The sequence below is a fragment of the Gallinula chloropus genome (assembly GCF_964237585.1).
Source record: "Gallinula chloropus genome assembly, chromosome: 3".
NCBI lineage: Eukaryota > Metazoa > Chordata > Aves > Gruiformes > Rallidae > Gallinula > Gallinula chloropus.
Genome location: NC_140087.1, coordinates 72,773,835 through 72,845,136, shown reverse-complemented (window position 1 = coordinate 72,845,136; position 71,302 = coordinate 72,773,835). Strand labels below are relative to the sequence as shown.

General features: G+C 48.5%; 1 protein-coding gene across 1 annotated transcript; it reads right to left on the bottom strand.

Annotated features, from left to right (window-relative positions):
* Window positions 1-40,484: 40,484 nt before the first annotated feature.
* Window positions 40,485-70,949, bottom strand: LOC311190491 (calpain-8-like; the record flags this gene model as incomplete). Its single annotated transcript, XM_084262420.1, has 21 exons — window positions 40,485-40,508; window positions 41,390-41,448; window positions 43,082-43,198; window positions 44,118-44,196; window positions 45,512-45,580; window positions 46,760-46,824; window positions 47,380-47,437; window positions 48,366-48,431; window positions 49,064-49,100; window positions 49,929-50,140; window positions 51,803-51,814; window positions 52,494-52,669; window positions 53,379-53,539; window positions 54,528-54,602; window positions 56,329-56,414; window positions 57,027-57,110; window positions 58,001-58,169; window positions 58,470-58,603; window positions 59,308-59,426; window positions 68,071-68,140; window positions 70,713-70,949. 21 exons carry the CDS (start codon window positions 70,947-70,949, stop codon window positions 40,485-40,487), a joined length of 2,109 nt encoding a protein of 702 aa, XP_084118546.1.
* Between the last annotated feature and the right edge of the window lie 353 nt (window positions 70,950-71,302).

Sequence of the window (71,302 nt, the reverse complement as noted above, 5' to 3'; positions counted from 1 at the left end):
CGATGGGCCAGGAAGGCTGCAGCCGGCTGGGCAAGAGAGCGTACCGTCACGGTGGCCTCCAGCAGCAGCATGGGAAAGCCTCCCACGTCTGCAATGCAGCCAGAGACCTCCCAGAGCTCCTCGTAGACCTCCCCGCTGGCACCTCTGCAAAATGCGCCCTCCAGCACAGGCTCTTCCTGCTGCAGGACAGACAGCAGTTGCGTCAGGAGATAGGGGAGGACAGTGGCTTGGCTGTGCAGTTGCTTTCCAACAGTGGTGGCCAGGGCCAGAGCTCTGAGCTCTTCCCCAGACCTTCCTGCATCCAGCCACAAAGGGGCTGAGCCCAGAAGCATGTGCTGGCTTACCTGGATGGGCTGGAGCAGCGTGCCGTCCTCCATGCAGAGGGCTGCTGGGGCCAGCCAAAGAGCATGAGGCTCTAGGCAGAGCCCGCTTGTCCTGGCTCCTGGGCTGTGGCAGGGCTCTGCTGGCCAGAAAAGGACCGAGGAAGCCTCGTCCTCTTCCTCCTGCTGCTCCCTCATGCTGCAAAGAGCAAAAGAGCAAAGCCCATCAATGGAGATGGCCAGGCCAGCAGTCCCGCAGCCTGCCCTGGCCTGCCCGCAGGGCCGTGCTGAGGGCTGTAGCCGGATGGGAGGGGAGACAGCAGACGGAACCGTAACCTGGGCTCAGCGGCTCCTGGCAGAAACATGTCTGGCAGCTGCTCCCCAGAGGGTGTCCCTCGTCCTCCAGGTGACATCTGCCCTTGCAGTGCCCAACCTGCATGGTGACATTCAAGGGACAGGTCAGCACAGCTCAACTGCTGAGGAGGAGGAGCAGGAGGAGGAGGAGGATGCCTTTCTTTCCAAAACTCACCGGGTGAGTGGCAAAGTCCCTCTCCGCTTCTAGACGGGACCACTGGAGACCTTTGCGTGGGCTCAGCCTGCAAGAACCAGGCTGTGCTTAGAGGGCAGCGCTGCTGCAGCAAGGCCCGCCTGGCACAGGCAGACCGAGCGCAGCACAGCTGGGGCTGTCTGCCTGCACGGGCTCTCTGCCCCACACGGCAGGTTTCCTACCAGGATGTGCCGGCATTCCCGGTGGCTCCCCAACACTCTCAGCTCCCCAAGGGGTACTGCGGGACCCTCCCCCAACAACAAGCTCACCCCACTGGCCACACATCCCTGGCACAGCCAGAGGTGGCTGAAAGGCAACGGTTCTCACCTCTGCCTGGCCCTCCATCAGGCTGTCCGGGCTCCCGGTGCTGCATGGAGTCCACTGGGCAAGGGAGAAGAAGTGCAGGAAGGTGAGCAGCCATGCCTCTGCAGCTCGGCTGGGGGACCAGAGCTCAGGGACAGAGCCCACAGCAGAGAGAGGCACTCACAGCATGGCGGCAGCTCAGCTCCTTCTCCCGCAGTTTGAGCGATGGCAGGCAGCTGGTGTGGGCTCTCTTGGCTCCTTCCTGTGTGCTGTGCACCAGCAAGGGGCAGGGGAGAGCTGGGTGAGCCCCAAGCCTTCTCTTACGGCGGACAGCTCTGCTCAAGGGCTGCTCGCAGCCACAGGTGAATCTGGGGAGCCGTGTTGCCCTGTCCGGCTGCGCCGGGAGCATCCCTCTACTTTACCTGCGAAGTGTGCGCAGCCACAATGCCTTGAGTTCTGGGGAGCTGCCGAAAGAGAGGAGGAGCAGCATCAGGCCCCACTGCCCCCCAGACCGTGGGCAGAGGCGGGTGCCTACACAGCCCAGCCCCATGGAAAATGGATACAGGGCCAGGATGAAGGCCCTGTGGGGCAGGACAGAGGCACTGCCAAAGCCCTCATTCCCTCTGTCCCGCCAGAGCAGCTGCTTTTGCCCTTCCCTTCCCTCCTGGGGACCAAAAGGGGACACAGGACGTGGAACTGCCCCCATCCCTCCCTGCCGCTGTGCTGCCTGCTCCCTGCCCAGGCTCTGCACGGAGGACAGAGCTTGGGCACACCACAGCGTGGACATGGTTGGCAGCCCTTCCTACCCGGCCAGGGAACATGGCACGAGGACTCACCCAAAATCCACAATGCAGGAGCCAGTGGGCCAGATGAAGATGAGGGAGGTGCTGTCCTCCTCGCTGCCTTCCTCGTCCTGCTCTTCTTCCACCTGAGCTGCCTCCTTCCTGCCGCTTATCACCCACAGCTGGTCCAGGGCCAGGCGCAGCTGTGAGCGCATGGTGATGCCCCATCTGCCGAGAGGAGAGGCGGGCAGTGAGCTGGAGGTGGCCTCCTTGGGGTCCCCACCAGCAGAGCCCCATCCGCCACCGGTTCTTGGGACAGGGACACTGGTGCATCCCACACCGCTTTCCCAGGGCGCGGGGATGTTGAGCGGGTGTCCCTGCAATGCTCCAGGGCCAAACATGGGGGAAAGGGAGCTGGGCTGCCAGGGCCTTACCGCAACTTGGCGATCACCAGTTCCTCTTCGAAGAGGAGAAGGCGCCTCTTGATCTTCTTGCGGCCCCAGGTCAGCTGCACGTCTGCGCTCAGCACCAGGTCGGCCTGGCTCACAGCCTCCCTGCAGAGCAGAGAGCGGCGGGCGTGAGCAAGGCTGCTGCTGCTGCGGGGCCCCGCCGTGGGGGTGCCCACCAGCCCCGAGCCCTGCAGTAGCTCACCTGGAGCCGAAGCAACTGTTGGCCTGGCCCATCCCGCTTGGTCGTGGAGGATCCTCGCTGTGCACTGAGGGTGCAGCACGAGTGGCGAGGGTGTGGGTGGCAAGAGGGCTGCCGCTGCCAGGTCAGAGCTGCTCGGACAGAGCGTGCCTGCCCGTAGCGCTGCTGCCTGACACTAGCTCTCAGTCTTGTGCTGCTGTCTCTATGGGCTCCACCTGACCAACTGTCAGACCCCAAGACAAAGTGGGCGGGGCCCTGAGGGGATACAGCCTCTGGAGGCTTCTGGCCATTATGACCTCCTGCCTGTTCCTGGCCAGTCCAGGGCAGGTTCCTGGCCTCCAACTCCATTTCATGTCACCGCTCTCCAGCCCCTGGCCCCGGACGCTGGGCTAGTTTTCCAGGCAGCGCGCTGCCTGTATAGCCATCCCGTGGCTCTCCAGCCTCTCCGTGATGTTATTCTGTCAGACAGGACAAACAGCTTCCTCAAGTCTAGCTGTACAATGGGCTCTGCGCCGCCCTCAGCACCCGAGTCATGTCACCATAGAAGTGTTCTGGGAATGACATGCAGGGTTTCTCTTTCTGAAGCCATGATGGCTCCTATTTCCAATGGCTTTCATGTCTTTCCTGTTTCCAGGACACACGTGGCATTCCCAGCACTTCCAGGAACACCAAATATAATAATAACTTCAGGGTTCCTTGTTGCCTCTAAAACTCTTATGGAAATGTTTCCAAGCTTGGTCTTAAGTTTTGGGTGGGTTGGTTTGCTTTGGTTTTTTTCAAGCCCCTCTAAGAGCGGGAGTGAACACTAGAGCAATCGTTTCACAGGCAGTGCAGGCTTTGTCCTCCTCAGTCCACACAAGAGAGGGGAAGTAGCAGAGCGGCCATTGCCCATCAAGATGAGGCGAATTTGAGCTTAGGTGAAGGGAGCCTTTGCCTGGCAGCCAGTGCTCCATACTAAGGTGCACATGCAAGCCCCCAGCCCCATTGCACTGCACATTGCTGCAGCATCCTTCATGGGACTCTGATTTTGGATCACCCTGTCCTGGTTTTGGTCAGGATGGACTTAACTTCATTTGTAGCAGCGGATGGAATGCTGTGTTTGAGAGTTCAAATGAAAGCAGTGCTGATAACACCCTGATGGTTTTAGTTGCTGTCAGACAGTCAAGGACTTTCTCAGCTCTTCATATTTCTCTATTCATGAGAAAGGAGGGGCGAAGCCAGGACAGGTGACCCAAATGGGCCAAAGAGAGTAGTCCACGCCAATTACGTCCTGCTCAATTTAACAGGGGGCTGATGGGAGGAGGAGCAGGGGCAGCTCCGGGACTCGCGGTTTTTGGGGGACGGTCAGGTTCCGGGACGGCTCTGGGTGGCACGGCCTGAGTTGTGGGTTCAGTGAGAAACTGCATTGTGTATCAACAGCTTCATATATCTTTTGCTCTAAAGTCCTGTTAGCATTGCTATATTTCATCTTTCTGCTATCTTAGTAAACTATCCTTATCCCAACCCACGGGCCTTTTGGTTTCTTGGTTTTGGGGTTGTTATTTGCCCCTTCCTCTTCCCTTCCCTTGCCTCTCAAGCACATGCTTCACCCCACCACCCCCTTCCCCTGTTCTTTTCCTTTAAAGGGCAGGCAGCTGCATGGATCTCGGCTCTCAGCTGGGGTAAAACCACAACACACCCAAAAATCCTGTGGCAACCGGAACAGAAATCCGACACTGTGGCAGCCATTTTAAACCTGAATTCTCCCTGTGTTTGAGAGCATATTTCTTTACCCCATGTTCCCAGGGCTCACTAGGGTAATGTTCACCCCGGGCATTTTGTCCTTGCAGGCTTGCTGTCCTATCACCCCCAGTTTCCAGAAAGGGACCAGACACACAGGGACAGGCTTGCTCAAGGTCAGAGTAGGCCGGTGTGGTGGGAATGGCAAAAACACTGAAAAATGTGGGTCGGGCCTAAGCAGGAGGGGCCAGAATGACGGTGATATTCCGCGTATTTCTACCAAGTGTGGAATCAGAACACTGTGTCAAGACTATTTACATTAGCTCTTCTTTTTATTTTTACTACTTCCAATAGAGCCTGCCATGCTCTCGGGAGGGCTTGCAGGCAAAGATGGAGGTGCCTGCAACAGAGGTGTCAGAGCTGTCAGGAGGCAAGAGGTGACCTGGAGCAGCTTGGCTCTCCAGAGGAGCTCCCTTTGGCTGCTTTGCCTCAGCCACATCTCGCAGCCCAGGCCCCTCGGCACCCAAAACAGCCTTGACAAAGTTCTGCTGAAGCAGGCCCTGAACAGAAGCCCTCTGATGTCGACAGCCTTTCCCCTCCGAAGGAATCCCAATCATGGAAGAGGCACAGCAGCAACTGGGCCTCATGAGAAAGTCCCTTCCTCCACCAGACACGCTGTCAGAGTGTTTGGGGAGCTGACACACCTCTCCCATCCCACACTCCAGCACTGTGTCTTCCCCGGCTTCTTCCAGGATGTCCAGCAGGGCCAGGGGTGCATCCTGAAAGGCGTAGGCCTGAGCTTTGGTGCCTGCAGGGCCAGTTTGTTATTCCTTACTCTTTCTCTTCTGCTCTCTTTCTCAATTTAACTGCCATTATTTTATGACGCTACCCACCTCTGGGCAGGCAGGATGTCTCCTCTGAACAGCACTAGCAAAGTAAATTCCACTGAGGTTTAGGAGCGCACCTTTTCCTTCGTCTAGCTACGGGTGCCACTCTCTGTTACAGGAAGATCCAAATACATCCCTATTTCAGACAAGATCATGAATCCTAAGAGGGCTTGTGAAGTGCTTTGTGTGAAACTATTAAGTAGACAGCCTCCTCCACCTGCATATTGTGTAGCTTGGTGGGTAAGTTGAAGTTTGGAACAAACCAAAGCTACAGGCACCAAGTGTGAGGTGCTTTGAGGCCCCCTGCAAGGCACTACATCCTGCCATAGGCGACAGTCTGGAGCCAACATGTCTTACCTTCAGACCCTTTGTAAGAGCGTGAAGATTTGAACAGAGTCTGCAGAGCCGAGCTGCAAGGCATGCTGGGGACACTGCAGCACAGAGGCTGGAGGAGATGAGGCAGGGGCTGCTGAGGTGGTCGGAGTCCACAGGGAAACACCCGTGTGACACCTCAAGGGCTGTTCCACTAGGGAGGTGACCAAGCCCATCTGAAGTGCCTCTCCACAAGCACACACAGCAAGGGCAAGAAGCAGGAGGAGCTGTAAGCGACTGTGCTGCCCGTGACTGGACACTCCTTAGGAAATTGTCCCACCTCAGCAGAAGGTGTTTTGCAGCGCTCCAGCAGTTTCCTGAGATACCTCTGATGTCTGGCATAGTACACAGATGACTATGCCTCACTCCTAAAGGTTTGTGGCCGTTAAGGACACTTTCACTGCACACCCATCTTTTGTGGGCTGCCTCCTCAGCTTGCCATCTGGAAGGTTGAAAACACTTCCGATTGCAGCAGTTGTTCAGGTCTGCACTTTGGGATGGTGCAGAGAGAAAGGGCCTCTTCTGAAAGCTTGGGTTCAGCGTCGAGGCTTTAACGGGGACTGATTCCAATGCCGGAGACACCAATGCTCGCAGCTCTAATGCTGGGCACATGACTAACAGCCAAGGGTAACGGCAAAGGGTAACAAGGGATTTTCTGTGGCCATCCAGGTGGGCGAGAGGTGGCGTGTCCTGATAACACCAGAGTGTTTATGCTTACGTCTTGCATAAATGTCTTGTGCTCTATGCTGTTTAACTCTGATGAGAAGGAAAGCTGGGAGAGGGGTGATTACGTGTGTATTTTCATAGAAACTTGAAAATATACCGGCTCTGACACCAGCTCGCTGAACTAATTTACTTCTACAATTATTGAGACAAAACTGAAAGTTTTTTAATGTGTTAGAGAAACGAACAAACTCAATTCTATAACACTAAGTTTAAAACTGAAAATACAACAAACTCCAACAAACTAAATTCTATAACACTAAGTTTAAAACTGAAAATACAACAAACTCCCGAACGGCATCCTTGTGTAGAAACACGTGGATTTTAAATCTTGCTTGGGAGGCAGTCAGAGAAGACTCCGATCTAGAACAGAAAAGTGATTATGTCATCTTCTGTGAGGCAGTCTGGCACGTATTCGTTGTGAGAGAGAAGCCAGCAAGCAGCTGATTCTCTCTTCTCACTCTCTCCCCACTATGTAAAGCACGTAAAACCAAAGAAAGCCAACCAAAGCCCCCCAAGCTAAACAAAACAGAGACGCAGTTTAGACTGCCCAGTGAGTACATTTGGGTGACAGCACTGCCCAGAGTGAGAGGACTCAGAAGAAACGGTGCTTTCAGACCTTGTGTGCCTTCCTCCATCTTTTCAGTTTTCGAAGCCCCAGCAGGCTTCTCCTCTTCCTCCTCCTCATCCCTGCATGGCCTTCCTGCTTCTCTCCCCAGGCCTCTCTTCTCTTCCTCTTCCTGTTCTTTTCCTCCTTGTCCTGGGCAGAGCCTGCAAACCTTTCCATCCCACCATGGTGTTAGGTAGGGAAAGCCACAATCCCCCCGAGACACTTCTGACGTTAAGCAAAGCGAGCTCATTTTACCTTCCGTCCCCTGGAAGGCTGGCCAGTGCTCCTGAGGGCCCCGGGGAGTCTGCCATGCTCTCGGGAGGGCTTGCAGGCAAAGATGGAGGTGCCTGCAACAGAGGTGTCAGAGCTGTCAGGAGGCAAGAGGTGACCTGGAGCAGCTTGGCTCTCCAGAGGAGCTCCCTTTGGCTGCTTTGCCTCAGCCACGTCTCGCACTGCAGGCCCTTCGGCCCCCAAAACAGCCTTGACAAAGTTCTGCTGAAGCAGACCCTGAACAGAAGCCCTCTGAAGTCGACAGCTATGCCCCTCCGAAGGAATCCCAATCATGGAAGAGGCACAGCAGCAACTGGGCCTCATGAGAAAGTCCCTTCCTCCACCAGACACGCTGTCAGAGTGTTTGGGGAGCTGACACACCTCTCCCATCCCACACTCCAGCACTGTGTCTTCCCCGGCTTCTTCCAGGATGTCCAGCACGGCCAGGGGTGCATCCTGAAAGGCGTAGGCCTGAGCTGTCTTGTCTGCAGGGCCACTTTGTTCTTCCAAAGGCGAGTCTAGAAAGAAAAAGCATGTGCAGCAAAGTGACTGCTCGGAAGGAAAAGATGCCTAAAGCAGCACCTACCCAAAGGCCTACACCAGTTTCCTCCTCGATGTTGAGGGGCCCAGCATCCCAAGCCCAGCCCTCAGTCCCTCCTCATACCTGAGGAGCTCTCGGTGGGGGCTGGTGACTCCTCGTCTGGCAGGACGGAGAGCCAGCTTGGCTCCTCCCCAAAGACTTCACCGCAGGCCTCATCCGTGACCTCCTCCAGCACCGACCTCTGCACAGATCAAAGCCCTGGTCTCAACCCAGCTGCCTCAAAATGCACCAAGCAGCATCTCCCACTCCACGGAGCTTTGAGGCTGTGGCTGTGGGGCTGCTCTTCCAGGCAGCCACCCCACCAGCAGCTGCTCAAGGCAGGAGGTAACCAGGGACCCCTGAGCAGCCAAGCCCCGATGGGCCAGGAAGGCTGCAGCCGGCTGGGCAAGAGAGCGTACCGTCACGGTGGCCTCCAGCAGCAGCATGGGAAAGCCTCCCACGTCTGCAATGCAGCCAGAGACCTCCCAGAGCTCCTCGTAGACCTCCCCGCTGGCACCTCTGCAAAATGCGCCCTCCAGCACAGGCTCTTCCTGCTGCAGGACAGACAGCAGTTGCGTCAGGAGATAGGGGAGGACAGTGGCTTGGCTGTGCAGTTGCTTTCCAACAGTGGTGGCCAGGGCCAGAGCTCTGAGCTCTTCCCCAGACCTTCCTGCATCCAGCCACAAAGGGGCTGAGCCCAGAAGCATGTGCTGGCTTACCTGGATGGGCTGGAGCAGCGTGCCGTCCTCCATGCAGAGGGCTGCTGGGGCCAGCCAAAGAGCATGAGGCTCTAGGCAGAGCCCGCTTGTCCTGGCTCCTGGGCTGTGGCAGGGCTCTGCTGGCCAGAAAAGGACCGAGGAAGCCTCGTCCTCTTCCTCCTGCTGCTCCCTCATGCTGCAAAGAGCAAAAGAGCAAAGCCCATCAATGGAGATGGCCAGGCCAGCAGTCCCGCAGCCTGCCCTGGCCTGCCCGCAGGGCCGTGCTGAGGGCTGTAGCCGGATGGGAGGGGAGACAGCAGACGGAACCGTAACCTGGGCTCAGCGGCTCCTGGCAGAAACATGTCTGGCAGCTGCTCCCCAGAGGGTGTCCCTCGTCCTCCAGGTGACATCTGCCCTTGCAGTGCCCAACCTGCATGGTGACATTCAAGGGACAGGTCAGCACAGCTCAACTGCTGAGGAGGAGGAGCAGGAGGAGGAGGAGGATGCCTTTCTTTCCAAAACTCACCGGGTGAGTGGCAAAGTCCCTCTCCGCTTCTAGACGGGACCACTGGAGACCTTTGCGTGGGCTCAGCCTGCAAGAACCAGGCTGTGCTTAGAGGGCAGCGCTGCTGCAGCAAGGCCCGCCTGGCACAGGCAGACCGAGCGCAGCACAGCTGGGGCTGTCTGCCTGCACGGGCTCTCTGCCCCACACGGCAGGTTTCCTACCAGGATGTGCCGGCATTCCCGGTGGCTCCCCAACACTCTCAGCTCCCCAAGGGGTACTGCGGGACCCTCCCCCAACAACAAGCTCACCCCACTGGCCACACATCCCTGGCACAGCCAGAGGTGGCTGAAAGGCAACGGTTCTCACCTCTGCCTGGCCCTCCATCAGGCTGTCCGGGCTCCCGGTGCTGCATGGAGTCCACTGGGCAAGGGAGAAGAAGTGCAGGAAGGTGAGCAGCCATGCCTCTGCAGCTCGGCTGGGGGACCAGAGCTCAGGGACAGAGCCCACAGCAGAGAGAGGCACTCACAGCATGGCGGCAGCTCAGCTCCTTCTCCCGCAGTTTGAGCGATGGCAGGCAGCTGGTGTGGGCTCTCTTGGCTCCTTCCTGTGTGCTGTGCACCAGCAAGGGGCAGGGGAGAGCTGGGTGAGCCCCAAGCCTTCTCTTACGGCGGACAGCTCTGCTCAAGGGCTGCTCGCAGCCACAGGTGAATCTGGGGAGCCGTGTTGCCCTGTCCGGCTGCGCCGGGAGCATCCCTCTACTTTACCTGCGAAGTGTGCGCAGCCACAATGCCTTGAGTTCTGGGGAGCTGCCGAAAGAGAGGAGGAGCAGCATCAGGCCCCACTGCCCCCCAGACCGTGGGCAGAGGCGGGTGCCTACACAGCCCAGCCCCATGGAAAATGGATACAGGGCCAGGATGAAGGCCCTGTGGGGCAGGACAGAGGCACTGCCAAAGCCCTCATTCCCTCTGTCCCGCCAGAGCAGCTGCTTTTGCCCTTCCCTTCCCTCCTGGGGACCAAAAGGGGACACAGGACGTGGAACTGCCCCCATCCCTCCCTGCCGCTGTGCTGCCTGCTCCCTGCCCAGGCTCTGCATGGAGGACAGAGCTTGGGCACACCACAGCGTGGACATGGTTGGCAGCCCTTCCTACCCGGCCAGGGAACATGGCACGAGGACTCACCCAAAATCCACAATGCAGGAGCCAGTGGGCCAGATGAAGATGAGGGAGGTGCTGTCCTCCTCGCTGCCTTCCTCGTCCTGCTCTTCTTCCACCTGAGCTGCCTCCTTCCTGCCGCTTATCACCCACAGCTGGTCCAGGGCCAGGCGCAGCTGTGAGCGCATGGTGATGCCCCATCTGCCGAGAGGAGAGGCGGGCAGTGAGCTGAAGGTGGCCTCCTTGGGGTCCCCACCAGCAGAGCCCCATCCGCCACCGGTTCTTGGGACAGGGACACTGGTGCATCCCACACCGCTTTCCCAGGGCGCGGGGATGTTGAGCGGGTGTCCCTGCAATGCTCCAGGGCCAAACATGGGGGAAAGGGAGCTGGGCTGCCAGGGCCTTACCGCAACTTGGCGATCACCAGTTCCTCTTCGAAGAGGAGAAGGCGCCTCTTGATCTTCTTGCGGCCCCAGGTCAGCTGCACGTCTGCGCTCAGCACCAGGTCGGCCTGGCTCACAGCCTCCCTGCAGAGCAGAGAGCGGCGGGCGTGAGCAAGGCCGCTGCTGCTGCGGGGCCCCGCCGTGGGGGTGCCCACCAGCCCCGAGCCCTGCAGTAGCTCACCTGGAGCCGAAGCAACTGTTGGCCTGGCCCATCCCGCTTGGTCGTGGGGGATCCTCGCGGTGCACTGAGGGTGCAGCACGAGTGGCGAGGGTGTGGGTGGCAAGAGGGCTGCCGCTGCCAGGTCAGAGCTGCTCGGACAGAGCGTGCCTGCCCGTAGCGCTGCTGCCTGACACTAGCTCTCGGTCTTGTGCTGCTGTCTCTATGGGCTCCACCTGACCAAGTGTCAGACCCCAAGACAAAGTGGGCGGGGCCCTGAGGGGATACAGCCTCTGGAGGCTTCTGGCCATTATGACCTCCTGCCTGTTCCTGGCCAGTCCAGGGCAGGTTCCTGGCCTCCAACTCCATTTCATGTCACCGCTCTCCAGCCCCTGGCCCCGGACGCTGGGCTAGTTTTCCAGGCAGCGCGCTGCCTGTATAGCCATCCCGTGGCTCTCCAGCCTCTCCGTGATGTTATTCTGTCAGACAGGACAAACAGCTTCCTCAAGTCTAGCTGTACAATGGGCTCTGCGCCGCCCTCAGCACCCGAGTCATGTCACCATAGAAGTGTTCTGGGAATGACATGCAGGGTTTCTCTTTCTGAAGCCATGATGGCTCCTATTTCCAATGGCTTTCATGTCTTTCCTGTTTCCAGGACACACGTGGCATTCCCAGCACTTCCAGGAACACCAAATATAATAATAACTTCAGGGTTCCTTGTTGCCTCTAAAACTCTTATGGAAATGTTTCCAAGCTTGGTCTTAAGTTTTGGGTGGGTTGGTTTGCTTTGGTTTTTCTCAAGCCCCTCTAAGAGCGGGAGTGAACACTAGAGCAATTGTTTCACAGGCAGTGCAGGCTTTGTCCTCCTCAGTCCACACAAGAGAGGGGAAGCAGCAGAGCGGCCATTGCCCATCAAGATGAGGCGAATTTGAGCTTAGGTGAAGGGAGCCTTTGCCTGGCAGCCAGTGCTCCATACTAAGGTGCACATGCGAGCCCCCAGCCCCATTGCACTGCACATTGCTGCAGCATCCTTCATGGGACTCTGATTTTGGATCACCCTGTCCTGGTTTTGGTCAGGATGGACTTAACTTCATTTGTAGCAGCGGATGGAATGCTGTGTTTGAGAGTTCAAATGAAAGCAGTGCTGATAACACCCTGATGGTTTTAGTTGCTGTCAGACAGTCAAGGACTTTCTCAGCTCTTCATATTTCTCTATTCATGAGAAAGGAGGGGCGAAGCCAGGACAGGTGACCCAAATGGGCCAAAGAGAGTATTCCATGCCAATTACGTCCTGCTCAATTTAACAGGGGGCTGATGGGAGGAGGAGCAGGGGCAGCTCCGGGACTCGCGGTTTTTGGGGGACGGTCAGGTTCCGGGACGGCTCTGGGTGGCACGGCCTGAGTTGTGGGTTCAGTGAGAAACTGCATTGTGTATCAACAGCTTCACATATCTTTTGCTCTAAAGTCCTGTTAGCATTGTTATATTTCATCTTTCTGCTATCTTAGTAAACTATCCTTATCCCAACCCACGGGCCTTTTGGTTTCTTGGTTTTGGGGTTGTTATTTGCCCCTTCCTTTTCCCTTCCCTTGCCTCTCAAGCACATGCTTCACCCCACCACCCCCTTCCCCTGTTCTTTTCCTTTAAAGGGCAGGCAGCTGCGTGGATCTCGGCTCTCAGCTGGGGTAAAACCACAACACACCCAAAAATCCTGTGGCAACCGGAACAGAAATCCGACACTGTGGCAGCCATTTTAAACCTGAATTCTCCCTGTGTTTGAGAGCATATTTCTTTACCCCATGTTCCCAGGGCTCACTAGGGTAATGTTCACCCCGGGCATTTTGTCCTTGCAGGCTTGCTGTCCTATTACCCACAGTTTCCAGAAAGGGACCAGACACACAGGGACAGGCTTGCTCAAGGTCAGAGTAGGCCGGTGTGGTGGGAATGGCAAAAACACTGAAAAATGTGGGTCGGGCCTAAGCAGGAGGGGCCAGAATGACGGTGATATTCCGCGTATTTCTACCAAGTGTGGAATCAGAACACTGTGTCAAGACTATTTACATTAGCTCTTCTTTTTATTTTTACTACTTCCAATAGAGCCTGCCATGCTCTCGGGAGGGCTTGCAGGCAAAGATGGAGGTGCCTGCAACAGAGGTGTCAGAGCTGTCAGGAGGCAAGAGGTGACCTGGAGCAGCTTGGCTCTCCAGAGGAGCTCCCTTTGGCTGCTTTGCCTCAGCCACATCTCGCAGCCCAGGCCCCTCGGCACCCAAAACAGCCTTGACAAAGTTCTGCTGAAGCAGGCCCTGAACAGAAGCCCTCTGATGTTGACAGCCTTTCCCCTCCGAAGGAATCCCAGTCATGGAAGAGGCACAGCAGCAACTGGGCCTCATGAGAAAGTCCCTTCCTCCACCAGACACGCTGTCAGAGTGTTTGGGGAGCTGACACACCTCTCCCATCCCACACTCCAGCACTGTGTCTTCCCCGGCTTCTTCCAGGATGTCCAGCACGGCCAGGGGTGCATCCTGAAAGGCGTAGGCCTGAGCTTTGGTGCCTGCAGGGCCAGTTTGTTATTCCTTACTCTTTCTCTTCTGCTCTCTTTCTCAATTTAACTGCCATTATTTTATGACGCTACCCACCTCTGGGCAGGCAGGATGTCTCCTCTGAACAGCACTAGCAAAGTAAATTCCCCTGAGGTTTAGGAGCGCACCTTTTCCTTCGTCTAGCTACGGCTGCCTCTCTCTGTTACAGGAAGATCCAAATACATCCCTATTTCAGACAAGATCTTGAATCCTAAGAGGGCTTGTGAAGTGCTTTGTGTGAAACCATTAAGTAGACAGCCTCCTCCACCTGCATATTGTGTAGCTTGGCAGGTAAGTTGAAGTTTGGAACAAACCAAAGATACAGGCACCAAGTGTGAGGTGCTTTGAGGCCCCCTGCAAGGCACTACATCCTGCCATAGGCGACAGTCTGGAGCCAACATGTCTTAGCTTCAGACCCTTTGTAAGAGCGTGAAGATTTGAACAGAGTCTGCAGAGCCGAGCTGCAAGGCATGCTGGGGACACTGCAGCACAGAGGCTGGAGGAGATGAAGCAGGGACTGCTGAGGTGGTCGGAGTCCACAGGGAAACACCCGTGTGACACCTCAAGGGCTGTTCCACTAGGGAGGTGACCAAGCCCATCTGAAGTGCCTCTCCACAAGCACACGCAGCAAGGGCAAGAAGCAGGAGGAGCTGTAAGCGACTGTGCTGCCCGTGACTGGACACTCCTTAGGAAATTGTCCCACCTCAGCAGAAGGTGTTTTGCAGCGCTCCAGCAGTTTCCTGAGATACCTCTGATGTCTGGCATAGTACACAGATGACTATGCCTCACTCCTAAAGGTTGGAGGCCGTTAAGGACAATTTCACTGCACACCCATCTTTTGTGGGCTGCCTCCTCAGCTTGCCATCTGGAAGGTTGGAAACACTTCCGATTGCAGCAGTTGTTCAGGTCTGCACTTTGGGATGGTGCAGAGAGAAAGGGCCTCTTCTGAAAGCTTGGGTTCGGCGTCGAGGCTTTAACGGGGACTGATTCCAATGCCGGAGACACCAATGCTCGCAACTCTAATGCTGGGCACATGACTAACAGCCAAGGGTAACGGCAAAGGGTAACAAGGGATTTTCTGTGACCATCCAGGTGGGAGAGAGGTGGCATGTCCTGATAACATCAGAGTGTTTATGCTTACGTCTTGCACAAATGTCTCGTTCTCTATGCTGTTTAACTCTGATGAGAAGGAAAGCTGGGAGAGGGGTGATTACGTGTGTATTTTCATAGAAACTTGAAAATATACCGGCTCTGACACCAGCTCGCTGAACTAATTTACTTCTACAATTATTGAGACAAAACTGAAAGTTTTTTAATGTGTTAGAGAAACGAACAAACTCAATTCTATAACACTAAGTTTAAAACTGAAAATACAACAAACTCCAACAAACTCAATTCTATAACACTAAGTTTAAAACTGAAAATACAACAAACTCCCGAACGGCATCCTTGTGTAGAAACACGTGGATTTTAAATCTTGCTTGGCAGGCAGTCAGAGAAGACTCCGATCTAGAACAGAAAAGTGATTATGTCATCTTCTGTGAGGCAGTCTGGCACGTATTCGTTGTGAGAGAGAAGCCAGCAAGCAGCTGATTCTCTCTTCTCACTCTCTCCCCACTATTTAAAACATGTAAGACCAAAGAAAGCCAACCAAAGCCCCCGAAGCTAAACAAAACAGAGACACAGTTTAGACTGCCCAGTGAGTACATTTGGGTGACAGCACTGCCCGGAGTGAGAGGACTCAGAAGAAACTGGGCTTTCAGACCTTGTGTGCCTTCCTCCATCTTTTCAGTTTTCGAAGCCCCAGCAGGCTTCTCCTCTTCCTCCTCCTCATCCCTGCATGGCCTTCCTGCTCCACTCCCCAGGCCTCTCTTCTCTTCCTCTTCCTGTTCTTTTCCTCCTTCTGGGCAGAGCCTGCAAACCTTTCCATCCCACCATGGTGTTAGGTAGGGAAAGCCACAATCCCCCCGAGACACTTCTGACGTTAAGCAAAGCGAGCTCATTTTACCTTCCGTCTCCCGGAAGGCTGGCCAGTGCTCCTGAGGGCCCCGGGGAGTCTGCCATGCTCTCGGGAGGGCTTGCAGGCAAAGATGGAGGTGCCTGCAACAGAGGTGTCAGAGTTGTCAGGAGGCAAGAGGTGACCTGGAGCAGCTTGGCTCTCCAGAGGAGCTCCCTTTGGCTGCTTTGCCTCAGCCACGTCTCGCACCGCAGGCCCTTCGGCCCCCAAAACAGCCTTGACAAAGTTCTGCTGAAGCAGGCCCTGAACAGAAGCCCTCTGAAGTCGACAGCCTTTCCCCTCCGAAGGAATCCCAATCATGGAAGAGGCACAGCAGCAACTGGGCCTCATGAGAAAGTCCCTTCCTCCACCAGACACGCTGTCAGAGTGTTTGGGGAGCTGACACACCTCTCCCATCCCACACTCCAGCACTGTGTCTTCCCCGGCTTCTTCCAGGATGTCCAGCACGGCCAGGGGTGCATCCTGAAAGGCGTAGGCCTGAGCTTTGGTGCCTGCAGGGCCAGTTTGCTCTTCCAAAGGCGAGTCTAGAAAGAAAAAGCATGTGCAGCAAAGTGACTGCTCGGAAGGAAAAGATGCCTAAAGCAGCACCTACCCAAAGGCCTACACCAGTTTCCTCCTCGATGTTGAGGGCCCCAGCATCCCAAGCCCAGCCCTCAGTCCCTCCTCATACCTGAGGAGCTCTCGGTGGGGGCTGGTGACTCCTCGTCTGGCAGGACGGAGAGCCACCTTGTCTCTTCCCCAAAGACTTCACTGCAGGCCTCATCTGTGACCTCCACCAGCACCGACCTCTGCACAGATCAAAGCCCTGGTCTCAAACCAGCTGCCTCAAAATGCACCAGGCAGCCTCTCCCACTCCTCGGAGCTTTGAGGCTGTTTCTGTGGGGCTGCTCTTCCAGGCAGCCACCCCACCAGCAGCTGCTCAAGGCAGGAGGTAGCCAGGGACCCTGAGCAGCCAAGCCCCGATGGGCCAGGAAGGCTGCAGCCGGCTGGGCAAGAGAGCGTACCGTCACGGTGGCCTCCAGCAGCAGCATGGGAAAGCCTCCCACGTCTGCAATGCAGCCACAGACCTCCCAGAGCTCCTCGTAGGCCTCCCTGCTGGCACCTCTGCAAAATGCGCCCTCCGGCACAGGCTCTTCCTGCTGCAGGACAGACAGCAGTTGCGTCAGGAGATAGGGGAGGACAGTGGCATGGCTGTGCAGTTGCCTTCCAACAGTGGTGGCCAGGGCCAGAGCTCTGAGCTCTTCCCCAGACCTTCCTGCGTCCAGCCACAAAGGGGCTGAGCCCAGAAGCATGTGCTGGCTTACCTGGATGGGCTGGAGCAGCGTGCTGTCCTCCATGCAGAGGGCTGCTGGGGCTGGCCAAAGAGCACGGGGCTCTAGGCAGAGCCCTCTTATCCTGGCTCCTGGGCTGTGGCTGGGCTCTGCAGGGCAGAAAAGGACCAAGGAAGCTTCGTCCTCTTCCTCATCCTCCTCTTCCTGCTGCTCCCTCATGCTGCAAAGAGCAAAAGAGCAAAGCCCATCAATGGAGATGGCCAGGCCAGCAGTCCCGCAGCCTGCCCTGGCCTGCCCGCAGGGCCGTGCTGAGGGCTGCAGCCGGATGGGAGGGGAGACAGCAGACGGAACCGTGACCTGGGCTCAGCAGCTCCTGGCAGAACCATATCTGGCAGCTGCTCCCCAGAGGGTGTCCCTCGTCCTCCAGGTGACATCTGCCCTTGCAGTGCCCAACCTGCATGGTGACATTCAAGGGACAGTTCAGCACAGCTCAACTGCTGTGGAGGAGGAGGAGGAGGAGGAGGAGGAGGAGGATGCCTCTCTTTCCAAAACTCACCGGGTGAGTGGCAAAGTCCCTCTCCGCTTCTAGATGGGACCATTGGAGAGCTTTGCGTGGGCTCAGCCTGCAAGAACCAGGCTGTGCTTAGAGGGCAGCGCTGCTGCAGCAAGGCCCGCCTGGCACAGGCAGACCGAGCGCAGCACAGCTGGGGCTGTCTGCCTGCACGGGCTCTCTGCCCCACACGGCAGGTTTCCTACCAGGATGTGCCGGCATTCCCGGTGGCTCCCCAACACTCTCAGCTGCCCAAGGGGCACTGCGGGACCCTCCTTCACCATCAAGCTCACCCCACTGGCCACACATCCCTGGCACAGCCAGAGGTGGCTGAAAGGCAACGGTTCTCACCTCTGCCTGGCCCTCCATCAGGCTGTCCGGGCTCCCGGTGCTGCATGGAGTCCACTGGGCAAGGGAGAAGAAGTGCAGGAAGGTGAGCAGCCATGCCTCTGCAGCTCGGCTGGGGGACCAGAGCTCAGGGACAGAGCCCACAGCAGAGAGGCACTCACAGCGTGGCGGCAGCTCAGCTCCTTCTCCCGGAGTATGAGCGATGGCAGGCAGCTGGTGTGGGCTCTCTTGGCTCCTTCCTGTGTGCTGTGCACCAGCAAGGGGCAGGGAGAGAGCTGGGTGAGCCCCAAACCTTCTCTTACGGCGGGCAGCTCTGCTCAAAAGCTGCCCGCAGCCACGGGTGAATCTGGGGAGCCGTGTTGCCCTGTCCGGCTGCGCTGGGAGCATCCCTCTACTTTACCTGTGAAGTGTGCGCAGCCACAATGCCTTGAGTTCTGGGGAGCTGCCGAAAGAGAGGAGGAGCAGCATCAGGCCCCACTGCCCCCCAGGCCGTGGGCAGAGACGGGTGCCTGCACAGCCCAGCCCCACGGGAAAAGGATACAGGGCCAGGATGAAGGCCCTGTGGGGCAGGACAGAGGCATTGCCAAAGCCCTCATTCCCTCTGTCCTGCCAGAGCAGCTGCTTTTGCCCTTCCCTTCCTTCCTGGGGACCAAAAGGGGACACAGGACGTGGAACTGCCCCCATCCCTCCCTGCCGCTGTGCTGCCTGCTCCCTGCGCAGGCTCTGCACGGAGGACAGAGCTTGGGCACACCACAGCGTGGACATGGTTGGCAGCCCTTCCTTCCTGGCCAGGGGACGTGGCACCAGGACTCACCCAAAATCAGCAATGCAGGAGCCAGTGGGCCAGATGAAGATGAGGGAGGTGCTGTCCTCCTCGCTGCCTTCCTTGTCCTGCTCTTCCTCCACCTGAGCTGCCTCCTTCCTGCAGCTTATCACCCACAGCTGGTCCAGGGCCAGGCGCAGCTGTGAGCGCATGGTGATGCCCCATCTGCTGAGAGGAGAGGTGGGCATCGAGCTGGAGGTGGCCTCCTTTGGGTCCCTGTCAGCAGAGCCCCATACCCCACCGGTTCTTGGGACAGGGACACTGGTGCATCCCACACCGCTGTCCCAGGGCACGAGGCTGTTGAGCGGGTGTCCCTGCATTGCTCCAGGTCCAAGCATGGGGGAAAGGGAGCTGGGCTGCCAGGGTCTTACTGCAACTTGGCGATCACCAGTTCCTCTTCGAAGAGGAGAAGGCGCCTCTTGATCTTCTTGCGGCCCCAGGTCAGCTGCACGTCTGCGCTCAGCACCAGGTCGGCCTGGCTCACAGCCTCCCTGCAGAGCAGAGAGCGGCGGGCGTGAGCAAGGCCGCTGCTGCGGGGCCCCGCCGTGGGGGTGCCCACCAGCCCCGAGCCCTGCAGTAGCTCACCTGGAGCCGAAGCAACTGTTGGCCTGGCCCATCCCGCTTGGTCGTGGGGGATCCTCGCTGTGCACTGAGGGTGCAGCACGAGTAGCGAGGGTGTGGGTGGCAAGAGGGCTGCCGCTGCCAGGTCAGAGCTGCTCGGTCAGAGCGTGCCTGCCCGTAGCGCTGCTGCCTGACACTAGTGCTCGGTCCTGTGCTGCTGTCTCTATGGGCTCCACCTGACCAAGTGTCAGACCCCAAGACAAAGTGGGCAGGGCCCTGAGGGGATACAGCCTCTGGAGGCTTCTGGCCATTATGACCTCCTGCCTGTTCTCCCAGTATGTGCTGCCATTCCACGTAGCTCCCCAGCACTCTCAGTTCCCTGAGGGAGCTGTGCAATGCCTCTGTGGATGTGTCTCTTAACTTCAGCAATACACAGGGTTGGAGTGAGTGTAAAGTGACCTTTCCTGGAGAAAGCCAGTCTTATTAAAAAGAAGCCTGATAGCAAACTCTTCTTTTAGCCCATGCTTCCTTGTCATGGGAAGAGTCATGCATGACTCTTATGTCTGTGTAACACACACAGCTTTCTAAACTTGGTCTAGGGAATAAAGACAGAATTTTAGTTCTGATGGCAAATAACCATTTGCTCTCCTGTAAGCCATTTTTACTTTCACTGATTGTTGTACTGCCCTGTTTACATTAATCATAACCAAATTCTTTTTGGGGAGACACTGAAACTTGTTTCCTTTGACTAGGGACTCATGTCTGTACTTCACTCCTTGAATTCAGACCAAACTGTTTGAGAGTATCTAATAGCAGCTGCCAATTAGGCTCACTTATCTTCAAACAGATGGAATTTTTACAGGGAAAACTATAAACAGGTGTTGAGATCTTTTATACTACAGGTGATTAAATATTGCTAATTAGGACATGTTGCATTTTCCTACAGTGAAAATATGACTGCTGGGAGGATGGTAATACTGAAGAACCCGTTTGTGATTCCTGCAGCTCATTCTGGACTATTGGCTCTTGAGTTTCACCAGTCTCTCTCTTCAAAGAAAAACATCTGCAGAAGGGGGACAGTATTAGCTAATATTGTTACTTTTAAAGCCCATCAGCAATGTTCTGAAGGAAGAAAATCCTTCTTAGCATGGACACAAAGAGTGACCTGAAGGATTGCTGTAATGTAATGTCCTATACACAGTTTGGGATGGCATCTATTGCCCCCATTTTTACCTACAGCTGTAGTTTCAAAATGAGCTTAAGACTGGTCGTCTTCTTTTTCTTTTTTCTTTCTTTCTTTTTTTTTTTTTTTTTTTTCCATAATAGCATACTTCAGCTCCTCACAGAGCATTCAGGGATTGCCTTTTCTTCTTGACCTCAGTTGCTGAGGTAGAGAGCTCAGGCGAGGGAGACTCGGCGTTGGAGCCTTCTGAAAGCGGCAACCCCCGAGCACTGACCCTCGAGGGCAAAGAAAAGAACGAAAGAAGAAAAGGAGAGACCCCGCGACGCACCCGGCAGCAGCCATTGCCTCCCGCTGAGGCTGCACGTCGGCGTGACTCATCGGGGGCGGAGCTTAGCGCGGCAGCGGCAATCCGACTCCCTACAAGAGGGGTCTCTGGGAGCGCCAGCGACCCGGACGGGCAAACAGGGCGTGTCGCGTCAGTTTGCGCGGCAGTTCGAGCAGGCAGGGTGAGCCTCCCCTCCTAGCTCAGAGGGGAGATGGAGCACACCAGCTCAGAGTACACAGGTTGAGCCAAGGGTTCCCTGTTTCTTGTGTGTCCATACATTTGGACCATGGTGTCCACCAGGTGGAGACCTTCCCCCTACAAATCTGGGGCAGCCCCAATGGGGGATGTGCCTAGGGACGCCTCGGTCCAGGTCACTGGCTGCAGGGAATGTCTGAGTCTCCTGCTGCCAGGGGAAAGAGGCAAGGGCCTCGCCTGTGTGAGGTGTGAGCAGGTGGATGACCTCCTCTGCTTAGTTGCTAATCTAGAGGATGAGCTCGAAAGGCTGAAAGCCACCCGGGAAAGGGAGCGGGAAGAGCTCGAAAGGTTGGAAGCCATTTGGGAATGTGAGATGGAGATTGACTGGTGGTGTAGCTCCCTGGCATCCAAGAGGGAAGAGTGCCAGGAAGATTCCACACTACTGAAGGCGGTCCCCCTGCCCTGCCCTAGCCAGGTAAATGGGAGTGACCCAAACCCTGTGGAGGTCTGGAAGGCAGTCCCTACTCGCTGCCGTAGGCACTCCCCCCGCCTACCTACCCCACTCTCCCAGGTCCCCATATGCAACAGGTTTGGCCCCTGGAAGTTGAAGAGGAGGTATGTGAGGAGATGAATACAGTCCCTCTACCTCAGAGGAAGCGAAAGCCCAGAGCGAGGCGAGTATCTGCACGCCTTGTGACTGCCTCAGCAAAGCAAGAAAGAAGGGTAGTTGTGGTTGGGGATTCCCTCCTCAGTGGGACGGAGTGCCCCATATGTAGACCAGACCCTACACGTAGGGAGGTGTGCTGCCTTCCTGGAGCTAGGGTCAGGGATATTACCAGGAGGCTCCCAGGGCTGGTCAGTCACTCTGATTATTACCCACTGTTGATAGTTCAAGCAGGCAGGGATGCAATCACAAAGTGTAGCCTGCGCACTATCAAGAGTGAATTTCGTGACCTAGGGCGCTTTGTGGGGGGGGGTGGGTGCCCAAATAATATTTTCTTCTATCCCCACTTGTGGGAGGTGGGGTTCAGAGCGGGTCAGGAGAACTCCTGAATTGAATCAGTGGTTGAAAGGCTGGTGCCTGCACAAGAAATTTGGGTTTTTTGACCAGGGGATGGTGTACTCTGCTCCGGACATGAGTACTGCTAATGGGGCTTGCCTGTCCCATAGAGGAAAGCGGATCCTAGCTCAGGAGATGGCAGGGCTCATTGATAGGGCTTTAAACTAGTTAGGAAGGGGGAAGGGGATATTTCAAAGGCCGCTGGGGTAAGGCAGGTGCTTTGGGAGTCACAGCACGAGTTGATGGTGGAAAAAGATAAATGCCAACAACACAATGGCAGACTTGGGGATGTTGCTCCACATGAGAGTAGGGATAACTCTGTGCATTACCCCGTGAACTCCTCAGTGGAGCCGCTTTTGCCCATCCCTTATCGAAAAACTCGCTGTGAGCTGTTGGGGATATCTGCATCTGCTGCCCCACTAAAATGCCTTTATACAAACGCCTGTAGCATGGGGAACAAACAAGAAGAATTGGAGATCTTTGTGCGGTCACAGGGCCATGATCTCATTGCAATCACTGAGACGTGGTGGGACAGCCTAGATGACTGGCACGCTACCATGGATGGCTACATGCTTTTTAGGAAAGATAGGCTAGGGAGACGAGGTGGAGGAGTTGCTCTTTATGTTAGAGAGCACCTAGAATGTATTGACCTCCACCTGGGTAGGGATGAACCACTTGTCGAGAGCTTGTGGGTAAGAATTAAAAGGCAGGCCAGTATGTGTGACGTAGTCGTGGGCGTGTGCTACAGGCCCCCTGATCAAGAGGAGTGGGTTGATAGTGCATTTTATAAGCAATTGGAAGTAGCCTCAAGATCGCAGGCGCTGGTCATTATGGGGGACTTCAATTACCCAGATATTTGCTGGGCAAGCAATACGGCCAGTCGTATGCAGTCCAGGCAATTTCTGCGGTATATGGAAGACAACTTCCTGATACAGATGGTGCAGGAACCTACGAGGAGAGGGCTGGTGCTTGACCTTGTTTTTACTAACAAGGATGGGCTCGTTAGGGAAGTGAAGGTCGGGGGCAGCTTAGGACAAAGCGACCATGAAATGATCGAGTTCAAGACAGGGACCTTCTGGAGAGAGTCCAGAGAAGGGCAACGAAGATGATTAGGGGCCTGGAGCATCTCCCCTATGAGGAAAGGCTGAGTGAGCTGGGTCTGTTCAGCCTGGAGAAAAGAAGGCTTAGGGGGGACCTAATTAGTGTTTATAAATATCTTAGACTTGGGATGCAGGGGGAATTGGCCAGCCCGTTTTCAGTGGTCTGTGGGGACAGGACTAGGGGCAATGGCTGTAAGCTGGAGCACAGGAAGTTCCGCACCAACATGCGGAAGAACTTTTTCACAGTGAGGGTGACAGAGCCCTGGGACAGGCTGCCCAGAGAGGTGGTTGAGTCTCCTTCTCTGGAGATATTCAAGTCTCGTCTGGATGCCTATCTGTGTAATGTGAGATAGGGAGCCTGCTTTGGCAGGGGGGTTGGACTCGATGATCTCTTGAGGTCCCTTCCAACCCCTAAGATTCTGTGATTCTGTGATTCTGTGACTGTATGCAGGACACGCTGCCTTAGACAACACCATATATTAAGGGAGAAAATCCTGCATACTGTGTCTGTTGGTGAGTGGCCCTCTTATTTCCCACAGAGAAGGCAAGTGCTTGTCTAACTCAGGAGGCTTCCCTGTGGCAGCCTGGTTAGAGCACTCATGGGAGTATGAGCTGCTGTTACACACATTCCTCAGATCATGGATTCTCAGTCCAGCTTTTTGCTTTCTTGTGCTAGGCTTCATGTGCTCGTCTTTTTCCTTCTTGGGAAAGCTTCTCTTCTACCAATCTTTCTTCTTCCCAAACAGAGGTTGGCCAAAAATGTTGAGTGAAATTTGCAGCTCATTTAATAATCCCAGATTCAGCTTCTAAAGATCACTTTCCCCAGGTTTTACTAAAATACTTCACAGGTGGCATCCTGATCTGCCATATAAGTCCCCGAACACATTTTCCTAGAAGCATTTCCTAACAATTTCAACAAAAGTAGGACTAGGACTCAATACTGTTCACCCCTTTAGCAAATTCTACTATTTAGGAGTTAGCATTTGTTCTCACCCATTGATGCATCATGACATTAAAGAGACCATTGCACAGATGTACTCGGAATGCACAACAGAGATGAACAAGGCTGGAGGACTGCCTTTGTTTTAGAAGTCTCTGAAGGCTGGACCTTTCTTGGACCAGGAGGATCTGCAAGGTGAATATTCAACTAGACTACAGAAACTAGGTTCAAAATTGAAATTTTGTCCAGTTTGTATCATGACAATCCATAATCAGTGGGAAAATTCTCACTGCCCCAAGATACTTAACATTACTTTGAATATCCCCACTTCTCCTTTATTCTAAATCAAGGTTTTAAAGCAAAAACCATGAGGGTTTTTTGCTTCAAGATGATATTATAAACATGTCAGTGTTTTGATTTCAAACATTTTTCCTGTAAATTAAAATTTTGAGTGGAAAAATAATAAATTCATTGATATTCCCATCCTGCTTCAGCTCTACTCTGATACTGAAAAGGCATCAGGCCTGATGTGTTTCAACACAGAGGTACTTCCTGACAAAAAGAGTGTGTTGAAGAAATGTTTCTCCAGTAGCTGTTACAGAGGCTTCCCAAAATATCTGCCCCCTTTGCTTCCTGTGCGGTGCTCCAGCCCTCCTCTCTGCAGCTTGTCAGTTCCATTTGTATCACTGGCATATCAAAATAAAGGGGCTACTTTATCAACCCGCAGACCAGCTTATCAAAATGGTAGAGGGAGCTGCTTTGGAGCATGGTTAGGTGTAGGAGAGCTGCATCGCAGGCTCCGGGCTTGCATTTGGACTGCAGCCCTTTATGCCTTGAGATAAACTGGCATAACTGAGGTGACTTTAACAACCTCCATGGGAGGCATCTGCAGCTGCGTGATGGCATCACACAGTGCTGAATGAGAAGAGAATAATTCTCTGCCTTTCCTTGCCATTGAGTCTTGTTCCTCAGAATTTCAGGAGGTCAGAGAGGTGCAGATAGTAGGTGACACAGAAAGACACTTGTTAGCAGCTGGTGTGCAAGCACACTCAGCTTTATCTGTGACATTAGTATTTTCAGTCCTGACAAAGTAATCCAAGATAAGCAAAGAGTCAACCAGAGTTGGTCAATTAGGATGCAATATAATTAATTTTAAACTACTTACTTAGTGAAATTGTAATGATCAGTGTTTTGTTATGACAGGGTGATTAGCTTCAGGCTGCCTAAGAATATGAAGTAGGAATGAATTGTGGTTAAATAGCAGGCATGTACATGCCAAATGTACACGTTTTTCCCCATCATGCCCCCTGGCCATACCTCCTTGGTCTTTTATCTGTTTGACCTCTGGCATGTATTAAGATACTACTGACAATCAAAGGTTGACAGTCACTTACCCCTAATTGTGAGCAATATTAATCAGAATTTAATTTCAGCTGCTGCAACACAGTGTGAAATACAAGCACTTTCTTCAAACACCTCCTGATTTTCTCTCCCAGCCTCTCAGGTTTCATTAAAATTACCCAACTGAACTTTATGTTGTGGTGTTCAGGTTACATACACAAAATGTTTATCAACTAAGCAAAAAAATGCCCCAAACCATCCGAAAATAAAAACTGACTAAGGAATTAATGTAATAAGGACTTGAAATGTCAGCCTTGGGGCACTGCAAAGGCAGAGAGAGGGATTCAAATCAGCAATAAAGAAGATTCTGTTTATTCTTCAAAATGTAAACATTTTTCATATTGACATTCATCTCCTTATAAAAACCAACACTACACTCCTAAGAGTTGGTGTAACGATACTCCTTGGTACTCCCTCATCCTGAATTTCTGAATTTCTAGTGGCTTGTCTGCCTCCGTGTCCCACAGCATCTTGCTCCACAGGATAACTGATTCTTCCAAGAAGGACCTTCGCTGACATGTCTCTGAGACTCTGGCTCCCTGACAAGGGGTGCAGAGCTGTAGGACCCAGCTGGGGGACTGGCGTTGCCCACGCTGCAGGGGAGAGGACACACAGACTCAGCCCTTGCTTTCTCCCCCCCAGCTATGTGCCAGGGCTCCCCCAAAGCCTGTGCCTGGGCACAGGTTTGCATTGAAGCAGTCGGCACGAGTTGGGATCGGACTCAAGCTTGGGATCAGACCTGTGCTGACACAGTTTAATACTGCACTGAAGTGTGTCTGTGAGACGGTTCCAGTGGGCAGGCATGGGTGGAAGTCTCTCAGAACAGCTGTATTGAATACAAAGTTAGGAGCACCCCTTTCTAGCTGGAAAGCCAAGGGCAATGCTTTCTTCAAACTGACTTTTTAGGTATCATTGATCCCCCTGTCATTTTGCTGCTTTTTTGCCCTTTTTCTTTTTTTTTTTTTTTAAGAAAAGATATGCATCTCTATAATGTTCAGATTTGGTTATCATAAAGTTTATGGGGTTGGAACTAGATGATCTTTGAGGTCCCTTCCAACCCAAAGCACTGTATGATTCTGATTCAATGATTATTTCAAATAGTCTCTACCGATTTTGCTATGTTTCAGTGGACAAATTAAAACAAATTCATGACATTCTTTACATGTGCTTAGAAAACAGCTCTAATTTGAAGCTCAGTGTCAACAAAATCAATACCAACTAGCTTCTGCAGTCTGTCCATGTCTCTTCAGAGACAGAAAATACTGTATTCAGGATAGAAATGGACATCATAAATTCCACATGTAAAAAAGAAATATAGGTAATTAGAATTTCAACAACCAAAATGAGACCGTTTCCACAAGAATAGATCACACTGAATCACTTAGAATGTCTCTGGGAGAGGAGATACTTGCAGCATCTCTCCATCATTCAAACATCTTTGGTTCATTTTGGCCATGTTTCTTAAACAGATTTCTCAGCTGAGGGACTTTAAAAATAGGTTGGACATTCCTGTAAGGGTCTTTCACTTTGATTCCTCTGATACAGCCTGTTCTGAACTCCGAGGCAGCCTGTATCTCTCCAGTGCTGCCATTCACCAGCCAGCTGAGAGCACCTAGCAGTGTGTTATGTCAGAGCCCAAGGGAAACGAGTTTTCCTCTGCTTGTGAGCAACTGAGTTGGAAATAAAACTTGCAGAAAAGCTCTGCTTAAAAATGTCCAGGCCCTGCCAAAAGGAGCTGGCACGTTATCATTTCAATAGTCCTGCCATGCACAAGTACTCCGCGGTTAACTGTGGAATCTCTGCAGTTAAAAAAGTTCCAGCCTTGGAACTGCTCTTGTAAAGAAGTGATACGCCTGAGTATGAACTGGTGATATCCCCTTACCTCTTCCTCATGTAGTGAGTCATGATCCTCACAGTTCAACTCATGTCCAAAACCTGAAATGAATCATGTTTATTATTTTTAGAGCTAGCTATGGGAACTGGCATCTGTGAGTATATTCAACAAGGATGTTTTGAGGATTAAAGCACACTCCTAATCTGAACTGGAAAGAATGAACTGTTTTATTAGCTGATCTGACCTTTGCTTGTATTAGAGTCAAACTGGTGACTTCAGTGATAACTCAGTTTTATTGCCTTTTACTACTGGTACTCCTATAAACCCTGAAAAGTGTGGTCCAGATTTTATTTCCCTTCTATATCACCAGGGGAATCGTGTACTGAGTTCCCAAGCATTCAAATTCACTTAAAGCAAAGATGCCATTCAGGGTCCAGGCTGAAAAAAAGGTCAGGGCCTATTTTGTTTGGTGGAACCCGTATTCATCATGATGGTCTGGGACATCTGCCCAGGTTGATGGGTGTCACTGAGAAAGTTAATGACTCTTTTGCTTGGAAACTGAGCATTTAATTTCATCTAGATATCATGGGTGACAAAAGACAGCCTGCTTGTAGAGGATTGTTTCATTTTTAAAAGAAGACTTTCATGGCTGTCGTGGTGTTGCATCTCCAGTATGGCAGACTGTCACACATAGAGAGAGATCCCACCCATGGGATCTGAGCAGCAGTTTAAGTCAAGTTCATGTAGATGGCTGAGCTGACCTGTTGAAGGAAGGACAGCAAATATGGGAAATGGAGACCCCAAGAGAGATGAGATCTCTTGAAACTGTAAGGTGCTGGCACAGGTTGCCCAGAGAGGTGGTGGATGCCCCATCCCTGGAGCTGTTCAAGGCCAGGTTGGATGGGGCCCTGGGCATCCTTGTGTAGATCCAGGCCTGGAGGTTGGTGGCCCTGCCTGTGGCAGGGGGGTTGGAGCTCTGTGATCCTTGGGGTCCCTTCCAACCCAGACCATTCTGTGATTCTGTGATTCTATGAAATCGTGCAAGTCACTTGCAGCACAACAGAGTCCAACCCAAATCTCCCAAGTCCCAGTCTAATAGGAACCTCAGAACCATCCTTCACTTCCACAGGCTGCAATCCTCCATTTATACTCGTAGGAAGCACGGCAGTGAGAAAGCCACCGGCAGTGCAGTCTGAGACACATCGCAGAGGGCACGCAGTAAGACAGACCCTGAGGCTCAGGCAGCCCTTGCTGCTGCTTTATACTGGTTCTAATCAGGCTGCGCTGAAAGGCAATTTTGGGATTTCATTGTTTACACAGTGCTTATGAAAGCGGCACCTGGTACGTGTCTTATCCAATTTGAAAGCAGATCTGTCTCACAGATCTTGGTCTTTGGAATGGACGTCAGGGAACACAACAACTCAGGCCGAGCCATGTGTTGCTGTGATCATGTAAAAGCGCTGGATGAAAAGGCAGCATTACAGCTTGTATATCATCATCACTAAGAAGCATGTTTGCAGACAGAAATATTTGTCCCTTTGGGTACCCAGATGCTTCCCCTCTGGGGACCCATACCTATCAGGATACCTATTTGAAATTCTAGCAAGTTTTTATTCAGTCCCAGAAATAATTTTCTAGATTTCTTAGGAAACAGGAATTAGGAAGGGATGTTTTCAGGTGATCTGGAAGCTATAGTCAGCATTATCATCAGATCTGGAAATCAGAGACGTGGGTTGTCCCCATGCTGTGAGCTTACTGAGGGAGCCGTAGGGACACAGAGAGGTTTCTCACAACTGGCAGAGACCAGGGTTGTGTGAAATATTTTTAATGCATATCTATATGCCTTCAAGCCCACATGTTATTTTAATAGAAAATACAATTCCACTTTTATAGACTGTCCTCTGCTTTAGAGTAATTGTTACTGGTCAAACATATTTCAGCCAGTTCAATAACTGGTCAGCACGGTGCTTTGCAAATACCTTTCACAGCCTCCATTGCCTTGTATGTCTATAAATAAAGAATAAACACATAAGTTGCCACTCAGCTGCATTTATTTAGGATGCAGTAAAAGCCACAAAGGAGGGAGGAGGAGAAGTTAAGTCCTTCTGAGATAACAGACATGCTCTACGACATGCTAACTCCTCTCTGCTCAGCAAAGTGGAAGCAGACATTAGGCTCCTGGCAATGCAGAGGTGTGAAGCACAAAGTGCTGGTGGTAACTGCACAGCAAAACATAAAATCATATCATATAATTGCAGACCAGTTTGGGTTGGAAGGCACCTCAAAGACCATCCAGTCCAGACCCCCTGCCATGGGCAGGGACACCTTCCGCTAGCCCAGGTTGCACAAAGCCCCATCCAACCTGGCCTTAAACACTGACAGGGATGGGGCAGACAGAGCTTCTCTGGGCAGCCTGTGTCAGGGCCTCACCACCCTCATCCCTGGCAACATGGACAATTTCTCTGTATTCATCCCAGGCTACCCGCCCTTGCTTCGACCCACTGTAGGCTTCCTTTTTATGTTTGAGTTTGTCCAGAATACACATCTATTTCACATAACATTAAGCAAACATTGGTCTCCTGGAAGTGATCTGCGGTCCATTGTAGTGGTTTTGCATGGCAAGGTTTGGAGCAGGGGAGGCTGCAGGGGAGGTTTCTGCAAGAAGCTGCTAGAAGTTTCCCCTAGGTCCAAAAGAGCCAATACCAGCTGGCTCAAGGACAGACCTGCCACTAGTCAAGGCCAAGCCAATCAGTGATGGTGGTAGCACCTCTGTGATGACATACTTAGGAAGGATAAAAAAATGTCAACAGCCACTTCTTGCCACCAGAGAAAGGAGTGAGAAGATGTGAGAAACTTTGTAGACACCCAAGTCAGTGAAGGAGGGGGAACAGGAGGTGCTCCAGGAGCCAGAGGAAAGGTTCCTTTGCAGCCTGTGGAGAAGACCATGGTGAAGTAGGTGGCCCCTTGCAGCCCATGGAAGATGATGGGGAGCAGAGATCCCACCTGTAGACCATGGAGGACCCCATTCTGGAGTAGGTGAAGACATATGAAGGACAACGTGACCCACTGGTAAGCCCATGCCGGAGCAAGCTTCTGGCAGGACCTGCAGCCCATGGAGAGAAGAGACCATGCTGGGGGGACTTGTGACCCCATGGGGGACCGTGCTGGAGCAGTCTGGTACTGAAGGAATGCACCCCATGGAAGCCATGCTGAGGCAGTTCATGAAGAACTAAAGCCCCTGAGGGAAAGGACTCATGTTGGAGAAATTCATGAAGGACTGTTTCCCATGAGTGACACCCCATGCTGGAGCAGGGTGAGAGTGTGAGGAGTCCTCCCCCTGAGAAGGAAGGACCAGAAGTGACAACTCATGATGAACTGACCAAAACCCCCATTCCCCATTTCCCCCTGTGCTGCCTGGCGGGCAGGAGGTAGAGAAACCATGAGTAAAGTTGAGCCCAGGCATAAGGGAGGGGTAGGGGAACATGTTTTAAGATTGGGTTTCATTCCTCATCCTACTCTCTTTCCACTGGGTAATAAATCAGACGCATTTTATTCCAGGTTGAATCTGTTTTGCAGAATGATCTCTCCCTGTCCTTATCTCGACTGCTCAGACACTCAATATAAATTTTCTCTCCTGTCCAGCTAACAACACCCAGTGACAATAAGCTCCAAATTTTAGTTAGCGTTTTGTAAAATGTATTTCCTTCAATCAGGTTTTAAAGTATGACTTAGATATTATATTGAGCATCTTCTTCTCCTGGAGATGTTTTCTGGGAGAGTTTCTGGTGAACCCGTTGGCTAAGAAGTGAAGTTTTACACAATTTAAAAACAGAGGACAAGAGATTCAAAAGCTTCCAACCATTATGATGACATTTTTGGTTGGTTCCAGCAAAATATGGGGATAGGGTAAAAAGGATCTAGACTCCAGCTACTTCCCAGGTGTGGTGAAAACCCAGAGGCACCCATGCTGTTTTAAAGCACGTTGGTGCCATTGAAGAATGTGGAAAACGTTTCAGGTATTTAACCTCAGTCACATGTGTAGCTGAGTGAAACAAAAAGCACACTACTGCCTGGCAGATGTGTTTGGCAGCACTGGGGGGTGTGTCTCTTCAAAACCAGACTCCTTGCTCTGGAAATTTTGTTTGCCTGCCTTCTTATTGCTTGATTGTCATTATTCCTGTGTGGTTTTATTACATACCTGCCAATGCCATTGTGTTTGCCAGTTACGATGATGGGATAAATGGGGGTATTGGTTCCTCATTGCTGTCAGCATCACATGAAAATGGCTAGTTCAGGGGCTGATTGTGCTCCCTGTTTCAGGAGCCAGCCATCTGTTGATAAGGACTTTGTTACTCCCCAAATGAGATGGTACTCAAGAACACGTGGTCCTGGGTATTACAGGACCAATAAAAATGTGGATGTTCACTGCGAGTGGCTTCTTCCTCTGGCTGTTGCTTATAGGAGCTCTTAACAAAACCCTTACATCAAGCAGTAAGTGCCTCCACAGTAGTCTCATTGATTTCAATGGCACTACTCAAGTAGTAACTCAGTGTGAATAAGGGGATCCATCTGGTCCTTGGAGATGTGGCTGCATCAGTTGAAAGATCTGTCAAGCATTCCCTAAGCAGTCTGTGCTCAGACATATGGGCTAGCACAAAATTAAGCCAGGGAATATGCTGATAGAGTGATGGCCAGAATAATCTGAGCAATAGATAAATACCCTGTTACAATCCAAGAGTGGCCCCCCAGTGTAATTAGGAAGTGCACTGTTATGCAATTAAGAAAATTAATTAGAAGTAAATGTTTAGGCAGTCCAGGTTGAAGACACGTTGCAGCACAGTCCTCTCTAGCTCTGCAGTACATTCAAGATCTACTGGTGGTATAATTGTTTTTACAGTGCCTCTGCACAAGCTGATTCTCAGACTTCTCTATTGACCACCCCAGTGGCATGGAACATAATTTACTACAAATACCAGAATACTTCAACCTATCAAAAGCACTATGGAAACATGCTGTGCACTTCTTGCTCAGTGCAGGGAACCCCTGTGGTCCAGCCAGGTTTATTCATCTTCTAGCTAAATTCTAGTTTACCTGTCTCCACCCATGCATGCAATGACCTTGAATCTGGGGATGGAAACATTTCCTCACCAAGTATTCTGAAACCATTTATCATCATGTTGCCAGATACATTTTAAATGCAATAAAGTAGAACTAGCCAACAATATTTTACTTACTCTTTTTTTCCTGGAATCCCCAAACAGAAGTTTTCATTCAGCATAAAATATAGTTGAAACAACAAACCCCATATTCCTGGTATATGAGGAAATTTAACGTTTGCTTTGTGTAGGAGTTCAGAGAAGCAATATCCTGATATGACAAGTACCATGATTTTTCAAGACTGTTCCCAAAATGCACCTTGTGTTAAAAAAAACCCCATACATCCCTACTGACAATAGGACATCAGCATTACATAGCTCCATTACACCACAGAATTTTGACAGGACATAGAAAATGTTATCATTGAATGGCTTGGGTTGGAAGGGACCTTAAAGATCATCAATGTCCTTCCTATGCTGGGGAGCCCAGACCTGGATGCAATACTCCTGGTAGGGTCTCACAGGAGCAGAGTAGAGGGAAGGATCCCCTCCCTCTACCTGCTAGTCATGCTGCTTTTGATGCAGCACAGGATCATCCGATACTGAAGAGAAGTATCCCTTAAACTAGGGTAATAAAGACAGTCCTGGGCAGAGCTGGCTCATGGAGTTTTATGAGGACAGGCAAAATTAAGTCTCTTGGTGCCAGGGTAACTGTCACCCTCTGAGATGCAGGAGTCACAGACCTTTGCCAATGTCTGTGTTGAGCTCCAACCCATGAGAGCACTTCTTTTGGGGGTCAGACCTCAGGCTGTGCTACTCCAAGGAGGTGATATACCCCTTGGAGTGCTCTGTCTCACCCAGGCTTTCTGTTTTCCTGGCAGTAAATATTTGAATTTATTTCATTTAGTGGTGCAACTTCCAGAGGAAGAATGGAGAGGCACCTCCCCTCCAACATCGTCCCTGGGATTGGTGGTAGAGATCCTGGGGAAAGGAGATGCTGAGTTGCATCGTTTAAAGAGAAGTGGGTCTTGAAGCAGAGCTTCTTACAGCCATTCTAGTTAAGTGCTTAAACCACCAGACTGAGCAGTGCACCTTTGGAATCAGGATCAAAATGCAGATGGGGTGCAGTTTAGATGAATGCTCCAAGGATATCCTGGAAATCACTAGTGAAGAGAACCAAACCTTAAGCTCCTAATTCAGAAGGCTCCGCTTAACCTTCCTATTAACTTGCTACAACACACAGGAAATCCCTGGTGTGACCCACATCATTTTTGCAGTCATGATTTTGTTCTTGTTACTCATGTTACCGGTATTGCCATACAATGCAACGCATGGACTGTGAAATTGATTTTATTTTCTCTCTCCATAAAGCTTGTTCGTTGTTTGTGCTGTAGTCAGCTTGGATGGCAAAATTTCTCGTTCAAGCTTTCATGCACCAGACCAGCATGTCTGAAATTCAGACATGATCAGCATGTATAAAAGCACACACAGAAAAAATCCCAACCTAAACTGAGATGAGTTCAAATTAAATAAACATATAGAAGGCTGGCACTCTCTGCTGGAATCATGTTCATTGTTATTAAGTTCACCACTGTTTCTTCAGACAGCTCCTTCTTTCAGGATTTTGACTAAAGGTGCTTGACTAATTAGAGGTCAGATTAGTACTTTATCATTTTCTCATTTTTCCTTTAATCTCCTTTCTCCTGTCTTATTAATTCCATGCTGATTCTTTCTGAAACTGAAAATAGTTTCCTAGTTTTCTGTATTCACAACTACTATCTCCCAAACAAGGCTTCCCCAGCAGAACATGCCACCCAAGGCAGAAGGGAACATCCTTTGCGTGACATAACCTGCACACCACAACAGCCCCCAGGGATGTGACCACCCTCCAGCGTGGAGATCCTCCAGGACACCTCACTGCCTGCCACAACACTGGATACCACCAGTAATCAACCATGTGTTTGATGAGTGCTGCATATCCTGAGCTCAAATTCCCTGCAAATTAAAGAACAAATACAGTGAGCTTTTAAACACAGCAAAACACAATTTGCCATACATGTTGTTGGTCACAGACACACACCCCCTCCCCCCCCCCCCCCCCCAAGAGATCATACCTGCTTTTGTATGTGTGCTGGATAAATTTACACAGCAGTCTGAGTGTGATTACAGCTTGGTGAAACCTCATTAAATAAAGGGAAAGATTTTGTTTTCTGCTCAAGCCTACATGGATGACATTAAAATCCAGGTATACAGAGAGCTGTGCCTACAAACTGGCCTACGAGCGATGGCTACTTAGGTATTTACGGTGTGCAGAGAAAATAAGACACAGAAGTGATATACCTATGGAAATCCGAAATCCTGTGCTCTCTGCAGCTAAGCTGTGGCAGAAAGATTCCATTCATTATTAAAGAGAACATCAATGATCTTATAATTAAAGCAATGTCACATTGCTCATGTCTACTCTATTTTTCCTCTAAAAGCTTTAGCAGACAAAGAAGTAGCCTGACTTCTTTCAGAGGTGTGAGAGGCAATGAAAGCAATCGGTACCTCGTACCAGTTTCCTTTGCTTTTATGTCTAAACACAGGCCCTCAATGGCATCAAGGATGGTGCTTGTTTTGTCTTTGTAGTCTCTGCTGCCACTGCCAGGACAGTGGTGTTCATGGTGGGAAGTTCAGTGGTGTCCCCACGGAGCTTCAGGGTTGAGTAAAGACATAGGGGAAACACCCACGTACAGTGAAATGTGATTAATGTATTTGTGTTTATGACACAACAAGGACACGTTTTTTTAAAGATTTGTGGTGTTTTCTGCATGGAAGGCCTAGCTTTTTTCCTGAGGCCTCTGTGCCTCATGTACCTGTGTTATGTGAGCTGCTGCTTCAAAGTGGTACACAGCCTCAGCAGAGCACCTGGGGGAAACTCCTCTTGCCAGCGATTGTAGCTATTCTGCTGCTCCACCTCGGGAACTGATGGTGATGTACCAGGTCTGGAGCACCAGTATGGACTCTGTTATCTAGGTACAGCTTGTCTGTAAGCTCACAGGGAGGGAATGACTCAGGAGGATAATGGAAATTCCCTTTCAAAAAAAAGCTTCAGTGTTGTTTCACCCACAGCTGAGAAACACTGAAAATATTTACCTTATCAGCCAACCAGAAGTGTACAGCAGAAATAAAAATGTGCCTATCTGTGCAGAGAGAAGAATAAAGGAGAATATCAAAAAGGATATGGGAATTTAAGGAAGCCTGAAATGCTTTAAGGCATTGGAAGAAGTCCATCACTGTTAGCCTCAGTATAAGATCTAGATCAAGCTACTCCATTCAAACTAGCCCGGTCAAGCCTAATTTGGTGAGGGATCATATCAAGGAGAAGACCAGCTAGCTTGAAGTTTTAAAAAGCAACGTCACTAGTTGTGGGCTTGGGCTTTTTTAATGAATAGGAGGTGAGTTAGAGGAAATATATGAATTAACCCTTGAGCCAACAGTGTAAATTTTACATATTTAGAGGTGCGTGAACATGCAAACCCAACATTTTACAGAGTTTAAAAAAAAAAAAAGAGAAAAACGCTTGTTTTTCTAAGTCAGCCCGATGTATTATGAAGAGGCATCACTTGCCTTCTTTCTTGAAAGCTGCAAGAATTAAAGAAGAAACCATTTTCTCCGGTTACAGACATTGTTCAGCTCCTACATGGATGAAAAGCTGATTCATTCAACTTCTTTCTGGGTGTCATCACAGCTTTTCTTCAGGTGCTTCTTTACTCCATCCCTCAGAACCTACTCATTATTTTCCGCTTCATACTCTTTCTCTTCCAACTCAACCCTCCCCAGGAACCACACTGGTCAAGGCCTCCCACCCACACTGACAGGTGGTGCCGTGCTGATGGGGGCCAGCACTTCAGGTGAGAGATGCAAAGATGGAGGAAGGAGTTAATGAGCAGCCAACAGTAACAAGTGAAGTAATTTGCTCTATTAAAGAGAGGATTTTATGCTCGTAGGTGCCCGTTATACAGAGAGACAGACACCATGGCAACAAGCTTGTCAGGCAGTAGCAGGGCACTACTTTAAGATTAACTATCGCAGGGGACATCATTAGAGGTGGAGAAACTTCAAAAGCTTTGGAATCTGGGATCCTTTAGCACCCAGAATCTCGCTTGCTTCTGTGGACTTTATTTAAATCTCCAGTCTATAAACTTAGGCTGGGATAGCAGTAACAGCATGCTGAGATTTTGGATGCAACCTGAATAAGATGGAAAAGAAAAACATCCTCACAGTATCTCAGCACTTCCAGGCCTGCCAGGTTGTCTGAACTGTATGGAAATGAAGAACTGAAACATACAATTGAGTCAGGTTCAGCGGGACTGTCTGAAGTAAAGAACGAAAAGGAGTTTGAAAAGGACTGTTCTTTCTCTGCTGACTCATAAGCCATGGATCTGATCATTAGCCTGCAGTGGTGCAAAAGGAGAGCTCCCTCTAAATCTCCCACTCTGTGAGGATGAGCAGGTGACATATAATTGCACATACAAGGTTGATTCTTTTTATCCTCCTAGCTCATAGGCAGAATCCCAGATCCCTGTGATTGCCTTGCACCTCACGCAGACACATACTCTGGTGTCAGATGCTGATGTGGCAGGATTTGTAACCACAGGAAGTGCCTCTATAGGTAACCACAAGACTATTAGTGCACAAGGAGTTTGGAACTCTGAACACAGTCTAATGTGAATCACATCTCACAGGAACAACATACAGGTTTCAAGTTTTCAGTTCACAAGGCTAGAGTGCAAATGAACACATTTCTATGGGAAAATGGAGAGAAAAAGGAAAGATCTGACAAACCATTGCAGAGTTTCCATGGGGGTCTCTTTTGCCCTACCTTATTTATGAAGTGCTGAGAATGATGTGCAGCATGGTTTTCATAGAGACAGGGAAAGTATCACAAATTCATGAACCTTTTTGACTTGCCTGCATAATAATTACCCATAAATGAGCTACTCAAATCTACATGGAGCTAACCAGTGCTTCACAGCTCTGAAAATGAAGCATGGCCAACACGCAAGGTCGAAGAGTGCAAGGAGTCCAGATGCCCAAGCCCTGGCTCAGCCCACCATGCCCCACCGCTTCCACAGGAGTTGCTGGCATTTGTTCTGTTTGCAGAACAAGGAAGGAAAGTAAGGTGGGCATTAATCCTCAAGGGCACTCAAAACCATAAAAAGGTTTATTTTTGAGCAGTTGTTCTGTGATAACCAAGTGCTGTGCTCGGAGAACAAATGAAAGAGGAGGTAGCTCCTCTGGAGCTGCCTGCTTCCCAAAGATAAAGGAAGATGGAGTGCAGCACTCTGCCCATCCTGTCCGGGAGGGTGCGAATCATTGAGATAACTATGAGAATTATTGTGGTAGGACCATCTTCCTTGATGTAAAGGGAGAACACCTGGAGCATGCAATGGATTTCTACGTATATTTTAGTTTTACCAGCCCTGTTGAGAGAGGCCTCTCTGTGATCATAATTGGAATGAACTCATGAATAGCACATGTGAGTGGAAAGCAAATACGAAGCTGCAAGCAGTTAGATAGCCCTGCTGCATTAGTAAGGAGACATGTTGCATACTCAAGTTATAGGGCAAGGAAGGACACATTTGTTTTACTGAACAGGCAGAGGCATTCACTAGAAAATTCTCAAGGTTTTTGAGGCCTCAGCTTGCCTCAGGTAGCTCTGTCTTCCAGGCAGCTGAAGGTATATAGATATTTATTGTTGGTCAGTGTGGTGGTTTGACCCTGGCTGGAGGCCAGAAACCCACCAAAGCAGCTCTATCACTCCGCTTTTCAGCTGGACAGAGGAGAAAATGTATATTGAGAGGCTCAGGAGTCGAGATAAAGGTAGGGAGAGACCATTCTGCAATTAGTGTCATGAGTAAAACAGACTCCACACAGAAGAAAGGAAAGAAAACTCTAATTTATTACAATACACTACACACTCAGTGAAACCAGAGTCAGATAATGAGAAGTGTGACCAGACCTTAACACACTTCCCCCCAATTCTCCCTTCTTAGCAGACTTAACTTTAGTCATTTCTCTCCCTTCTTCCTCCCAGGGTGGCACAGGGACCGGGGTGGGGAATGGGGTTTTGGTCAATTCCTCACAAGTTGCTTTCCTTCTTAGTTGGGGGTGGGAGGAGTTGGGGGTGGCATTCCTCACACCCTTCCCCTGCTGCACCATGGGGTCCCACCCATGGGAACCAGTCCTTCATGAACTTCTCCAACATGAGTCCTTTCCCACAGAGCTTCAGCTCTTCACCAGCTGCCCCAGCATGGGTCACTTCTATGGGGTGTAGTCCTTCAGGACCAGACTGCTCCAGCCGGGGCCCCCATGGAGTCACAAGTCCCCCCAGCAAACTTGCTCTGGTGTGGGCCTCTCTCCCCATGGACTGCAGGTCCTGCCAGGAGCTTGCTCCAGCACAGGACACAACACCTTCCATATGTCTCCACCCACTCCAGCATGGGGCATCTCCACAGGCTGCAGGTGGGATCTCTGCTCCCTGTCATCTTCATGGGCTGCAGGGGAAACTTTCCAGTGACTGTATTGCCTCTTCCTCCCCCTTCTTCTCTGACCTTGGTGTCTGCACAGTTTCTCACATCTTCTCACTCCCTTCTCTGGTGGCAAAAAGCCACTGCTTGTGTTTTGTTTTTTCTCTTGAATGTGATTCCCAGACTGTCACTGATGGGCGTGGCCTTGGTCAGCGACAGGTCCATCCTTGAGCCCAGCTGGTGTTTACTCTGATGGACCTGGGGGAAGCTTCTAGCTGCTTCTTGCAGAAGCCCTCCCTGCAGCCCCCCTTCTCCACCAGAACCTTGCCACACAACTCCACAACAGTCAGTAGGCAAATATCTAGTATGAGGAACTGGTGGCAACCTAAGACAGCTGTGTGCGTGTCACGGCCAGTGATGGGCGCACAGGGAGAGCAGGGGAAAGCCTACGAGTCCCCCGCTAGTTGAACTTATGCTGCAACCTGAACTGAAAAGTAGCTATTTCTTTTTTACTGGGAAATGTTCTCTAAATCAGAGCAGTGAATACCATTTATTAGAAAGGCAGAGCCACACACTGAAACAGGTCATACATCCCTTTTAGTCAGACAGCTTTAGCCAGCACCAAAAAGAAATGCTGGGAGACATCAAGCGGAGGCTTGGAGGCTGTCAGGAGGCATTTTGTGGTTGGAGATGGGAAGCAAACAACAGCTTTCTTCTTGCTTAAAGAAAGAGCTTAGGAACAAGCAGGCATGGAGAAAGGCCCCTTTCAAACACAGCACTGAGGAGAGAGGAAGACAGACCCTTGGCCCCACGTTTGCCTTGGGGGCACAGATCTCTGCCTGCACTCCTTCCACTCTGGGGAGAAGTGTCAGAGACATGTCATCTTGTCAGATGATTACTCTGAGTTACAGAAATGTTTTCTGATTGCTGAAAAAGGCTGTTAGATTATCTTGCCTGCATTGCTATGCTATTACCCTTTATAATACCGTGAAATTAAATGCAGGGAGATGTTTTTAAAGGACAAAGGGTTTACAAGATCTTAGGAAAGCATAGCACTACTTACCAGTGACTATTAGCTTCAGTTTCTTCTTCAAATCGTGATCCACATTAGCACATCTTATGCATAATCAAGCTCCCAGGCTCCCTACACATACATTTTCTGTCCCTCCCCTCACACCTGCCTTCAGGAGCTTCTGGGATCACATCACTTATCTCCTAAAACTCCAAACTCCACCTTTGGGCACTGAAGTACACATATGGACCAGCATTCATAGGAGAAAATCTCAGTTGAAATAATTGTGGCAACTTGGCTATGGGCTTCCATCCTCCCTCCTCTTCCTAGAAGAATGAGCCAAAATTCGCGGAGGAATTCCACCATGTTTCCTAACTCACTGCTCAGGCTTGCAGCTGTGTCCATGCCCAATTCCCCTGTGCTCTCAGCAGCTCATCATATGCCTCTGAGCTCCTCACCCCCAGCTTCTCTGGGCACTTGGCACAGCCAAACCAGACAATTGGCTGGGAAGGGAGGTAGCCAGAGCAGAGACACAGATTTTGCCTGTGCTCTGGGCATGGGTTTCTCTCTCTGAAACATATGCTGAGCATTGCAGGCAATGGAGACCCCTTCTAGGATTTTGAACACTGCTGAACTCTGATGCACAGTCAGAAATCAAACAGCCACCTGAGCCCATCTGTGGTAAATCAAAATTTGTGACATTTCTGAGTGAGACACAGAAATACTCTTTGGGCAGGAAAAGTAAAGGAGATTGGGTTTGGGTTTGTTTATTTATCTTCTTCTTGTTGTTGTTGTACAATAGTGTGTTTATTTTGTAACTGACTTGATTTTTAGTGGGTGTAAAATAAGTTCCCAGTAATAAAAACAAGTTTCTCTCTTTGTTTTCCATAACAAAGATAAGCTGAACAAGTGGTTCTGAGTTCAGAAGAGTCTCAGAGGTCACTGCTGAATTCATTGGCCGTAGTTCAAACCAGTGTGCAGCACAGCCACTGAGGGAGAAACAGATAAAAGAGTCAGACCACCTGGAAGCTCCACAGGAAGTCACTGGGGCACTCCAGCACAGCTCTGGGAGAACAAGCTGGGAAAGGCTGGAGCTGTGTTTTAATCTGTTGTACATGTAGGATCCATCTGCTCTGGAACTTCAGGGAAATGTACTGCCAGGATCAGCCCCAGACATTGCAAGCCAGGTCTCTTCCAAGAGCAGACCAATTCTCTAGGGCAAGCTGTGTTACCTTTCAAAACATATAAGGTTGGAGTATGCAATGTAGAATTTCAGCTAGATTTAACTAACTGTGAGTGAGGGTCACAGGCTTCCTAGCCATCTTCCTCTCTTCAAGCCAGTCTTCAGCTGAGAGGACTAATTGGATGGACCTCTTGGGTCCCCTTCCAGCTGTTTCCTGAGATATATTTGTATTCTGCAAAGGGAAGACGCAAGCTGATTGCTTTTATTACAGCTTCAACATGCAAAATTTGCATTAATAACAAAATGGGGGGGGGGAACCCTGGCATCTTAAAAGGCCTCTTCTAATTCTGGCAGGTTGATGAGTACATTCTGTGCCAAACAAGAACAGTTCCCTGCTGTGTGTTTTCTAATGAATTGACCACTGCCCTCTAAAAGCAGACACTGAAACACACTGTGTAAGTGTCTTCTCAAGCAACCTTATGGGTTTTGAAGGTACCTTTACTTTTTTTGTTCATTCTACTAATTCAGACAGGCCTTCTGAGCTGAGTAACCTTTTCACATGCACAAACTTTCCCTTTGAATAACTGTTGAGTTTACCACTTAGATCAGTGACTTTAAACAAATGTATTCTAGTGCAGTCCATTGCTGCAGCTTAAGCAGATGGCATTTCAATCCGACCAGCCTCACCTCAGCCAGAGACAGCTGTATGACTCCACTCTTGTCTTTGTTCAGGAGATGGAACACTTCTGAAAAGCAGAAGAGGGGAAAAAAGAAAGAAAAAAAAAGGATATAAATCAGAGTTTGGCATGCAGAGAATCACAGTCTGACAAAAGGTAGAGGTCTGGCTTTTAGCCATGATCTACTGGAAATCTAGACTGGTTCTGTAAAACAATATTACAGCTGGTTTTCTTTCCTCTTACAAGTAATTTCTAAGCTACTTCATGGGGTGGAATAGTCAGATCTACAGCATCAAACTGAGAGTTGGCAGCAGGACAACTGTAAAGCCTGATGCAGTAGCATCTGGTATGGTTCGGAGACAAAACCAAGTCTGAGGAAGGACTGTAAATGATAAATCGTACCATTTATAGGAGCTGGGACAACTCAGAGACTAGAGTACTGACCACAGAGTGCAGATGACTGTAAAGTAGTAGATCATGGCAACATGAAAACATGTCCCCCCCTCTCCAGGGTCATTCAGACAGAGGCTTTTGCTATTTCTCCACTGTCTCCAACAGACAGAGTTTTGCTGGCAACCTCACATTTCCATGCGATTTCACAGAATCACAGAACAATAGGGGTTGTAAGGGACCTCGTGAGATCATCTAGTCCAACAGCCCTGCCAGGGCAGGACCAATAGCACGTTGCACAGGGTTGTGCAACCAGCTGGGTTTTGAATATCTCCAGAGGAGACTCCACAGCTTCTCTGGGCAGTGTGTGCCAGTGCTCTGCCACTCTCACAGTGAAAAAGCTTTTTCCCATATTCAGATGGAAATTCCTGTGTTCCACTCTGTGCTCGTTGCCCCTTGCCCTGTCACTGGGTCTGGCCTCTTCCTCTAGACATCCAGCATTTAGATATTTATAAGCATTTATAAGATCCCCTCTCAGTCTTCTCCAGGCTAAACAGACCCAGCTCTCTCAGCCTTTCCTCATATGACTAATGTTCCAGTCCCTTCATCATCTTCGTAGCGTCCACTGGACTCTCTCCAGTAATTCCATCTATCTTGAACCATGGAGCTCAGACCTGCACACAATACTCCAGATGTGGCCTAATCAGGGCAGAGTGAAATGGTAGGATAACCCTCCTCAACCTTTTTTAATGCTCGACTGGACACCATTGGCCTTCTTGGCCATGAGGGCACATTACTGGCTCATGGTTAAACTGTTGTCCACCAGGACTCCCAGGTCCTTCTTCACAGAGCTGCTTCCCAGCAGGTCAACCCCTAACATGTACTGGTGCCTGGGGTTATTCCTCCCTAGGTGCAGGACCCTGCACTTGCCCTCACTGAAGTTCATTTGGCTCCTCTTCACCCAGCTCTCTGGTCTGTCAAGATCTCGCTGAACAGCAGCGCAGCCTTCTGGTGTGTCAGACACTCCTCCCAGCTTTGTATCATCAGCAAATTTGCTGAGGGTGCACTCTGTCCCCTTGTCCAGCTCATTGACAAATATGTTAACTAAGGCCAGACCATCCACTCACCCTTGGGGCACACCACTGGCTACAGGCCTCTAACTAGACTCTGCACATTTATTACAACCCTCTGGGCTCTTCCACTCTCTTCCAGGTTTTTTTGCTACTTTCACAGTTAAAAGACAGCAAATGACACGTAATGAAACCCCAAAATTTTCAGGAATTCCCCTTGGCTGATGAACAGAGGCACTTACTGAACAGGGTCTCCAAGCGGATCATACAGGCCACAAAGCCATCAAAGTCAATGGTCATCTTGCTGCAGGCGTAACGGGTGACAATGCTGTGCTGAATCTGATCATTGAGCTTGAAACCTGAAAGGATGGGAAGCACACGAGTCACTGACACACCAGGCTAATATGCTGCCTTTGTGGTAACTTGCCCATGGACTGCCACAGCTGCAGTCAGACCTGGACAAAGGTTTGAGGACTATTCCTCTCAGAAGATCTGTTGGACTCCATCACCCATCTCTGCTGTGGGTCCTTTCCAGAGCCCACTGTGTTGGGTGAAAAGAGGCATAAAGTTCTCTGACAGTGTTTTGTCAGACTGCATATTTCACACTGTTTCACAGCATAACCAGCCCTATGTTCCTCAGATAAACCTTGAATTAGTAAGTCTTGGTGCTGCAGATGAATAGCGGTGATTGCAGTAGAGCCAATTGCTCACATAACACATTGGGTCCCATTCAGGACCACATTAGTGCTATTTCTGTCTCTGGATCATTCGCACAGACTCCACTGAGCACAAGACAAGATCAAAAAAACAGAGGTCCTCTAGATGCCCCTGAGCCAGCAAGCACTGCTCCAAAAGTAAACAGCACATATCAGAGAGTATATCGTTGGAGCATGCCTTGATCAGGCTTGCACCTTCTCTCATGAAGAGAAAGGTAGTGGGAGGAAATGAGGGAGAAAGAGGATCTGGGTATAGCTCTGAAAGACAACCATTAGAATAGGAAATAATGAGGCCAAAAATAAAGCAAGTAATAAACAGATGGATACGTAATGGTCATGGTGTGGACAAAAACATCAGTGCAGAACAGAGGATGGGTTTTGATGTATGTAAGAACAAAAGGATGTAACAGTATATGTCACTGTCAGGAAGGGAGAATGGCACTGGCAGTGCTGTGATCTAGGAGACAGGAGGAAAGCAAAGCTATTAGAAGGCACCGCTGTTCTTCTGATGTTTGGTGTAGGGATGGCAGTGATGGGACAGCATCCTAAGCAGCGCACTCACCTGCCTCCCTGAGGGCATTCCGCATCTCATGGGAGTCGATGGTGCCGGAGTAGTCACTGTCCACCTTCTTGTAGATCTCCTGCAGCAGAGGGGCCGAGGGAATGCGGAAACAGCTTTTCAGTGCGTGCCCACGCGGCAGTGCGATGATGCAAGCGTAGGCAGGCAGGCTTAGGCTTTCATAGCTGGGTAACAACAGTCGTGAAGACATGGCAAGGCAAGGCTTCACAGCGGTTAGCAGCCAGAATAAAATAACCAGGGCTCCTCTACGGCTTGCTCGTTTGCTCTGCAGCTCATGCCTGCCATCCTCCCTGCTCTGGTAGCCAGATTAAAGACAGGACATTTGTGCCTGTCTCTGCTGTGTGCACACCATCACCTGGCTATGCAGACCCAGGCTTGGGTTTCTGATGGCTGGGATGGGGGCTGCTCCTACCAGCCCAAGCTCCTAACCTTTGAAATGTTGATGAGCAAGGGAAATGCTTCAAATTGCTACTGGCAATCAAGGCAGACTGGGAAACACGTTGCCATGGGCTGGCGGCCTGCCTGCCTTCATGTAACATGGTGGTAGACAGGCCACTGAGGAAAATATTCTATCATTTGGCAAACACTGCGGCAGAAAAGGTCCATTTTGCTTAATATTTCAGACGTGATGGCAGAGGCTTCCTACTTCCATCAGGTTATTATCCAGAATTAGGAGGCACCCAGACCTACAGCTCAGAGTAGAATTGGATGTCAGGGCTTGCTCTGCCAACACCAGCCCCAGGACAAAGCCAGTACCTCCAGCTGAGGAGAACTGAACACCTCCTCCTGAACCTCCAGGACAGATGCTCTGTGCTGACCAGCATCAAGCATGATAGTAGCAGGCTTGCCTGAAAGGGATGTTGTTAATGAAAGCAGATCAAATTTTGACCCTCCTTTAGATGGCTGGATTCTGGGTGAACTACTTGGGATGTTAAATGCTCTGTCAGAAAAAGAATTCTGCACTTCTACAAGATTTAAAAAATACAAAGACAGGTTTTTAAAGTCCTAAAAAAATACGTTTCTCGTGTTTTCTGGTGCTCAGCTGGCAACATAACATACTGCAACAGCAAAGAGATGTTCATATGAGCTTTAATACAGCAGGCAGCAGAGAGCGAGCTGGCTGCCAACAATGAAAGAGAGTTAATCTGTCTTTCCATAATGTATTGCAAATTATGGAGGCTGGTGAGGCCAAGATGAAAAAGGAACAAGCAGATCCTCTTTCATCAGAAGTGTTTCTGAGCTCTGGAGCAAACTCTGGCCATGAGAATGAAGACTTCCAGGTATATCTCTCTATGGTGGCTTAACCCTACCTCAGATCTGGGTCTGTACTTCAGAGCTGAGAGGGAAGGGGAGACAGTTCAGAAATACTACATTACCAAATACTTTTGAATCTTCATCCAAAGTGTCTTGAATTCCACAAGTCCTAAGGTGCCTGTCCCATTGGCCTGGGCATGTTAAGGCTTGGTTCAAAAATCAGGACTCCTCTGTCCATAGCAAAACTGGAGAGCAAACAGTTCTGATAAAAACAAGTCACGCATCACAGTGTAATCTTAATGCCATATTAGTTCTCATCTGTAATGTATCTCCGACTCACACAGACATGTCTGCAGGGTTACATATGCTTGGCTAAAAGCATGCCTAGAATTTCTGGGCTATCTGCACTCTCAAGGAATTGCTGAATACAGCAGCACAGTTAGAGCCACTCACATTTTGTACAGTTAACAAACATCAGAGTCCTTAGGGAAACAAAAGATTGGCCTTGCAGCAAACAAGTATTATAAAACGGAGGCAGGAACTGCAAATGCAGAGAGTCAATAGTAGCCTACACAGTCTTCCCCCATGTCCTTCAGGGCTTTGAACATCCTTTCCTGTGGAAAATTAGGCAGAAATAGGGAGCTGCCCTGTTAGGTTTGGGAGACTGTGAAGTGTAAGGCATCTCTTCTCCTAACAGCCAGTGATCCATAAGATCCGCAGCTAATCATTTCTGACCTCAACACCTCATGAGACCAACATTAGTGTAACCCTGACTCTTGACTGTCCCAGTGCACTGGCTACCTGCCCAGCATCTCAAATGAGTACGGAGCAGCTGTGCTGACCTCTCCTTTTCCCTCGGCCACACAAAGTACCGTAGCTACCATGTGTCCTACAAGCTATGCAGAAGGGAGGGAGGCACAGCATGTACCCATTCATAGCCTCCCCACTCTGAACAGGATCTCCAGCCTGTCTCTGCTGTTTTGATCTCTCTGGGGTCTGTAAACTCTATAAGCAGTGCCCGACTGAGAGATGGAAGTTGAGGTTGTGCTTAAAGCTTGATTCTGACAAACATGCTGTGTACGTGTCTGAAACTGCACAGGCGCATCCAGGCAGAAGGTCGCTGCTTCTCATCCCTGCTATTTTTGGGGAAAAGTTTAAGCACCAAGGGTTGCAGAGCAGGTGAGAGAAGCAGCCAACGATTAAATCGCTCACGTTTCTGCCACCTGAGCTGATAGAGGTGCTTGGCTGAATTTTATGCCTCCAGCCATGTGTCTGGACAACGGGAGTTTAAACTTAGCCCGTGTTGTCAGGAAGTTTTGCAAAGGTGGTTCAGAAACTTTAAAGATGATGAAATGACATTGAAAGGATACATCTAGAAGGCTGACCATCTCCCTGCAAGTGCTAATGTTGAATCCATCACTTTTAATATCCTTTCCTGTGCAGAAAAAAAAATAAAAAAGAAGTAGAAACCCAAGTCAGAAATACCTTAGACAAATATTTTTCTGCAGGAACCTCGGAGAGGTAATTCACCTTTAAATCCTATTAGCAAAGTAAATGATCTGCTATTTTTCCCACTATTTCTCTTCAGCTGATTAACATAGCGTTTTTGGCACAGGAACAGGGGATACTATGTTTTTGGGGGTGGTGAGCTTCTATCTGGCCACAGAAGTTCTGTGGTAGCATAATAATAGCTTTCTATGGTGATCCTCCCAAGAAGATATCTTCTGCAGGATATCAGCTGGCAGCACCTGGAAGGGTAGCACCAGATAGCATTTTCCCCCCGTATTAGAGGTTCAACAAGCCAAGAGAACCTTAACTTGGTGGTGAACACAAAAGGTTTTCATCACCCTTGGCTGATGAAGCTGGGTTTTGTTAGCACAGATGGACCTTGGCACAGGCATTCCCAGGGACCAAAGAGCAACTTTACACCTTGCCATTTCAGCATGTGCCTCTCAGCAGCGTTCAACGGGAACTACATAATGTTACTTACTCTTTGCCAAAACACGGTTTAAGATAGTTTGAAGTTCAATTGCAGTCACTTCACAGTCCTGGGTAGAAAAGACACTTTAGGTGTTAACACAAAAATTATTTGAAGCAAGCTCTAGTCACTTGCTGTCAGACATCCAGAGACTATTTTCCTTCCATAACTAAGGCATATAAACCTTTGTTTTTTTCCTAACACTTTACATTTACCATCAGATATCGCATGGAGGGGATCCTCAGAAACCACTCATATTTCCTAGCCTTTCAAATGGGAAATAAGCAATTTGTTAGGTGCCATGGTGACGTGACCCATTAAATGTGGACTTTTTAACAGGTGTGACTGAACTGTGTGACTTCCTTCTTTCTCAGCTAAAGAGGCTCAGGAGAACATTTGAGATTTTTCCAGCCTTAGGGAAACTACAACCAAAAAAATCCTAAATTTGCCCTCTCAAAACTCAGAAAGGTCTTTCTAACTAACAAGATGTTTTCCCTCTCCAGTGTCAGTGGCCACCTGTTAGTTAAGAGGAAATCTGACATGACAGCTACAGGCTAGCGCAACAGGGCTTTGCAGAAACCAAGGTTTGTCAAATACAATAAAGAGAGAGAAAGTTCAGACAAAAGTGTTCGAATTCCTGAGGCTTCAAAACAAAAAGGAAGCAATCGGCCAACTAGGCAATTGTCAGAATTATACCCTAACTCCACAGGTAATTCATTTCACCATGGGATAATATTTGCACAGTCCTCACTCCCATCACCCCTACTTTCAAAGTTATTCCATGCTCTGCATTACCGAGGGAGAAAATTGCATTTTGCACCAATAACAGGAACAATGCAATAAAGCTGTTCTATTGTAAAGTAAGTGGAACCGAAGCTGTGAGTTAATAAAAAGGGACAACTGCTGACTTCTTTGAAAACCAGACAGCAAAAGGAACTGGCAAGTCAAGTATTTGCATAATCAGAGCAGAGAGGTCCTAGACTTTTTCTTTCACTTACCTCTCCGGAGACCTTTTGAAACAGAGTCTTGAACTCATCATCTATATCTTTGTTATCGACGTGAGGCTAGAGAAAAGAGATGACCCACAGTGTGGTTACAAGGTAGGTGCAGAAAGCAAGCGGTGGGTGTCACAACACACCCTTACGAGGGACTGTTTACAGTGGAAAATGGACACTTGCTCTGCAGCGTTGGCCAAACAGAGGCACTACTTAAATCACAAGCAGTCAGGGGCTGGCTTCATTTGGGAGCCAATACTTTCTGAGACTTTTTCTTCTGTGACAAAGATAGTTTTATAAAACACCTGCCATGAAAATGTTGCTGCACTTGGCTGTGGCAATTCGCAGTTCCTTGGAAGTCTGCTTCTGCAATTTCTCTCAAGCTTCAGGAATACTGTTTGTTACTATGCAAAGGATCACTCTCCCTTCTTTCTCCTATCTAGACTAGACTAAAGAACAATTTACAGCCCTGTCTATAAGGCTACAGTTTCTGTGCCACATGGGCCCACGTACATGAAAACTAAACCATATAAAGAATCTCCATAACCAAAAAATATTTTTCCTGAGTGCAAACATATACTGTGACCTCAGCTCAGGGGAGAAATAAACATCTTGTCCCTGTTTTTCCCCTGCAAGATGAAGGAAAAGTCTGCTAGAAAAAAAAAAAAAAAAAACAAAACCAAGACATTAAAGACATTTACCTCATATGGTTTTGCAGCCACCATGTCACCAATCATCCTAAGGAAAAAAAAAATTAAAAAATCAGAAATTACAAGTCTACTATTTGCCGTTAAAACAATTAGCAAAACATTTTGTTTTAATATAAATGCTCTTACCAAATGCACAGAGAAAGTCCGCTGGGCCCCTGTTCCCCAAGCTCTCCACCCCACCTCCGTTTGTCCCCCCTCTTTGAAGGTATTTATTTTCCCAGACTTGTTGTTATTGACTTGCATCCAGACTCCTTTTTTTTTTTCACTCAATGGCTGCTAATGATACAGTCATTTTAAAAGCATCTCATCATCGTGATACTCCCAAACCCTTCACCTTTTAACTGTAGGACCTGAGGGATCTAGTTACCACTTCAGCACTTGCTGACAGATAAGAAGCAATAAGAATATAGGCCCTCAAAGTAGAGCATGGCACGTGGGTGCAACACCTGGCCTTCTTTATCATAGAATCATAGGACTCTATGAATCCTATCATAGAATCATAGGACTTTGGGTTGGAAGGGACCTCAAGGATCATCTAGCTCCAACCCCCCTGCCATGGGCAGGGACACCCTCCACCAGACCAGGATGCCCAAAGCCTCATCCAGCCTGGCCTTAAACACCTCCAGGGAGGGAACAGCCACAGCTTCTCTGGGGAGCCTGTGCCAGGGCCTCACCACCCTCATAATAAAGAATTTCTTCCAAACATCCAGTCTAAACCTACCCTCTCAGCTTGAAGCCATTGCCCCTTGTCCTATCACTACACTCCCTGCTGAACAGCCCCTCTCCCGCTTTCCTGTAGGGCCCCTTTATTTGCCTCGCCAGCAGAAGAGGAGGGTTTAACAGAGCAGATACACACTGTGTTTTTGTCTGTTTCTCAGAAAACACTCGCAGACAGAACTCTCCGTTTTTGTAAGGCTCAAAAGTGGATGGCACGATGAGGTACTCTCCCCGGGGCAACTTCATGCGGCTGGACACTTCACGCAGGTTGACATAAGGATCCGACCGGGCTGCCGGTTGGTTTCTTGCGAAGAAAAGACGGTTCACATGAATATCTGGGTTATCTTCCAGCTGTGGGAAATGTGCTTTTGTTAGAAATTCACCGGTAAGCCAGACACCCTATTTCAATTTCACGTTTCTAAAGCCATCTCGAGATTTTCTTTGGATAAACGGGAAACAGTCAGGAAGATAATAACAAGGGGCAGGGATATTTCTCTATAAAGATTATCTTTTTGCCTGCCTCTCTACAATCTGTGATATAAAATCTTTAAAAAATGTCATGATGTACGCTCATACCTGGTCAGACTAGTACCTGCTGTATTTAAGTTAGACTGTGAACAGAGCACTTTTTACTTTCACAGGCTGCTTGTGAACAAGTTTATCTTTCAGAATGGTTTTGAGCACTTTAAGGTATGAGATAAATTTCCTAACTGCATAGGAATTGTAGTTTCTGATTTCTTTAGACAAACAGGAAAGAATAATAAACAGGACAAAGTGTTAGTCACAAGGGTGAGACTTTTGGGGACACACTAGCTGATTTACCCCATTGCTATTAGTAATACTAAGGGTATTCCTTTGGATTATGTGGAAAATAGTGCTCAACTTTTCTTTAACACCAATAGACACTTAAGCAAGTGAGACATTGCATAGCTCATAAAACAAAACACTGATGTAAGAAGTGTAAGCATAACATCTCTGCTATAAACCTCCTATTCAGGAATTTTGCTCCACACAGATGTCTTTCAAAAAGTGTGATTCAATGACCCCCAAAAAGTGCTGTGTGGCTGACACAGGGTGGAGAGCACTACATATGGATAAGGGTTCTGGCAGTCTAAAATCAGAGCATACAAAGATGGTATCAAACATTTTATAATCATTCAGTTGCTCTGTTGTAAACTGTAGCAAAATACGGGGTTTTTTTTCCTCTTTTGTTCTGAAGATAAGATTGGGTCTGGCATTTACTCAACAGCCCCATCCTTTCTCCTCAAACAAACCTAAACTAAGTGGGAATGCAAAAATTAAGAAGGCAGATCTGTATCTTTTTCAACATACAAAGTTAATCTTCCCTTTGCATCTGCCAAGGCTGTTAAAAGAACACAGTTAATTGCTATATGACCATACATTCATTTACTGAGAGAGAAGAAAAGGGCTGAAAAGTCAATGAAAAATTGGCAACGCAGGCTGCTCGACCTCAGTAATGAGTATAGGCTATTCCTACTGACAGACGCCCCTGGGGCCTCTTTCTTCAGGAATGAAGAATCTCTTTACCTCTGTATTGGCATCTGGGAGGATTAGGGGAGGTTGAGCAGGATTTGCTCCTTACCGAGAGCCCCAGTTCAGAACTATAAAAGGAATGGATCCACAGAGTCTGACATTTCTTCGAAACAACATGAGCTACATTTTCTCAATTTTAGAGTGTGGAGATCCTGTTCTGAGTTCCCCTGTACTAAATAGACAAATTCTGACCTCTGTTTTACAAACTTAAAGGAAGATAAATTTCAACATGTATAAATGAAGTCAAGATTTGGACTCAGAGGTCTGTAATAAAGCCTTATATCTCTATCCTTTGGAAATGCTTATGTAGAACTTCAGGTATTTGTCAAGTGATTCAAGAACAAAGGTCCCTAGAAGAGCTGTCATTAGTAAGGAAGAAGCCTTCCTGGTTGTTAAATTCTCCAGTGTGACAGGATGTGCCCATCTGGAGGCAAGAAGTCTTCAGCAGAGATTACATACCTCCTGAGGAATCTGAAAGGAAGAGAAAAAGCTGATGTTAAAGACCTGCTACATACCTGCTTCTATCATTAGAGGGAAAAAAATCAGATAAGGCCTCCTTCATTTACAATCATGTATTGTAGTATGAGTTATACATTAAGTTCTAGCTTGTGCTTCTCTCCCCTCACATCACAGAAAATAGAGGTGAAATTGAGGACTTGTTCCTTACATTATATTTTTAGAGACAGAAGCAACACTGGGAGAATCAGAAAAAAAACCAAACTACTGAACCAGAACAATGACATGGTAGACAATAAATCAAAACAATTTTCAAATGCAAGGGAAGAATTATTTTTAAAAAAAGTGACTACTGAGCACTAATGATAGGCTGTAATCAGAAGCACTTATCTGGAATTGCCAGGCACCCTGAGCCTGCCCCCATTCAGATTTTGTAAGAGAAGGCTCTCAATGAGATAGTTGCTAAATTATTGCCTCTAGTTTTACACTGCTCTCCTGTTAAAGTGGGACAAAACCTGAGACTAAATTTATCTGAATCTTCCCATATTATGTGGGTCAGGAAGAAACGAGAGAAGAATTTGAATCGTCTTGCAAAATGAAGTGTAGTGCTGAATGCCAAGATGTAGCACATGGTTAATTTTTTCCCAGGGTAACAGGACAGGGAAAAAGGCCTTTAATGAGGAACAAACTTTACCTGATAGATTGAATAACCAATACTAAGCAGAGCTTCTCCCATTTTCTTCTGTCTCCTGCGGTTCTTCTGCATTAAGCCCACCAGTATAGTACAGCACGGCTCATTCAAACTCCCTTCATGGTCATCATCTGGTTCATCCAACCGGATTTTAAACTGGGGATTGGTCCAGTATGTGGCTAAAAATTCCCAAGGCAAGGCAAAAAGGAAGAGAGTTTGCTGTCATTGCAACCAAGATGTCTGTCACTAGAATTACAGAGAATATCTCTTTGGAAAGACATTTGACTGGAGATTTTCCAGTCCTTTGCATTACATTATATGGTTTTATGTTTTCACAGTTCTGCTGAGTATCCAATTGGAGCCATGGCAAATCAAAGCACCAAGGTATTTCCTGAGGAGTAATGACCAACAGGGAGGAGCTAATATCATTCATTCCAGGAATTTATCTCCAGGAAACATCCTTGGCTAAGGCTGCTGTTGTCACAAGAGGACCAAATGCCAGCCAGCCTTTCCAGAGGTCTAACCTGAAAATGAATGGAAACAGCACTGCCACTGAACTGTGACGCTTTCCTGGCTTACCCAACACTTTGAGCATTACTCCAGTCAGCAGCAAAATCCACGGAAAATGAAAAGTAGGCAGAGAGGAAAAATAAAAAAGAATGTAGCCATGAATTAAGTGCTTAGTGGGCTGGTAATCCCCGACGAGGAAGTAAGTGTGAATTAGATCTTGGTTTAGGCTGCCAAGCTCTTTCTTACTATCTAAACCCTGCAGAAAAGAGCTGCACCTCTAAGTTATTCCCACTGAAGCCCCATACAGTTCACAAGCATTTATTTTGACTGCTGGTGTTTCATCAAGCGCCCGCTTGGCTGGGTAGTTCTTGGTAGTACCTTGGTAGTTCTGGCAGCCCCCAGCAGTTGAACCTCGTCTCCACTGTCCATTGAACAGGGTCAGGTCCCATTTATTGATCTCATTGCTTGTCAGTGTGTCAGGAGTCAAATTGCAGATCTCAAGGCGGGTGAACTGCTTTTGAAAATCTGAAAATGCCATCCTGGCACACAGAAAGACCAGGGTTAGTCCATCAGCCTACAACAGTTGAGGTGACTCCCAACAGGGCCAAATGCTGGCACTACAAAGCTGCCCAAATCCTGATTTAATTGAACTCTGAAGCGTAGAACTGGCTTTTGGGAAACAAAATTTCTGCCTGAATGAGCTGTATCTCCTGGAGACGGTTGATCTCTATGGATGTTACACATTATGGGCTCTGTCATACCATTCTGTGTCATCCCCAGCCGTAAGCAATCCCTCATGGATCATGCTCAGTAAGTAAATGCCCTAAAATGGTTGGAACAAAACATGCAGTGACAAGCTGTTTAATGGGGGCAAGAGCCGGCCCCTATGAAAGTGTCACTCTGTAGAAAAACAGTCCCAGTTAAGGTATTTTTCCTTAATTCTGTCACTGATATTTGTTTTTACCATTCCTAGTAGGTTTGCATGAATGACAGTCCTTGATCACTTCAAGATGCAAGCAGAGGTCTGTTCTCATTTCTCAGAGCCTTATGGCTTGTATAGCTGACTGCACTGGAGGACGGCGGATGTTTATCTTTCCAATCTACGTCACAGTAACATGTGTTTGGTACTGATCCATATAGTTGGCTAACTGGGATGGGCTTTACAGCAGGTCTGGGTAAACACTCTTCCCAAGATGGTAATCGAAACTTTTTCATTAGTGTGTAGCATTTAGGCAAAACAAAAACAAACCTCAAAATGTAGAGCATCTGAGGTTCATTCTTGCCACCTCATTAAGTTTATTACCATCCGGTTGCTGTATTTTGGATAAGCACTGAGTTATGCAAGTTCTAATAAAAGGTAGTGTTTGAATGGGAAGACAGATAAGCAAAAGGGTAAGAGCAACATGCATGTCATTATTAACCCCCTTGGTGCTGACAGCTTCTCTCTGTCTAAGTGAAAGGACTGCTTAAAGGGCATTAAGTGCACATAAAATGTCCAAAAGATTAAGCTAAATGAATAGTCCTCACCAAAACTCTCCATCGTCTACTTGCTTATCCAGGGCCTGTTTTTGTTTGGGATCAACATAATTCCATTCAGGAGCACTGCAGACAAAGCACAGAAGCAAGAAGTTCAGTTGTGGTTTATTCTAGGACAAGATCAGAGAGTTAGGCTTCCTATTCGGTTAGGGCTGGTAAGGGAGTATGTATTTCTTCAACAGCTAGATCCCCTGTCCCTTCCAGTGGCAGTACACCCTGGAACCTGACTAGACACAGCTGGAATCAGACTCCAACCGTATGTGCAAGAAATAGGCCTTAAATCAAATCATCTCAGCGAGGTGCCGGAGCGTACAAATAATGCAGACTGGCTGCGTTAGGCAACGCGCAGCCTGGAAGTCGGGCAGAACTTCTCCACTGGAAGATCTGTGGGGATACCTGGTAGGCTCCACAGTGAAAGAATATAAGCTCTGCTCTTGGGACCACAAAAGGACAAGAGAGCAAAAAGCTTTGCTCCTTCCCCATTCTGATGCTGGATTCTGCTCTCATCGGCTTCCAGTTCCACACCTGCCTCAGCAGGGTTGTCCCACAGTACTGCAGGTGTAACAAAGGCAGGATGTGATGTGTACATGACTGAGGCACCTTATCTGGGGGGGGGGGGGGGGGGAGGGGGGGAGCAAAGCAAATTGTAACATTTATCTCTATTTTCTATCCTTACATATGAAACAACATCAGCACCATCTCAGTCAGGTCAGGAAATAGAAATTTTCCAAACAAAGTGTTGCATGAAAAAGATATATTGTGACCCAAATAAAAGTAAAATCTATGCCATTCTGAATACAAAAACAAAAGAGTTGTTGCTACTCCCATTCTCCTGAGATTCTAAGATAGTTAAAGCCCAGATAGTTTCTGAGAGATTTGCAAATTTACAGGTCCTTAGCTTAGTCAACATCCTAATTTTTTCAAGATTCTATGTTAGAAACCAAATACTGGTCTGATTTAGAGCCAAGCAACCTTAGACTGGAAGCAGAAGCACAACAGCTTATCCCTGCTCTAATTCCCAAGACAGGGATTGGCTGACATATTCTACTGAGGGATCATATCAAAACAGTGGGGTGGATTGAAAATTGGCTATAAGACAGAGCCTGGAGGGTTGTGATCAGTGGCACAGAGTCTAGTTGGAGGCCTGTACCAAGTGGTGCTCCTCAGGGGTCAGCTAGAACATCTCTCTTACAAAGAGAGGCTGAGGGACATGGGACTTTTTAGCCTAGAGAAGACTGAGGGGGGATCTTATCAATACTTATAAATACTGGAGGTGTGGGTGTCAGGAGGATGGGGTCAGTCTTTTTTCAGTGGTGCCCAGTGACAGGACAAGAGGCAGGGGGTATAAACTTGAATATAGGAAGTTTCACATAAATGTGAGGAGGAACTTATTTACGGTGGGGGTGGCAGAGCACTGGGACAGCCTGCCCAGAGAGGTTGTGGAGTCTCCATCCGTGGAGACACTCAAAATTCGCCTGGATGCTGACTTGTGCAGCCTGCTCTAGATGATCTTTCTCTGACAGGGGGGTTGGACTAGATGATCTCCAGAGGTCCCTTCCAACCCCTACTCTTCTGTGATGCTGTGAGGCAGGGAAGAATGTCCACTGGGCAGAGTGGATCAATACCTAACTTTGCTAATAAATTAATAGTCTTTTATTCTAACTGATTTAATATATCTCCTAAATGTGCTTAGTGATTGGATTAACTCCATAGTCCCAATTTAATTTATAAAAGATACCAAAATGCAGAGAGAGAGAGAGAGAGAGAGAGATGGGAGCATGCAAAAACATACTTATCGCTCCAAGCTCCAGTCCATTCCACTGCACCCCAGGGATTTCTAAGCCTCACTAGTTTCTCTGTCTGTCCTCGGTAATATACCTAAAAGATCCACAACAAACAGAGCCTGAGCACTACCACTGTTACAGCCATCACAGGACAATCCTTTTCAGACAGGGTAAAACACGATTTGCACTTGAGAGGTGTACTCCATTACAATTTTCAGTATTTAAGGCACCTAGATGCCATCCACCCTCATTTTACACTGTCCTGTGCCACCAAGTGAGCCATTAGCTGCAGCTCACCATTTCAGATAGTGACAGATACCTGCAAGGAAAATCATCAGCTATAAAACAGCAGCACATCTACATCCTCAAAAGCAGGAGACATCACACAACACAGCAAGGTTATTTGGCACGGACACCTCTGTAATGATTCCAGTTTTGGAGGAGCAGGAGTATCTCCAGCTCACTGTGAAGGTGAGCTCGTGGAAGAGGGTTTTCCTCCTTTTCCATTAGCACCAACTAGCAAACTACCTACCTGTAGGTTCTGACCTGGCTAAGCACTACAGCTACCTCCTCCTTCTGTAGGAGGGTGTGTAGGTTAGCAGCGTTTGCCTCTGGCCAGTTGCAGGGAGGCATCACAAAGTTGAAGGCACTGCAATATTGCAGCCTCAAGCTTTTTTGTACAATGGCCCTGGGAAGGCTGGCTTACCTCTTCTGCTCCAGTGACAGAGTAAGCATGTCCCTTTACCAGCTTCAGGCTTGTGATGGCTTCTATCTCAGCTGCAGCAGTTATCTGGGGGAATAAAAGTACACACGTTTCAGACTCTGTATTGTGCATGGACACAGCTTGCAAGGGCCAATTAATATGGGGGACGATATCCAAAGGGGTATGCACAATGAATGTCAATATTCCTCCTGCAAAGTGTATTAAATAGAGGTGAGATCCACAGCAGAAGTTCACCTCCACAGTTTCATACCCCTAAATATGCAGTCTTGGCACAGCAGAGATTCAAGAATGTACAATGAAATCTAAATCTAAATCCATTTCCAAGCTCAGGCAACATACCCAGTCACCTGCAAAGACACACTCATGTGAACCCAGCTCTAGACTGCCTCCTTTGAGATCTGCCATATCAAAATTTGAATTCTGGTGATCCTGTATGCCACAAACCAGGATTTCAAACAAGATAATGAGACAGGATGTGCAAAGCATGGAGTTTCCAAAACACATACAAACTTCATCTGTAACTCGACAGAGCTTATATTACATGTCTCAGTAAACTTTAGGATTGAAATCCAAAGCCAGATTCAAACTACAGGCTACGACAAAGTTTCTCAAAGGGTTTTTCTCTGTCAGCTGCGTGTCTGGACCTGAAATTACACAGTATTTGAATGAGAAAAGATACTCAGAGAATGAAAACAGAGTTCAGGAAGACTGGTCCCCAGTTCATGGCTCAAAATATCATCATGGTCTGTCTTGAAAAAAGGGATGCATGACAAGAGTTTGTTATTTAAAACTTCATCCAAAGTTCTAATAACTGAAATCAATAAAAGTCTCCTATTAGTTGTTACTTGCTTTTAATTCAGGCTTTCCTACCCATGTCTGACATCGGTCTGAGTTTTGTTACAGTATGCACCAGAGCCCTGAGGAGTAAGGAGAGTAAAGGAACCACAGCCTCTTACATCAATGGAGCAGCCAAGCAGCGATCCAGCTCTCAGAGCCTTCTGGATGATCTGGTACAGGTTCGAAGGAGCCCTCTGCAGCTCATAGGACTCAGAGATGCCACCAGTAAAATCCTCGAAGCCCTCCATAGTGGACCCTCCTGTGAGAGCTTCATAAGAGCCATTCAACCTGTGGGGGAAATGACAAGGGGTCCATGTACACACCTGCAAGCATTGACATTGCAGAGAAAAAAGTTTATAATTTAGTATCCTTCAGTCTGCATGATCATCAGTGTGACCTGGGGCACCACAAGTAAAGCCCCTTGAAACAGGCAGTTGCCAATGTCCTTTACAGACCTAGAGAAAACTGTAAGAAATGGGGGGAAGGGAGGCTGCATTTGGGTGAAGTGCCTTGTGTCTAACACCACCACCACCCGCACAGTCAAGTCCTGCAGACCCCGGAGTGCTGCCTCCTGCTTAGCAACCGTACTTGGCATAGGCCTTCTCCAGCAGCGCGCTCCAGAACTCATTGCCTTCCTCCGAGTGCACAAAGAGCAGCTCCCCGTTCTTGGTGGGCAGCCTGTCGTCCACCACGACGTCCACCCACTCCCCATACTGCCAGAACTGATGAAAAAAAGAAAGGAGAAGATGAGTAGGGCTGCTGGGCACTTTACAGCTCCACACTACTGTCTTCTTACCCCTTCACCTGTCACCAGCTCCCCCTGGGGAAGTCACTGTGAGGTTTCATTCCCATGTTGGACTCCTCTCCCTTGTAGCAGAGGCAAACTCTTCCCATCCTTCAGAAGTGCCAAGCAGGCTTCTTAACTCTGTATTAAGCTTTTGCTGATAGGCTATATTAACAGCAACTTCTGAACACAGAACACCTGAACACCGTCTGTGCTCCATGCACCGCTTACATGGTGGAGAGTCCAGAAAACCAGTGTACAGACAGGATACTCTGATGTCTTTTTTTTTCTACTCTTTTAAGGTACAGTCCATTGGGGGAGTGAGGGGAGAAGACCCTGTAGAAATGCTGCAAGGGGAGGAGAGAGGGGAGGGGAGGGGAAGGGAGGGGAGGGGAGGGGAGGGGAGGGGAGGGAGAGGGAAGGGAGAAGGAGCCCTATGTAAGATGGCAGAACTCAGCCAGTGAGAAGGCATCTTTTAATGTTATTTAACTCAGCTCTTCTTTTCTCCCTCCTTTACCCCCCACCAATTTCACTTACACAGTGTCATTCTTGAATATTTAGCCTGTGCCACACATAAAGCTGCTTTTACCTAAATACTATAATTTTCTTCTTTTATTCTCGATACCGTGATCATATAGGTACCTGGAAATGAAAGATCCCAGCATAGTCCTTCTGGAAACTCTGATCCTTGGGAACAACACGGTACAGAACATCTGGATTCAAAGTGAGAGATGCAATGGCAGCCAGGAGCCAGCAATCACCTAAAAAACAGTGTTATGAGGCAGAAAAGCTCATTAACAAATGTTTTTCCCAGATGATCCTTACACCGTTATGTCACACTTCCACCTAGACTAAAATACCAGCATGAAGTGCTCTGAAACATCCTGCCAGACTCAGAACTGGTCCAACAATCCTCTCTTGCTTTGTTCTGTTACCTCTTTCGCTCATTTTCCACTCACCCTGACCACACAGGCATCTCAGGGCCTCTGAGCCTGATTATGGAGGGAATTTCAATGGTATAGTTTGGACTTTACTATTTTGATTTTTTAATGAAGCTAGCTGCTTTATCTAAGCTTCTTAATGCTCTCAGGAGACCAAGAACATAGCCAGAGGGAGAAGACATGGAAGGGTATATGGGTTGCAAAGTCTGGTTGGTCAGTATGGAGTTAACGACCCGCAGTACTCTAACTAGAGTCACCACACCTGGGAGAGGCAAGGGCTTAAAAGGCTCTAGAAGAGGGCAAAAGCTCTGGGTTGATGGAAAGGTAGTGGGGCTTCCATCCCTATCTTTTGGAGAAGATTTGATGGGTAGCAGGAACCTTTGGGTAAGTATTGTCTCTTTGACAGTCTAAATTTGACCCAGCACCCAGGGTTATTGCTACATGAGGCTAATGGAAGCTGAAGTCTCCTGAGAACTTTGCAAGAAGGTGAGCCCTTTCTCTGGTCCACTCCTTATCCTGGAAGGGAGGGAATGCCAAGCCCTTGCTGGAGGCTGGGTGTCTCACAGCTGGGGCTGTTTCCTGGGTTGGTTACCTGCTTGTTGTGTATTGGAGTTTTGGTAAGTGGAACCCTCTATGGCACCAAAGGTAGTGCCCCTGGGAAACTCAATGACTTATGGGTTTCTCACAGGATTTGCATACTGCAAACAGCAAGATGAACTTTTGTGCTATTTGAGATGTGCATAAGGTCTAGGAAAACAAAGCTGGTCTGAGGTACTATAACTTTCCTGGTTCCTTGTGGATATCTGTGCCAAGACATCATTTCTTTGTGCAGGCCCATGTTCTGCAAAAGGAACTGGCATAATGGCTCTTGCTGCAGTGGAGATAAGCTAATCAAGAATTTGAGGAAAGAGATTAATTGTAGCATGATTTAGCATATTAGAGCAGCAGTTAAATCTTTATATTGGCTTGGACTTTATGACTTAGTGCCACAATGAATATAATTATAATGGTAAGATATGGAGACTTGCCTGGTGCTGTGTGCTCTCTGGGACCTGTACAACACTGGGAAGTACTGAGATGCCCCCATGAGCTGGGTCCCCATGACCCTACCTGTTCATGGTTAGGCAAGCAGGTGACTTGAGAAACACCTGTAAAGAAGTGCTACTGGTGTGATGACCTGTTATCACCTAAGCTGGCTGATGGGATGTGGGTGCAAAAGTGTGATCTAACCCTGTGTGTCAGCCCAGGCATTTCCAGTGTGGAGGGGAAAACGTAGTATTAGTGTGTGAAGTGCTGCTTGAGCCTTCCCCCTGGCACATTCAAGCTGGAAGGGGTTAGAAAATAGCTGGATTACCTGCTTCTCCCCTGCTTCTCCTCATCCACCTGCATGTCTTACAAGGAGGTTAGAAAAATTTGTACTGCTCAGTGAAACTTGGAGAGGAAGTGTGAGGCAGGTTAAATGCTACTTTGCAGAAAAGCTGTGTGAGCCAAGAGCTCTTCTTTGAAATGTAGGATTTCCTTTGCAGAAGAGAAGGTAAATTGAAATAAAAGGCTTGTGAGATGCTTACACTGAAAAGAGGAAAAGGTTGCTGTTGTGAAGAAAGAGTACAAAAGCTTCATCCACTAGAAAAACTAGAAGCAAAAACTTTCTCAAACTCACCTAATTATTTTACAAATTATTTTGCATTCTGTTGGACAGGGCTCAATTAATTGCCCTGGAAGGTTCCTCCCAGCCTCAGGTACTGTTGTGGGTTTGCATGCCAAGGTTTTGGAGGTGGAGTGGGAACTGCAGTGGTGCTTGTGCAAGAAGCTGTTAGAAGCTTCCCCTAGGTCCAACAGAGCCAATACCAGCCAGGCTCAAGGAGTGACCTGCTACTGTTCAAGGCCAAGCCCGTCACTGACAGTCATAGTGCTTCTGTGATAACATAGAAGGGAAAAAAACCCTGCAAGTGGATGCTTTTTGTCACCAGAGAAGGGAGTGAGAAGATGTGAGAAACTCTGCAGACACCAAGGTCAGTGAAGAAGGGGGATATAGCTTCTCGATATATATTTTCTCCCCTGTCCAGCTGAAAAGGGGAGTGATAGAGTGACTTGGGTGGGCATCTGGCCTCCAGTCAGGGTGAAACCACCACAAAGTACCTATGTATAAAGTAAGCAAAATTAGGTGAGCCCAAGATGGGGGAGGGGGAAAGGGTTTTAAGACCCTCCTTTCCCGAAAAAATGTAGATGCAGAAAAAATGAGGCTGAGAATTTAGATCTACTTTGTATGTTTCTTTGAGCTTTCCTGGTACAGGTGTATGCCTTATGCTGTTATGGTTTCTGGTTTTGCTTAGAGAGGTATGAATAATGGTGAGAAGTCTGGGGAACGGCTCTTCCAAGGAAAAAGATTGAGTGTCTTACAAATTTAGAACTGAAGCAATCATTTTTTCAAATACATCTGATTTTCTTGCTGCCCTGGCTCTTCCTGATACGCTGCAAAGCATAGAAGAGTATTTCTGAGAAGGTGGCAGGGTTGGGAGTGGTGCTGGTGTCCCTGTTCTGTCCCTCTGCCCTGGTGAGTCCATAGGTCTGCAGAAGCAACAAATTGGTGCTCTCCCAATGTGTAACATCTGCAACGTTTTCCCCTTCCTGGTCCAGGCCAGAATTTTAAGGTCTGTGAAGAGGAATCTACTTTGAGCATTGCTGAGGATGGTGTATGTTTGATGCACAATTAGACAGAAGAATCAGTGAAATGAGAGGGGTTTCCTTAAATATCTTATTTATTTACCCAGCTTGGAACTAAACAATTTCTGAATCTCAACCCCATAAGATGCCAAATGCAGCGTGAAATCCTTTACTGCTATCTCACGGTATGAATTAACTTCTGAGCATCTGGAAGAGTGACTGGCGTTGGCATTTCTGCCTCCCACAAACATGCTGTGGAATCAAACCTCCTGGGGAAGCACCGGGGGCAAGTCTGCTCAGAGCACGCAAGGAAAGGACCGTGCTGGAAGAACTGCACTGGTGAATGTGGCCTTAGAAAATAGCCATGCCTGCCTTGGGTAATGTGGAGTCCTACTGAGAGTAGCCCTGCTGAGAAGGACCTGGGTGTCATGGTGGATGAGAAACTTAACATGAGCCAACAGTGTGCTCCAGCAGCTCGCAAGGCCAATGGTATCCTGGGCTCCATCGGAAGAGGGGTGGCCAGCAGGGACAGGGAGCTGATTGTCCCTCTCTACTCTGCCCTCATGAGGCCCCATCTGGAGTACTGTGTCCAGATCTGGGGCCCCCAATACAAGAAAGATGTGGAACTGTTGGAGAGGGTTCAGAGGAGGCCACGAAGATGATTAGAGGGCTGGAGCACCTGCCCTACAAAGAGAGGCTGAGGGAGCTGGGCTTGTTCAGCCTGGAAGAGAGAAGGCTGGGGGGGGGCACTTCATTGCAGCCTTCCAGTCCCAGAAGGGAGTTTATAAGCAGGAGGGGATTCAACTTTTTCAAAGGATAGACAATGGCAGGACAAGGGGGAATGGATTAAAGCTGAAGGAGGGAAGGTTTAAATTAGATATTAGAGGGAAGTTTTTTACAGAAAGAGCGGTGAGGTGCTGGAACAGGCTGCCCAGAGAAGTGGTGGATGCCCCATCCCTGGAAGTGTTCAAGGCCAGGTTGGATGGGGCCCTGGTCAGCCTTGTGTAGATCCAGGCCTGAGGTTGGTGGCCCTGCCTGTGGCAGTGGGGTTGGAGCTCTATGATCCTTGGGGTCCCTTCCACCCCATGCCATTCTATGGTTCTATGATTCTCTAAACCTTGCTAATAACTTTAGCTAAGCTTGTGGCTGAAAAAATATCAACTGTGCCCTCTGAAAGGAACCAGCTGGGAACTGGCTGCTGTGCCAGGATGAAGCCTAAACCGCACAGGTTGCCTCTTATCTTCTTGTATACGGCAGTGGGATCCCAGACAGGTTTCACATCCCTACTGGATAATATATTGCTAGTTTTAAAGAAGTAGAAGTCTACTCTTTTAAAGTTCAACATTTTTGTGCTGGCAGCAAGTTTCAGAGATTTGTTTGTGCCCGTGGGAGAGCAGAAGAGCACAAGCTCCTTAGAAAGGCAGCTCAAACTTGTCCAGATTCAGCTGCAGGTTATAAGTCATCTTCCAGATTTTGAGAAAACTATTTGGTTTCCTTCCTAAAAAAGAGAATTTTTGGAGGGAGAGGAAATGAGGCCATTTGGTCAATGATTTAAATATTGAATTAGAATGTATTTTCAATATAGTTGTAGTTGGGAAAATGACAATATCAAAAAGCATTTGTGCTCACTCTGTACGTTTGAAGTTGTAGCCTTTTAGCTTATAAAAATAATCTTTAAAAAAAAAAATCTCAGCATTAGCCCCACAAGGCTAAATCAGCTACAGGCACATACAGTCCTTTCTGCTCAGTCTCATATTTCATGAACAAAAGTTTCAGACAAGTGCCAATTACAGTGTTTACCACTGCTGCTGAATGTGCTAAAAAGAAGCCAGCTTGATTCCTGGATCTGAAGTAATTTTTAATGTCGGTAAAGCAAAATGCTGTTCTTTTGTTTTTTACAAGCAATTCTGAGGAGTTTGTGGTGGAAAGGGTAAACTTGAAGCCTGGCTCCCAAACTCTGTGTGTGTGTATATATATTTATAAATACACACAGGTGATCTTGGAGAATTAATTTGACTGCTTGAAATAAAATCACTTGCTGCTCACTGATGTACTGAGATGGTTTGTGTTCTCAGTGCTGTGCAGGCACCTCCTGGTCTACAGAGATAATTGCATTACTGTGGAGAATACCAAATTCCTGGTGACCTGGAGCTGAGCGACTCCTCTGTATTGATGATGTTTACCCAAGCACACTGCAGTCACAGAGGCCATAAAATAAATGAGAAATTTGATTAGTTTCAGTTGCTGTAGAGCCACACTCAGTTTCTGTTTAACTACCATCACCGTGTCTGGACACAGAGCATCTAAACTCTTTGTTGAACTTGTGATAGTGAGTTTAAGCCAAAAGTCCAAGCATCTGCTTCCAAGATCTAACTGGTCTGTGCAGAGGCATTTCTGTCCTGACTATACTCTGGCTTATGGCTACTTTCAGCAATGCCTGGTGTTCCGAATGGGTGAGAATGCAATGTTGTGTGGCTCTTGCTTCCTGGCTTGCTGAGCAGATTGGGCTCTCAGCTTTAGTCTCTGCTGGAAGCCCTTCTTCCGAGCTCATAGTACCTGGGGCATCCTACCAAACATCAAGGAATCACTGACCCACTAGCTTTATAATCTCTGGCTGTGCAGTTTGCTCCTGGCTTGAGATTTCTAAAGAAGGCTTCCTGAAGTTTTCTATGGAAATGAATTAAGCTCTCCAGCTGTCTACAGAAGTGCAAAGGAGCACCCAGCAAAGGAACATGCTTTCTTGCCTTTGGGGTCTCAGAGTTGTCCATTAATGTATTTTTTGAGATCTAGGGGATAGATACACTAGAACAAGGATTTCCAGTACCTCTGGGCCCATGGGAGGGCCATAGTCTGTAGCAAAATAAGTGAACAAATCTAGGACTATTAAGCACTGTCCTACCTACAGGAGGTACAAAGGATATCACATCTATCCCAGGGCTGTCAGGCTTTGATTTGTTCTCCAGTCTGCCTGTAAGACAAGACTCACACAGAGGATGCGTGGGGTGGGCTCCTCAGCTGGTGTGAACTGGCTTCAGTGGGCTTCTCCAGCTGACAGCCCAGGCAGAGGGAGCTCTACTGCCTGGAGTATCCTCTGAGCCCTCAGCACAAGAGGTGCTCCCTGAATATAAACAGTGTGGATCTGGAAAGCTAATATTAACCTGAGGGGGTTGGAGTATGTTTTATATTTTTTAAATTAAATTTATGCCACTTGCTGCTTAAGACCTTCTGCAAACAATTCTCGGGTTAACTTATTCAGATAGCGGCACAAAACCTTCATAAATCACCTTTAATAACTACGCTATGTGACTGCGTTTCAAGTTGTTACCAGGCTATCAGAAAGATACAGTTCAAAGAATGTCTAAAATATTTCAAGTCTTTCAAGTCCCCATCAAGCTTCCCAAGCTGATATTCATCTAGCTTACACTTTTGTCAAAGAAGTAAGTTTAATGGCGTGAGACTAACTCTGAGTTTTCTTGTTCCTTTTGTTCATATCAACCCAGACCTGAGGTGTTATTTTTAAAAGAAAGGAAACATGCCAGAGAAGATTATTCAAAACAGGCTGTATTTCCCTAAAGGACTCGTTAACAGGTCATATACGTGGCTTGTCTAAATATGTAACCAGGGTCTGTTTCAACAGAAGAGTTTTACATGAGGGCTTTAGTAAAAAGGACTTTGATATTCGAGGTATTGGATCAAATGCCAGAAAAGCATAATATGCCTCGGAGATGTAAAGCAAATACCTGAAAGTTAAAAGGGAAGTCCCAGGCCTGTTCTGAAGTTTATTTTTGTGAAGGGTCAGTGTGTGTAGAAGCAATTGAGGGCAGTCTTGCAGAAACAAGCTAGATTCTTTGATTGGGTTTTTTTTGGGGGGGAGGGCATGTTTATTTTTTTGTTTTCTTTCTCTGAGAGAGAGCAAGCTAAATGGAAGCTCCCAACAAAAAAACCAGAATTGCATCTTGGGACTTTTCTTCAAGGTTTAGAGGTAGCTTTCAAGACTAGCATTTGGGATGCTGCCCACCGATGCGGGCTTGGGAAAGCCTAGAGCCAGGTGCCATCCCCAGATGCATCGGAGGTTTTTGGACCCAGTTCTGTTGTTCCCAGTACTTGATGGATTTTGGCACAGCTCTCTTGAATGAAAGCCCACTTAACACAAAGGACTGGGATTCCAGAAGGGTGTTCAGGGGAGGACAGCAATAAAAAGGGGCTTAGGACATTTGCACTCAGTTTCTGGGCTTAACACAAATAATACATTGGCCTCCTTTAGTTTAAGAGCAGGTAATATTCTTCAGTCCTTTTGCTTGTAAACTGCCACAGAAAATGAGGTTTTACTTCAGGCACACGATCTTTTTCGTTTGTTTGTATTACAGAAACTTTCCAAATTGGAGGTGACAAGAAATGTTGCTTTCATTACTTATCTGAACCATTCTCCTAAAATACAGTAAGTGATTTCCCTGTACTCTGTTCCAGCATCCACCAAATAAATATCCTGGAGCAAGTATATGATTGGGCATCTTATTTTTAGCATTTGGAGCACAGGCCCACACACCAGGGAATTTTTTAGCAATTGCTTTAATGGTGCTGTGTTTACAGGGCCAGTGTTGCTATTATTTATTGCCAATGACTTGCAGAAATTGTTTGGATCTCATATGCACAATGGATGGGCTAGAAGACCAGTAAGGTCAGGAGCGCTGCGGTAAGCAGCACAGGAGGGAGAAAGGCTGATTTCTCTGCATCTAATCTATCACATTCTCATTACAAGAGTCTCAGCCTTCTTGCCTCTGTATGTAGGCAGGAGAGGTTGCTGCTGCCACTGTCTTCTGGAGCTGGATCTTGTCAGCGAAGCAGACTAGGGAAGGTGACTGCTGCAGCAGCTCTTCAAAGCCACTTGTGTAGTAGCTCTGTTTAGACAATAGCAAGTATTGGAGAAAAATGGGTAGGAAGGCCATTCTATGATGTATCTCCAGGAGAGTAGGAGTGTTGTCTGAGAGATATCTCATCGGTGTTGGGCCATAATTCGGGGAGCTGAGCAACACTGCCTTTTTTGGCTGTGTTTGCAGAGCCTGGCTGGAGTCTGGTCGCTCCTTGTAGCTCTAGACCAAGCGCTGTACAAGCAGGAGGGGCATTCATCACAAAGGGCTTGGAAAAATCTGCTTGCTGTGGGTGGTATTGCTAATTCTACGTGCTCTGATCATTTTGTAAGATGTGGTCCTTGCTTCTGTCTCATGCCTGCGAGCAGATGGGCCATCCTGCCTGGCATGAAGTGGCATGTCATAGCCCCAGCCCCTGTCTAAACCAGTTCCCACTCTGCTCCTTGTTATGTATTTTTGCACAAAACTAAGGCTGGAACTTGCTCTGCTCCCCACAGAAAAGCCTCTAATGACTGGTCTACAGGCTGAAACTTCCCTGGTGTGTCCCTTTTCCCCTGTCTTTGGAGCTGCTTTTGCTAAGATGGGCATGAAGCCCACTCTCTTGCTTCAGGGCATGTGCTCTTGTGATTAGGTTGGTGTCCAGTTCTATCTCAAGAGGTGAAAAGCAAGTGAGTCTTCTGCCTCACAAAGGGATAATTAGCTTCCTACCTCCAGGAGACAGTTTGGTGTCTCCAAGGTTTGATGTAGCTCTTACAAGTCCATATATACCCTGTCTTAGGCAGAAATGCCAGTCCATGAAGTCCCCTTCTCTCTCCATGCTATGTCTGGGAAATAACCCATAAAATGATCTGTGGAGGAGGAAATTTTAAATGAAGCTGCTTTGGTTTTTTTTCTTCTTCTTCCAAAACAAAATTCAGAAGAACTGTACATACCCAGCTCTCCTTGGCAGACATCTGTTCGAGTAGCTCCTCCAATTATAAACTGAGGGTTGGCACATAATTCCTGAAAGACACATTTTCAAAGTATTCGTTATCCTTTGTGGGCTGAAAAGTTCTTGTCTCTTGTTTCAATGTTCATAAAATACTAAACACTTTCAACATTTCTTAAAAAAATATATCCTTTGTCCTCTGCCTGCTATAGTGTGATGTCAGAACAATGTTGTCTTGTTAAATCAAAGAGTTAATGTATTTTTTTAAGGCAAACCCTGAAGCCCTTTGCTACTTGAGACTGCCAGTGATATTAGTGAGAATTTTTGCTATTGTGGGGACAGAGGTGAAAATTCAACCCCAGCAGTTACATCTTATTTTGTCTTGCCATGGTTGTGGCTCAAGAAGTGCAAATGAGTTTGTGTCTGTCACTGCTGGCTCTGGCACTGGAGCTGTGCTAAGTTTCTACTGGCACTGTCGTGCAGGATGTTCCCCCACCCCAACCTTGCTTCTTGGCAGGCCAACCATGCAAATGCCTTAATTACTGACCCCCTCTTTCTTCCTGGCCCTTTGGGACCAGCCAAGTAGGTTATGGCAATGACTGTCCCTCCTATCACAACTCTGAGCCCTCCAATAATTCATACCCTGTAATAGGCAGTTAATGGAACAGGAAACAAAAGCCTTTTTTTTTTTTTTTTTTTTCCCAAGCTTTTCCCATGAATCATTTCAGTTGGAAAAGATCATTGAGTCCAACCAACTGCCAGCATCCTTTTTGCTTCTGCTGTTACCCAGCTGGTCAGCTGGCTGATGGCTGTTTCAGTGGCTAGGAGTCAGGAGTAGGTTAGCTACCATGCAGAAACTGTTTTGTCTTGGTTTCCTCCCCTACATCTGGTGGCAGTCAGCTGTGTATGACTTTACTCACCTAGACACCTGTCCTTTCTGAGCCACTGCCAAGTGCCACGCACACCTTTAGCATGACAGCACCTTCTCTCTTCCTATAAACCCACTGTGGAAATCATAAGACAAGCCTCTGGCAGCAGAGTGTCTAACACTGGCTGTCTGTAAACCAGCAGTCACAATCTGGGGGGATCACCCCAGCAGTGGATACTTATTTTCCAGCAGGCATTTCTCTGGCAGGTCTCTTCCAGGTTGCCCACTGAGTCCTGCCACCTCTGTCAGATGCAGGCCCAAGAAATGAGCAGGCCTGCGACCTCTGACAGGAGTCACATGCCACCTATACAAGCTGGTTGGAACCAGGTTCCTCCACGGGAGAGCAGAGACTGTCCCCAGCACGTGTGCTTGCAGGGGAGCTGGGCTCTGCCCTGTGCACAGGGATAAGCTGGTTTTCCCTGTCACTTGTGGGTGAAATGCTCCTAAAACACCTGTGCCCCTGCTGAGAGCCAGGAGGGCAGGGGGTTGCTAGGTAGGCAGGTTTCTGCCAGGCAGGGCCAGGATATTTAACCCTGCTGGATTTCAACCCTTGGTCACCCCTGACCACACTGTGCTTGTGACTCTGCCTGTGGTGAGGACAACATTGTCTTTGCATGAGGAACCTGAGTATAATTTCATGAGACTTCTAAGGCTGCTGTTCCCCCAGGGTAGGCAAAGCCAAGAGACGCATCCGTGGTACTTGCTGCTGAAACACTCAGGTGCCAAAGCAAGGTGCTGACTGACAACTGGGGCTGTCAGTGTAGAAACCTGGCATTATCACAGAATTGTAGTGGTTGGAAGGGACCTCCAGAGATCGAGTCCAACCCCCCTACCAAAGCAGGTTCCTTAGGACAGATAAAAACATTATTAAACATGCAAGATTGCATTTCTCACCTTTCAGGTGAAAAAAAAAAAAATCAAAGCCTTGAAATTTTCCCTTCTTTCTTTCTCCTTTGCCCCATCAGAAGCAGAAAAGTTGTTTTGGGTTGGTTTCTATCCTGTCCCTTTTTCAGTAGATCTTGATGTTGCAAGGAGGGGGAAGTGACAAAGGAGGAGCAAAGTAGGGACAGAAAAAAAAAACAAAAAAAAGACTGAAAAATGAAAGTGCAGAAACGTCCCTGAAGCCCTGATTTTGTGACTTGTTGGTTTTTTTAATCAGCATCTAATCTTTCCTCATGGAAATGGCCATTTTTAAATGAAAGTCCATTTATAGGATATACACTTTTCTGTAATAACAGTTCCAGTCAGTTCCTTTTTTAACTGTTGTAGGAGGCTTGAAGTGACACTGAGGATTTTATTTCAGTATTAGCCTTATTTCCTGAGGTGTAGGACCACAGTGTGGATACTGTTACAAACGATGGTTGGTATCTCCTGGGGTACCCCACACTCTGTGGGGAATTTTCATCTTTCTCTGGACTGTACCCTGACCTTGTAGCTTCACGGATCTGGGATGGGTAGAGAGGAATCAGGTTCCCATGAAACAGTGATAGGATTCCTTGCTTTATCAAGGGCTTAGAAAATGTTGATTTTTTTTTTTTCCCCACTCCTTTCTCAACCTTGCTTCTGCTGGCCATGGAGATAAAGCAAGATAGAAGAAAAAACCCAAACCGCACAGGAATAGTGGATATTTGGGTTCACTGTTGATTTAGCATGGATGTTCAGGTGGGCTGTGATTAGATCTGAACCCAGTAAAACAGGCAGTTATAAAGCACTCTTACCGTGGGGCGCTTCCAAATTATCCCCTGGGTTTTGAAGGAGTATGGTCCCAGGTCCCGGTAGCCCAGCGCAGACGGACAAGCAGGGAACTCCTCATCCTTGAACAGGGTGCCAGCCTTCAGGCACTCCTGCTTCAGGGCTTGGTAGTCCTGCTTCAAATACTTAATGGCATTCCTGTTGGAGCCAAGCCCATCCGCGGACGCTCTTTCTTGGCACAGCCTCGCTGCAACCCTGGACATGCTTGACCACCAGCCTGCCCACCTGGTGTGTGGCACAGCTCTGTTGTGGCCTCCTGGGCAAGAGGAACTGAATTTAGGCAAGTAGCAAGCTCAGGTGGAGCTGCCCCACACGCTCCAACAGCCCTGGAAGGAGGAGGCACCAGGAGTGCAAATAACATACCTGAGATGTTCCCAAGTGATGTGGGCAGGGAAGCAGTGGGGACCGCAGCCAGTGCTGCTGGGATTGTGGGCACGGCCTTGTATTACTCCCCTGTTATTTGTTTAAAAGCTTTTGAATTCCCTCCCCTTTTAAAAACACACTTTTAACCAGGAGCAAGGGAAAACAGTGCTTTTGCAGACACACCTGTTTACAT